The sequence below is a fragment of the Tetrao urogallus genome (assembly GCF_951394365.1).
Source record: "Tetrao urogallus genome assembly, chromosome: 1".
In the NCBI taxonomy this organism is placed as follows: Eukaryota; Metazoa; Chordata; class Aves; order Galliformes; family Phasianidae; genus Tetrao; species Tetrao urogallus.
In genome coordinates, this window is record NC_136813.1 from 137,869,758 (window position 1) to 137,941,846 (window position 72,089).

The 72,089-nt window shown below is 43.9% G+C and overlaps 1 protein-coding gene across 2 annotated transcripts; it reads right to left on the reverse strand.

Annotated features, from left to right (window-relative positions):
• Window positions 1–17,305: 17,305 nt before the first annotated feature.
• AKR1D1 (aldo-keto reductase family 1 member D1) lies at window positions 17,306–50,733 on the reverse strand (the record flags this gene model as incomplete). Of its 2 annotated transcripts, XM_079549173.1 has the most annotated exons (9): window positions 17,306–17,348; window positions 20,854–20,936; window positions 21,463–21,628; window positions 22,059–22,168; window positions 23,782–23,904; window positions 25,877–25,954; window positions 30,694–30,810; window positions 35,260–35,427; window positions 50,641–50,733. In XM_079549173.1, 9 exons carry the CDS (start codon window positions 50,731–50,733, stop codon window positions 17,306–17,308), a joined length of 981 nt encoding a protein of 326 aa, XP_079405299.1. The 2 variants fall into 2 exon arrangements, with proteins under 2 accessions (XP_079405299.1, XP_079405300.1); XM_079549174.1 differs by lacking the exon at window positions 23,782–23,904.
• Between the last annotated feature and the right edge of the window lie 21,356 nt (window positions 50,734–72,089).

Consider the following 72,089-nt stretch of genomic DNA (forward strand, 5'->3'; position numbering starts at 1 on the left):
AGGGTGCCCTCTGGATGGCAGGACCTTGGCTCTACCAAACAGCCCCACGCCCTCAGAACAGAAAACTCAATGTTCTGTATTCATATGGCTTGGAACAAGCAGATATTTCATCACAAACTGTACATTTCTAAATGGATCTGTCTTGCACAACATCACTATGCATTCAGCAATTCACTCTAATTATCACTTTATGACATTTTGCATCTGCTTCTGTTAAGGCAGTGAAGTTACTGTATATTTTCTTTGTGTTGTTTCATTTTAAAACAAATTGTTTCTATGTCTGGCTGTCAACAGCTGTGTTTCTCATTTTATGCATTTAATGTACGCTCATTTTCTGCAGTGTGTCCTAATGCTACAGCTCAGCTTCTAACTTGAGACCACAGAAATCTTTCAATTAGGCTCTTCAAGGTTTTTACCCAGACTCATGGAATTTAGTCTTGATTAACAAATAATGTATCGTAACCCCTGGTAAAAGCATTGCAGCTCTTAGAGGATTTTCAGAGGATTTTCTCAGCATGCCCAAAAGCTCTGCCCAGAAAAACTGGTACCTGTGGGTGACATAGAGGGCTCCTGAGAGTCAGCTGGTGTCACCCTCTCCATCCTTTACCCAGACACTAGTGTCAGCAGCCAACCTCAGGTGGGATCACAGTTGACCACAAAGTTTCTGATGTTGGCAGTTTCCTACTTTCTTTTTTCCATGGTCATCAGCTCACTTTCTTAAGTGTGAAACTGGTGATTTCTTGTTTATTTTTCTCTCAAAGTTGTAACTGTAGTAATTAACCTGGCCCTGGATGCTGTTGTGCAGTGCTACAAACCTGGACTGGCTGGCATCCTTTGACAGTGACGTGTAATGACTCAGCTGCTAAGCGACTGAGCATTCTTCTATGCTCTGCATCACTCTTCTGCTGCTTTAACAGCATTCAAAGCAGTACTTAACAATTAGCCATATGTTGATATCTGATTGCTTCAAATATCCCCAAAAAAATGCCTGGGCAAACTATTATCAGTTTCGACCAACTCAAAGATTTAAGTACCTTGGGTAGAAAAGTTGAAATGTGTCTATGTGAAATGCTGAAGTTTTCTCACATTGCTGCATGTGCCAGCAATGTATGGTAGCTGACAGGCTGCTGCCAACAGAGCGGCTTGCTTCACCAACCAGCACCAGTACAATACTGTATGCAGAAAGGCCTGTGCAAAACACCAGTAATGCGTAATTTTCAGTACCGAGGAGGACATGGGCACCTCAGTTTTAAAATTTGAGCTTGTTAAAGTATTGTTTTGAGACTAGAAACCAGCACAGGCATATGTTGCCCTACAGAAGAGATGCAACGCTGTGAGTGAATGTGGGGGTGACAAGTCATGCCGGTCCCTGAATGGTGTTGTGTCAGGAGAGCTATGCTGACTGGCCCATGGTGCGGTGCGGGTTGAGCCTTGTAGGCTGCTGGTTGGAACAAAGGCTTAATTCATGTTTTTTCTTCCTCGAAGGGAGCAAGAGAAACATAAGTAAAATGTAGCAAATACTGTTGTGAAACAAGCCGTCGCTGTTCTCTGAAAAACAAGTGGGTGAGGACTCATTTTTGGAGATCTTTTCAGAGCAGCAGCATGGTCACCAGCTCTGTTGCCCTAGGGACGGTTGCTGCCTCAGGAACACTGAGGACTGGAATCAGCTGCCTTCTTAGAAGAGGACGTGGTGCTGACTGTGCCACAAAACATGGCTGCTGTACAAAACCACAAGCTGTTTCCCACTCAGAAGCAAAATGCTTAATAGTAGCTGTTTCTGCAGTAATTGGAAAAGTTATTCCAATTCCCGTTTTTCTGAAAAAAATATCCCTGCCTGCAACTTGTCTTCTTGAAGAGCAGTTTGGAAATCAGGCCAGCTGATCTGACAAAAGCTCAGAAGCCATTGCAATGAAACTTATTCTTCACTCAACTGGAGTCAGAACAACACGGTCTATTACTGAGTGGTGGTTAGCGAAAAATCAAATTATACCACTTATTCTAATTTATTATATTACACTTGAGATTTTATTGTCAAATTTTATTTCAAAGACCTCTCCCTCACCAATGGTACTAAGAGAAACACTTGGACATGTTAAGGTTGACATGAGAGATGTTACAAACTGGTGTGACTAGACAAGAAACTCAACAAGATATGGTACCTGTAGCCATGGTATATATTAAACTGTGGCTAACTCTTAAAATGCTTTGTCTACAGTGCAAGAACAGATCCACTGTCATCTGAAATCTTACATAGTCATCCGAAGAAGTGGAAAAATAGGTGTGTCTATTACATATTTCTGGGAAATTACCAGTGATACCTAAAAGCAGTGCAGCAACTCCAAAGTCTCCTGTGAAGGTGAGGTCTCCGCTGCTCTAGGGGCAAGAAGCACATGCAGGAAGAGAGATTTCTGGTCAAAACCTTGCGGTCTAAAGGAGTGTCCTTGTACAAATCTGCAGCAGATTCATGTCATTACAGTGGTGCAGCTTGAAAGATATTATTTAGCCAAATCACACACTTTCTCTGCCTTTGCTGCTGTGAAGTTGTACTTCGGCAGTTCCTTTGCGTATATGCATGAGCAGGAACTGTGTGGGAGGATGGGAGGCACTGATCCGATCACTGTCACTGTTCACTGTATGGGCAATACAGGAGATCGCTGACATAAAAGTTTACAAAGATTAGTCTCCAAAGTCCTGTAATGGGTTGAGATGAACCAGACAAAGGTGTGACATGGCAGCCGCAGCATTTTTCAGCAGTATTCTCTGTCAAACCATCAGTGGACATAGTTGTCTGAGAGCACTGAGGACGTTGGCCTGTACTGACTTGAGCATTGCAAAAAGGGGAACTGGAAGAAAGACGGATCAAGCCCAGAAGAGGCAAAGTGACAAGCTTCTTTTCTCTACTTTCTCTTATGGACAGTATCTACTTCCTTTTATGGACAACATCTGTTTCCTCTTATGGTCGAAAAACATCAGCTTGAGTAAAAACATCATCTTGAGTAACACTACTGGTTGAAAAACACTGGTTTGAGTAATTCACTAAGGAGGAGGCATGATCACCAGAGATCCTTGCTGAAAACTCCTGGATCTTCTAGAACACCCTAGCTGTGCAGACATGAGGGGGTTGCAACCCAAAGTGTGTTCTTGGGCTCACCATGTAATGGTCAGCAGGCACATTTACCTCTCTTGATGTACCACCCATGGACCAAGACCCCTGACTCAAGACAATGCTGGATCCAAGGAATGGCAAAATCTTTTTTCTCTCTCTTTCTTCTTCTTTCAGTTTTCTTGTACTCCCTTTTCTTTGGTAGCTGTTTCCTAATTTTACCAGAAAGTGGTTGATAAGGAAATAACACTTGCACCAAGGTATTCTTATTTGTAACACTGTCCTAGTTTCAGCTGGGACAGAATTGTTTTTCTTCAGAATGTCTGGTATGATTCCATGTTTTGGTTTTAGGAGAAAAACAATGTTGATAACATGCCAATGTTTCTAATTGTTGCTGATCAGCGTTGTACAGAGCCAAGGCCATTCCACTTTCTCAGCTGCTACTAGCAAAGGGCTGGGGGAGCCCAAGGAGCTGGGAGGGGACAGAATCAGGACAAATGACTTTAACTAGTGGAAGGAATATTCTGTACCATATGATATGATGCAGAGAGAGAGAAGAGGGTTGGGAGTTCATTTCTCCCTCTTCCACTGCTTGGAGGCTAGCTGGGTATTGGTGAGCAATTTCTAGTGCATCACTTGTTATATGCATTTATATATATATATGTATAGTCATAACTGTCATCCTTTTTCCTTTATAGAAAATTTTATAGAAATTTTATATTAGAAAATCATTTTATCTCAACTGATGGGTTCTTCTTTTTATTTATTTATTTATTTTTTTGCTTTCTGATTCTCTCCCCCATCCCACTGAGTGAATGACAGCACAGTGCTTAGCTATCTGGCAAGTTAAACCACAACAAACACTTACTGACTATTGTTAAAAAGTTATCCAGTTTTGCCTCAAAGTTGTTGATTATTGTTAGAAAGCTCAGTAAATTGCCTTGTATTTTTTCTCAGTCATTGTTGTGACCCCATCACTCCAGCAATCCTACTGAGTAGGGAGTGCCCAGTTTGGGGGTTTCCAAATATTCATCTCTCTCACCAGCTACCGAGTGGGACAAGAGAACAATCATTTGCACTAATGCTTATTCCAGAGGTGCACTCACATTGAAGAAGTTTGGTTTGTGTATACAAACAGCTGCTAGAATAGTCAAGCTGACTTGAGGGACAACTGCAGTGCACAGAGGACTCCTTGTTGTCAGCATATGTGGGCTTGAGCCGTTCTAGAGGGTGCCTGTGATCTCAGATGTGAAAATGAACATTCATTTAGTGTCCAATTGAAAGGTTAACTCCAGTTGACCAACCAAACATATCCATCAATAGAAAACAACTGATAATGTTTCCTATGGTTCATAGCAGCAGCACTGACAAATTTCACCACAGAGGACAGTTCTGTTGATTTTGGCAGTGCTCTTAAACCATCGAGAAAGTAGTTATTGCAGTAATTTTTAGTGCTGATTTATTTTAGGGTGGTTAGTCCCATATTTTGGAGCTCAGTAGTTAAAATAGTGGGAAAAGCATGGCAGTGCACTTCTTGGAACTGGATGAACTGTATAGAACTTCACTGTATTTCTCATACCTGCCTACATGGTTGTTACTGCAGGTGCTTTAGCATATGGTTCCAGTGGTTTCTTACAAGAGCATCAGAACAAAATTATAAATGGAAGTCAGGAATCAATAACTGAATGTCAAATAGCCTTAGGCAAAGTCACAAAAATAATTTGGAACATACAGAGTTAGGGACTTGAGGTTTTCTTATATCTATACATCTGTACATGTGTATTCTTTTATTATATATATATATATACACGTATGACATTACAAGTAATGCCTCCTATTTATTTTCATGAAAATAACACATATACGGAGCGCAATAGCACTGTTTGATAGAGTGAACTCTCAACTACAAAATGCTATTTTTCAACATGATCGCCACCATTAGCTGTGCATTTCCACCAGTGATGAACAAGAGCCTGCTTATAAAAGTCTGCACCAGTGGAGGTGACCAACTGTTGCTATCGCTACTGCTGAAACGCACCACTCACCAGCTCACTGTGTTGACATCCATGGTTTGGTCTTCATAAATATTCAGCAAATGTCAATGAATGTCAAGGGGTGCCATTTTTTTTGCACGTGGAGGGATTCATTGATGCATCTTTGCTTCATATGTGCTTCCGTGTCATGCTCCATTCTGTTAGACTGCCCCTCTGCTGTCATCGGTCGCACAGCAACATAATGTAATGTAATACTGATGGGAAGGTTCATCCTCTACTGTCATATGCCCAACATCTATCTCTGACATGGCAGGCAACTAATTAAAATAGGAGGCATTAGTTCTGGAACAGTCCTTGTCTACATACGTACACACGTACCATAGAAAACCACTAAAGGAAATCGTACTATGTTAATATAAATTCTGCAAGAAAACGGAGGAATTTCTGTTTCAGTATTTTGCAAAAATGTTTTTGTTAGACTGCTGCATCATATCTTTAGAAGTGACTTATTCTGAATGTGCCAAAGCCCATTAACTTTTCATGAGGCTTTTCAAAACAGGATTTAAACTTTTCAATCCAATTGCGACATATTTTATTTGAATGCACATGCTGAAACATAAAATGATGAAAACAATTATTCCTGGAAGGTATTAAAAGGTTGATCCATATACATAAATTAAATTAGGGCTCTGGCAAAGGTGCATTACAAGCAAACAGATGCAGTATAAACATTCTTTCGTATTCCTCTAGCATCTAGTGCCAAGATCCTCTAATCATTTTAAGTCTCTTCAGACTGTTGCCTGCCTGTACTCAATTACACAAATATTGGGAGGTTAAAGAAATCATTCAGAGTGCAAAAGTGAATGCTTGAGAAAGTCAGAAAAGAAAGGTCAGCACAGAAGACAGTGAAGGCTGCAAGAGCTGTGGTCCCAGGGACTGGCTGTTCAAATGCATGAACAACAGGAGAAACCTTAGGGGAACTTCGCTGCCAAGAAGTCTAAAGGCATTTCATTTCAACAGCACATTTGTGGAGAATAATTTTGCAAAGACTTATAAACTGACCAAATTGGGAAGGTTTTCCTGGGATTAGCAAAAGATTCAGCCTTGCCATGAAAACTACTCCTCTGCCAGACTTGATGTTCTGCTACAAAGCATACTTTTCCTAATGGAATAAATGTTACCAATGTTTCTTGGATATTGATGTTGTTAAATAACAACAATAACCACACCAAAACAGCTCTCCAACATGGAAAATTTCTATATTTATACAGGGCAACGCTAGCTGAAAATCAAGGTGCCAAAACAGCAGGAATGAGGCAACCCATCAGTGGTCAGCATTACCTAACTACTATGCTGTGGACATATAAGTATGTATACACTGGAGTAGGTTGCCCAGAGAAACGGTGGAAGCCCTGTCACTGGAGACAGGATGGGAGTAGTTCTCACCTGGTGCTCAGTCCAGCAATACCCACACACATGCCTAAGCCTCTCCCTGAAACACCATTGAATACAGGGCTAGCTGTCCCAGGCAGTGAACAGCATGAAAACCATGCAGGGGCACCCAGCAGCAGGGACAGGCACACAGCTTTCCCTCCCATCATCTCCTCCTCTGCGATAGGCAGAGAGCACCGCCGCCGCACACGGGTGATAGAGCCATGAAGCTCTCATCAGCACGCGTAGGCTTTTACAGCAAATATAAGAGGAGTCTGAAGTTCTTGAGTGGGGACTCAATGCATGTTTTGCCCAGTGTCTTTGGCATCTCTCTCTGTAGCACATCCTCCACAAATAATAGAATCATTAGGTTGGAAAGACTTCTAAGATCAACCGGTCCAATCACCAAACCCCCCCATACACTTCAGTGCCACATCCACATTTTTCTCGAACACTTCTGGGGACAGTGATTCCATCACTTCTCTGGAGAACCTGTTCCAATACCTCACCACTCTTCAAAAAGTAAATCTTTCCTAATATCCAACCTGAAACTTCTCTGGCACAACTTAAGGCCATTGCATCTTGTCCTGCTGCTGTTAGCTGGGCGAAGAGGCTGTCCCCCACTTTGTGACCACCTCCTTTCAGGTAAGAATCATGTCCAAAGTGCTAACTGCATGAAGAAGAAGCAGGGTGCTTGGAAACCATATGAAGATATAAACTGAACCAACAAGAAATGAGGCAAGAGAAAACATGGACAGCCGAAGTACTGGGTGGACCATGTGCTCTGCAAATCTGGATTGGCATAAACTAAAGCAAACAAAGGAAGCTGTGGAAAGTTAGATGTTTTAGATTTTCAAAATACAACTCTTTTATTTCTTTGTTTTATTTTGAAACAATTTCCCCTTAAGGACTGTTCCTTCATTTTAATTTGCAGAAGGCTGACAACTCATCCGATTAAAATTTTTTCCTTTTGCTGGAAATAATTTATTTTTATTTTTTGGCTAGTCCAAAGTGATCACCCATATTCATCAAACTCATTTTAGTATAACTTTCCCTCACCATTTCAGGGCATGACCCAGCCTAATATCTAATGGGTGTTTAGAATAAAATTTCTCCAATAGGCAATTTTTCCCATAGTCGTTCCCTTTCATTATTTTTGCTGGATGACCTGATCTGATCTAACCGGTGGTTTGTGTACTTTGGGAGCGTAGGCATCCTGCTTTCTCTAGTGCTCAGGCTGTGCCCTCAGATGACACAAAGTGGAAATGGTGTCCAACTCGATCTGCTCATCACCAAAACATGGTGCTGGAAGCAACCAGGTGAGTCACTGAGACCAGATCCCCTGTACGGGCTGGCAACATCTGCCACAGACGTTTAGTTCAAAGGACTTGGTAGACTGTGTATGCCAACTGGCTCAAAAATCTTCCCAAAGACCTCATGACAACCCAGAGGTCTGTGGCAAAAGACCCAGCCCGGCAGCTGCTGTGTGTTATTTGAGGGAAACAAGAGGGAATGAGGGCACCAGGATGGCTGAGTCTGTGTTGGACAGAGGAAGAGGCATAGACTGAATGGCAGCAGGGGAAGATTTAGTTTAGACCTCAGAAAAACATTTTGTACCAACTAAGCCTTGCTGCAAATTGCTGAGATTCTCAAAAATCTTGCATTTACTAATATTTCTCAGAAACTCATGGGGACCTGTGAGTTAGTGTTGCAGGAGTGGCTTCTGTATGACACTGACATCTATGTGGTTGTTGGTGCAGGCAAGCACTGCTGTTGAATGCAGCCCTGAGAGTCTGTCCAGGGGCATTACAATGTTTGGCCATCCTGACACCAGCAAAATAAATCACTCAGAGTTAGCAATCCATCTGTGTGTGTGGCTGGGAACAGGAAAAGGAGCTAGTAAATAAGACTGGATATGTTATGGCTAGCTGTCTTTTGTTCTATTTGATTACTTGAACAGATAGATGGCTGCTTACTTTAGGCTATTAGGCATGTTTGGTATACATACGGATTCATGGACTTTAATTTGTTATCTGATTTTTTTAAAAAATTGCTAGGATTACACTGAGTATTAATTAATATTACAGGACTCTGCCTAATGGGGTATGAAAATAGAAGTGAATACCAAAATTCCAGGCAAATGCAGTCCCCTCTGCACTCTGATATGATGCTTCCTTAAATTGCAAGATAACACAGACTCACAAAAGATAAATGAGGATAAATGGAGTGATAAAGGGAATGGCAACGTATCAGAACATACATAAAGAAATAAACATTTATAACTTTATTGCACATGAATTACCAAAGCTGAAAAGTTTCCAGACTGTTAATTGTCCTTTGAAGGATAAAACTCTTTTGTGGAGCTGTAGCACTGTAACAACATCCTCACCCCCTTGTTTGGAAGAGGAAAGTTTTATTGAAGTACTGAGGGACGAGTAATTTTATTTCACAAATGAACTAGAAATGCAGAAAACAACTAAATATAGGCAAGTCCTGAGAAAGAGCTCTTCTCAGTGATTGTTCAGAGACATGCACTGTTCTATTCACAGGAGGTTCATACAAAACATTGCAGTAACTAGCAAAATACAACTTCTAATGATGTTCACATAAGATACAGGAGATGCAAAAAATCAGTGAAAGGGAAGAAAAAGAATGAGGTTGCTTTGCACATAATTTCTTCTGCATAACTCTCTGCCAAGAGCTTTCAACAAGGAGCAGCTCAGAAGAGAGACTGATCCCAGCAGGACTGCAGTCTGGGAAATTACATCAAAGCATGGCGTTCCCTGGGCAGGTGGAAAGTCCCATCTTAGTGTGCCATAGTAGTTATAAATAGGCAAGAGCAATTGCACGTGGGACCCTGGGAGTGCTCTTTGGGTTTCCTGTTACAAACAGTAGGCAGTTAAAGACAAGCAAACTTTAACCCTGATGATGAACTGAAGTGCTGAAAGTAATTGTTCTGAAGGTTGCAAGAATTGTCCAGCACAGACTGTTGTATTTGTCTAAACTTACAACATAGCCTAAAGAAGCAGTGGGAGGAAGCCTTCAGATTTTCTGAGAACTCGTTCTAGGACACAGAAAGTGTCAAGAAGATATTTTAGGGCAGGAAGAAGTGAAAACCGTGGTCTTCTATGATCTTATCTTACACTCTGCTTAAAAACTGTGGAGAAGAGAGCTGGTTAAAGAGTGGTGGAAATTTTATTTTTCTTGCTGTATTTCAAAAGACCAAATATCCATTGTCCAAACTTTCAGAAGGGAAGCCTCCATGCTTTTCTTTAGGAGAGACATCACTTGGAAATGAGAGCCTTCCTACAACCAAAACTTCAATGTTTAATTTGCGGATTGAATAGACTGAGGATCATATCTCATCTCTGAACTTTCTTCTGATGCTTGTGCCCTTTGTAGGCCCTCTGAGGTTCTGCTGCCCACCAGAGCCCTAAGTGCAGCCTTAGAGACACAGATATTGCTGGACCAAAGCTTGATGTTGTGGTGATGAACACTGCACCATCCAAAGCCTCCACCCTGCAAAGCAAGCCATACGGTAGTGGAACAGCTTCTACCTCCTGCTTTCCCACATTGGGTAGGATGATTTCCAAAATAACACCTAAACAGCCCAATACAGACTATGCATTCAAGCCCGCTCAAGGAACTTGGAGTGTTGAATTTTATTTATCTCGGACTTTTTATTAACTTCCTAATTTCATTTTCAAAATCTAGACAGCTGCAAATTCCAAGACACCTCACCAAAAGCGAGGAAAGAGTGAGGGCTGTGCCTATACCACACTACCCTAAGGGTTCAGATTCATTCACTGTCTCCTGGTGTCACAGGGGCACATCCAGGGCCCCGGCCAGGCACTGGGGTTGGTGCAGCCCACTCAGAGCAAGCTGCCTCCTGAACAGCAGTAGCAGAGCTATGCAGAGGTTGCTCTCCTGCAAGGCCACCCTGGGAGAAACTCAATGGCTAAAGCACGCTGTTTCAGCTTCCTCCACTTGGGTAGCACGTGAAAGTTCAGGGGGAGAAATTTATTTCATAGTGATGCCGGTAAAGAGCATGAATCATTTATTGTTCCTTCTGTGAATATCCCAGCCAAGTGACTAAGGCAGATATATCTACTGATGACCCAGAAGGAGTTGCGATAAATTTCATAAATAGGGGAAAGAAGAAAATGAGTCAAAAGCGTGTATGGACTTTTACTTTCCATGTTCACTTGTTCACCTCACAGCCTGAGCTCCAGCCAACCTAGAATTTGTCTTGGGGCTTTTTTCCACCTCTTTCCTTTCTCAGGCCAGGGTAACTGAGTATAGCTGCACCTGTGACTTCTTAAATTAGCAGTACATAAGCTCCCTGTAGCCTCTAGGTCTCCCATGTGTGAGGGCTTGGGTGGCCTGTTTACTTTCCAGTATTTTTCTTGTCCTTGTTCCAGTTCAAGCTGCTAAGGCATGGTTTTGCTGGCTTTACTACACCTTTTCATTCCCTCAGGTAAAACGTTTGCACTCTGTGCTTGCTGGGGCACAGAGGTGGAAAGAGGAAGGAGGGAAGTGCTGGCTGAAGAAAGCCTGCCTCAGAGGTATGGGCCTGCTGAGCTTCTCTGGGGGAAGACAGGAGACCTTCTGCTCCTTGATCAGAGGATGGGCCTGTGAGACTGGAGTCTGAGCTGTTTTCTGAGGAAGGACTGGGTGACAGCAGTAGTAAAAATATCCATTGGTTTTGAAAAAAAAAATCTTTTGGAGGACAGCCAGTAAAGCTGTGGCTAATGCTGAGCTAATGCAGAGGACTTGGGTGCTGTTTTATTAAGTCCCACTGAGTTTCTCTGCCAGGTTGTATCTGCTATACAAGTCTTCAGCTACTTAGTGCTTTCTGCCTGGATGTCTGAGGGGTGCTGTGCATGTCTGTGGCAGAGGAGATATTTAGGGTGCATAGAGAAGCTGGCAGACCCCGTCCCATCATCTCCCTCTTGGTGATGAGCAGCAGACCTCTGCAGAAGGCTGGATTCTGCAGTCCTAAGTGTCCTCTGACTCCTGGCTGAAAAGCTCAAAATCTGTTTTTTTGTATAATTATGGCTCTGGGCTTACCTTCTTAGAAATGTTCTTTTATTGAATGTGACTGCACAATATTAAGTCTAAGCAGCCTGTGGTCCTGGCCCCAAGCAAATCCCTCTGAGAGTTCAGTCATCTAATCCCATGTGCAGCATGCAGAGTGAGGTGGGAAAGTTCTCGTTTTCCCACAGCATTCCTGCCTTGCTGCCTCAGCAGTATCAGGTACAGTGGTATCATGCACTGGCCTATATACAAGCTGCTAGGTTAAAACTCCAACAACCTTATTCAGCTTGTAGCCATGAATTCTGGAGAGTGGCCCTACATAGTTAAAAAGTCATATCTTGACTGATCTTAATGCCCTTTGATTTCTCAGAATAGTTCATCATTCCTGTACTGCAATAAAAGCTGTAAATAGAGAGGTGAATGTATATCCCTAATTACACAGTTTGAAAAATGAGAATTGTGCCTCTCCCCTTACCATCCTAAAGAGGCCAGTCTTTGGAGCTCTCAGCTGCCTTCCTTGGCTTCCCCAGCACTGTTTTTACCCCTTTTTTGCATTGGTTCTGCCAGAAGCTATATTCTGTGGGATATGTTTTGCCTTTACATGGAATAAAGTTAATCCTTCACAGGGTTAAAATGACTGAGAGACATCCAACATTATTTCTCATACTTCCTCTCTCTTAAATAAGTAAAAAGTTTTTGTTTGAAATTTACATTGTCTAGAACAGCCTATCAGTGTTTCCAAAGCAAAAGCTACAAGGAATAAATACTTCACATGCAGTGTTCTTTTGAAGTGCTGAGTTTTAATGGAGTTGGGAAATAGCTTGGAGGAGAGACCTTTTCCTGGAAGTGGTCTGTACTAAGGCCTTTTTCTTCACAGGGTGGGAAGAAACCAGAAGAATGGGAACAAGTGGCTGAGAGAGAGGGAGCGATTGCATGTGAAGGGGGAGTCTTGCTTGGCACGTAAGTTTAACCAAACTTGTTATTTGGGCAAAGTATAACTATTGCAAAATAAACTTGGGAAAGAGCAGAGGTGGATGTGTTTGGCTGGAAAGAAGGTCAAAGGAATGAGGTTTGAAGGGGGCAAGGTTAATTACGCAAGGTCAACGGCTAACAAGAGTGCTGGAGCATTTGGGTGGAAGATATTAATTTGGTGGGTGAAAATCAATGCCTTAATTCAGACAGATCTGTAATATCTCTGCAGCCTGTTGGGAAGAAGTGTTTGGCTACTCCAAGCTATAGAATTTGTTTTCATTATGGTAATAACTTATAGGCATGCAGAGAACTGAGATTCACGTTTACACATATAGTGATGGACGGGGTATGCACATCATCTTTTCCAGTACATAGAATTCTCTTTGATAATATAAATGGTGTCGTGTCCAAAAGAAACAGCAAAGAGAACAACTTGCATAGCATAGGAATGAGCTATAGCACGAAGGGGAGGGGAGGAGGATGGGAGGAAATCTTGATTCTTTTTCTGTAGGAGTGTTTCTCAGTCAGTAATGAGAGAGTAGAGAGAGGACTGCACTACATATCTCCTTCTTCTCAAGTGAACACATTATATTGATCAGTTACTGAGTCCTTCCTGTTTTTGCCTTGATGAATTTCTTATGCAGTGTTGAAAAGCTTGATGTGGTGGATGGAGAAAGATCCCATCCAAAAGTTTATACAGCTTGGTAATTGAATGAGGTGAGATGTGTAGTTTTAAACCGTCATAACGAACCTCACTTGCCCCATCAGTTCTGTGCTCTAACTGCTGAGTGAATGGAGTTATGACATTCCCCTCACTCCCTGCCTTTCAGCCATCCTCTGACAACACTTTTAATTGCCTCCAAGTCTTGCATGCCAAGTAGACCTATTCTTGAGCATGGACATGAGCCTAGCAACTTGATGGTCTCTGAAGTGGAGAGCTCTAGTATACTGGGGAGGATTTAGTGTTGCTTTGTTTTAAATGCTAGGCCTAGGAAAAAAAATAGAAAAATAGTAAAGCAGAAATCCTGAATGGCATGGATATTTCTCGTATGTGACAAACTAGACTATTTGCTTTCCTTCTACATTGTTTCTTCCACTCATCTTGAGATGACAGTACCTCCCAGGGGACCAGAGGGCAGCACTGGCTTGTTGACTAGGGGTATGAATTTCTGATCTATGACTTAAAAGAACCTTTCCAGATGTTGGAGATCCATTTTCAAAGTTTCTTAAGTACAGATCAATGAAGAACAAAACAGACAAGCTTGGAGACAAGCTTTCCCCAGGGTCTGCCCTGTCTTGGGAGGACTATGCTGGTTGGATTTAACTGGGAAAATGTAAAAGGAGGGATTTTCTTGCATCAAGAGCCTGGGGCCTCTGTTTTGTTTCCCTGTATTGATGTGAGCCTTGAGTCAGCAGAGTGACTCCTGACTTTCATGTGCTTAGATTTTTTGCAGGATCCTATCCAGTGTCTTAAGCACCCTGAACTAGCAAAGCTGCCTTCTTGTTACATACAAGGCTACTACAAAACTTGTTCTAGATCATTGTGAGCTCTTGTGCCACTTGTGGTTGTGTGCAGATTTGTCCTGAAGCAGCACTTTGCCATTGCTATATTCAGTGAATTTGGACAGATCTGAGGCCTCCATCCAGGTAGTTTTGCAGTTTACGGAGCAAAAATGGAGTAGCGTTGAGTGGTGCCTTCTTTGCTGCGTGTGTGTACACACGTGTGTTTTTATTTCCACCTCTTTCTTTGCTTTTTTTTTTTTCTTCCCATTTGGTTCTGCTTTGCATTTTATTTGCAAAGTGTTGTGTTGTTGTGAGTATTGCTCATGCATGTTGAGTTAAGGTTCCCTGAGGAGTCTGTCTGACACTAAAAAATTAAAACAAACTCTTTTGGTTTTTGGACTCTCAAAGCCCTTTATAAGCTGGGGTTTTTGCTCTAGGGGAGTAGGAAGTTGGGAAGGACTAAAATATGGCACTGCTGAGAAACAATTAATAGAAAACTTGCGCTAGTGCCTAACTGCGTGCTGATTACTCCACTCTAAAAGGCAAATGTGTTTTCTGTTTAGGTCACAAGTGAAATGAGCATTTTGAATCTTATTCCAACCTGTCACTTTCTTTTCCACCTTCATGTTTTCCTCTAGCTTTATGTAATATATCCTGTTTTAGTCTTCCTTGACCTGAATTTCATTTCACTTCACAGCTACAGGAAGAGTCACTAACTATTCAGGTTACTTATGGTAACAGCAAGTGAGTTTTCCCAGTATAAGTTTTGATCTACTCTTGCCATGTGCAATTTCTATTAGAGCAGCAGAGGCTTGAGGCCCCCATGCTTGGCTTTCTGGTTGGAGCTGAGCAGTGGGCAGTGCTGAGTGATGTGATTTACACCACACAGTGTGCTCAGTATGCCTCAACTTGCCAGATGGGAGCAGATTGGATGTGGGGCTGGAGCCTGGGCTTGTCTCTTTTCTTTCTGTTTTTTTTTTCCTCTCTCTTTTTGTGCACTGGCTGGTGGAATGTGTTTCCCAAGCCCCCATCTGCAGTCTTGTTTATTTTTCCCTCCTTTGAACCTTTTATTTGTAGAGTAAGATGGAGAACAATGGGGAGCAGTGGTCTGAAACTGAGCAAAGTGAAGGGAAAAACTAGGCTAGACGTCAGAAGCAGTTTCATAACCAGTGGGAATGAATATGGGAGTGTGTGCCCCTGGGAAGAAGCTGAATATTTGTCATTGTATTCAAACTAGGCGGAGAGCCCTATCGGATTCAAACTAGGAGGAGAGCCCTATTAAAATAGAGGCAGGGGAGGCAGAGGGGAAAAGGATTTGCTGGCACTGCTTGGGCCAGACAAGCTCTCACACTCCATCCTGCCTGTTCACTCTGTACAGATTGATGACCTGATTGTGGGCTGTTTCCTATTAGAAAGACTTCAGTATATCACTGTCTTTACTCACATTTACAAGGTCATATGAAGGAGCTCTGTTAGAACCTAGAGCCATGCCTAACTTTTGGGAAAGGATGTCTGGAAGGGCAGATAGCTGAGAAAAAGCCAGTATGATCATTTAAGCTGGGCATTGGCTGACATTTGCAGTGTACAAAACAAGACCTGTGCCAAAGCTGGCCTGAGTGCTGGCTGTGTCTAGAGACCTGCATCTGGTCAAGTTACAGTGCAAAAATTTGTACAGTGCTACTGTTTGGTAGCTGAGCCTTGATAGCTCTATTTAAGGTTTGTTCTTATGAAGTAACTGTTAATAATGAAGCAACTGGAATAATATTACGTGTGATGCTTACCTGTTCCCCTTTGGCACTCTACATTTTTTGCTTGGATTTTGACCAGGCCCTCACTTCCTGTGAGTGGCAAAGCTGCACTATGATGGTAGTTCATCCCGCAGAGCTCCACCTGACCTTGGGTATGATGTAACACCAGAAGACTGAATGTATCTGTTCCTTCTCCTCCTTAGATCTATCCTCTCACTCTCTATGGTATAAGTATGTAATGGAATAAAATGGGAATTGCCCTTGGGTAACTTCAAGCATACAGAATATGCCTTTGCTGTCACAGCTTTATAAATGGATCTGTAAATGACTTGTAAAGGCTATCACCCTATGAGGGGTCTGGCTTCTCTAGGGGCACCCACTGAAGTTGTTGGGCTGTCCTGGCACGAGATCCATTTGGAAGAGCTGTCTGTTCTTTCTGGGAACTAGTGTAGCAAACAGCTGTTCTGAAAGAATTCCATATTGTAGGAGTTAGTTGTCGTCATGCTGGTGTCCGTGCTTTTGTCCATGTGTTACAGTCAGGGACAAGATAGAAGGAAATGTCTAGGCTTCAGACTACTTCCTTCTGTCTTATATCTACCTCTTTCCTGGACCAGCTTGTTCTCTGTGATCTCAAAACATGGTCAAATGTGGTATTTAACAAAGACAACATTCTCCTCAATTGGAACTTAGTTTACCAATTCAGAATATTCTTGCTTAAAAGCTAAAGGACTGCAAGAATTCCAAAGTAGAAATTTTATTTTGTGATTCACAGTTTATGGAACAAGAAAGAAGGTTCAGGGATTTTTATCTTAAGGAGATAAGGCTCTTGCAAAGTATTTATGATAGTGCTAGGTTCAGGATGGCTGTAAGATGCATAAGCAGCATGCTATGCAATACCATCCTTGCATAGCAGCTCAAATGTAAAAACACAGTCTGGTCTGTGATTCAGTGATGCTCCTCAGCTGAGGTAGAGGGGAAATGAACGTGCTTATGTGTTTGGGCCTGAACTAGTTGAATGGAGGGTCAGGAAATACTCTGGTCAGGGTAAAATATGCTTCATTCCTTGCATGAATGGATACTTATATTCACATGTACACAGACTTGAAATCCAATTAGCTCCCTGATTCTTTCACCTGAGCTGTGAAAAAATACGATGGTGCTTTACATCTACTGAAGTAGAAACTCTTGTTTCACATCTAATGGAGAATGTACCCTTGAATGAAGACTTTGGTTTGAATGAATAAGTTTGTTCTTGAGAGATGCTCAGTTTTATTTGTTGTCAGCATTGCAAATTCAGTGTTCATGGTGTTAAAGCCTCTTAGGTCAAAAACCTACATTCATCAATTTACACAGATCTGCTCTTCAGCATAAAAAAGCAACGGATTAGACAACAAGAGGTAGATTTCATAGTTTTAATGCTGATTTGAACAGTCTCCCAGAAAAAGGAAGCACCAAACATTGGATCTCTTTCAGCCAAATCTCATGTTGGATTAGGAACCTGCCTGGATGCTTTGTTTTCAGTATTCGTCATTGAAGGGATATTCTGGATGGTCACGCCACCTGTGGAGAGGTCAGATTGAACAAGTGAGTCTCCTGGGATATCACATCAGTGATGTACTCATGCTGTGCCGAGCAAAGCTCTTATCTCTCCTGAAGAGAGGAAGCCTTAGTGGAAGACCATTCTGTGATTCTGATGCTGCCTGCCCTTAATAATCTTCCCTGCAGAGCTGACAGCACACCTGTGCATTTAAGGAGAGGATAGTGAAGGACTGTTTTTTCAGGTCTATAGATCACATTTCAGATCTAGGTCTAGTTGGTTGTTTCTTCAAGTGGCTCCCATATCCAGACTAAGTCTGGCTGTCCCTGTTCCTCAAAACCCACTAGCTCAGCTGAGGTGCAGATGCGCTGCCAGATTAATAGCACCAGTAGCAGAGTGTAGGAAGAAGTTTTGGGATGACTCCTTTCAGGAAAGAAAGGGAAATTCATGGTTGCATGCAGCAAAGGTAGAGGCACTTCAGGCTCCATCTTAAATGCTGCATTCTCAAGGAAGATGCATGGTCCAAGAACATTATAAAAGGCAAGAGGTAAGTTCTGAGGGTAAAGTGCAGGTGAAAAATAACACTGGTTGTCTGCTAATGGCCAATGTAAGAGAGAGGTAGTTGAGTGAGGAAGTGTGGGTTTTAATGTTTTTTATTTATTTTAGAAGATGGTGCTAAACCACAGGTCCTGGCTTGTCAAACATTTTCCACTAGCAAAACCTAGAATTTTTGAAGAACTCTGTCAGGTGCACCGTGGCAGCTGGTTGCCTTGCCTTACAACAGAGCACAACAAATACTGGCATTTATCCCATACGTGAATCGTTCCAATTTGAGAAGGATACATTTCACAATATTGAATTAACTGACTGGAAGACATCAAGCATTTTGAATTGGTTGCATCAAAACATTTCATTCTGATATTCAGCCAAGATGAATTGTTTACACATTAACAGATTGAGACGACTCAAAAAAAAAAAACCACTTTGTCATGTTTTGGTTTCAGCATAATTTGACAATCTCTCAGCCACCACTGTCATAATATCTAGTTTCCATCTATGGAGCATGCTTTCTACTCAGATCACATATGTTCAAAGATCAGAGTCCTCTTGTGTACCAAAATGATTCACTCAAAGGGGATAAGGTAGCTTGGAATAACTGGTAAGGAAGAATGTCCTCCCAGTCTCTGCTATGGACAAAATAGATTCAGCAGATAGATTAACGAAAATCTTGCCAAAATAATACTTTTAGACTTCTCAAGGGATGAAGAAACCATTTCAGACTAAGACTTTCTGGACTACACCTATCTCTCTTTTTTTTTTTTTTTTTTTTTTTCCTGCTCAGATGTCTAACTTGCTAACTCATTCCAATTAGTGTAATATCCTGTTCCAATGGGCTTACTCACACTATCAGAACAAAAGATTTGCACATGGTAGCTGATAACTGGAAGAGTCACAGGAAAGTTGTATTTTTCCATTTGCTGGTGTTTGAGTTGCAACAGTGGAAGGCTTTCCACAAAGCTAGCTAACCAGAATTTCTTCTATATGGCGGTTTGACCTCCTCAAATACCTATTTCTGAATGAAATAAGGCATCTGTCTAGGCTTGTAAGACATCTGTTGCAGCATCAATTCCAGATGCTTTAGTTCAAGAACATACTACTGGGTAGATATAGGTTTAATTGCTCCTTACATAGCAAAGTTACTTTTCCAATAAGTTATTTAAGTTTAAATTTAAGATTGAGGCCAGACTGTACTGTAGCACTTTCCCCAAACATGGCACTTCTGTGAAACAGAGTTGCCAGTGTCTATCCCATACTTGCTGCTTTCCTTGTCCTCGGTAGCCTCCTGTGACAAAATTTAGTCTAATAAAGCAAAACATCTCATTTGTTAGCTTTAGATTAGTGACCTTGTAAGTTCTCTTCCCATGGGCATTTACCTCCTCTAATTTTGCTTCTGGAAAAGGCTCTTTCTGCACTAGGGTTACTTTTAATGTATATTCTCACTAACAAAAGTTAAATGATGTTCTAACTTAACCTGGCCTTGTAAAATCAAATGATTTCCAATACCAAAACTTTCATAAATATTTGCTAGGCCATTTGTGAGAAGCTTTTTGGAACTAAGTGCTGCTAATTAATTGGAGGCTAATTTAAGTTGCAAGAAACTAAAGCTTCAGAGCACATTGCAGAGCTTAGATGTGAAAGATGAACTCTATTATGATGCTTTTAACTTAGTTAATATTTTCTGTCGTGTTTATCACAGTAAGTGGTTTATTTGTTCCTTTGCAACATTTTCCCTATCTTTTGAGCAACAGTCAACATTTTAGAGGGCTATTGATGCTGCTGTCCTGCTTTTTGTTATTATTAGTGTTTGAGCACAGTGGCAAGATGTAGATAACCCAGCCTAACAAGAGAAATATATCAACATGAATCCTTTTAGTGTTTGGCTACACATTGAGTGCCCTGAAAAAGGGAAAGCATAGTTTGGTCACAGATTGTGAATACACTTAAGCTGAAGGTAAAACTAATGGCCTTTTTCTCCAAAAGAGATCTGGGTCAGCCTGAGCCTTCTAGGGCAGTGCAACCTTCTGGTGGAGATAAACTACTTTTGTATTTTAAGATTTAGATCATAAGCAGCAAGAAATGAATTAGAAAGTGGTCTAGCAAGTCAAACAAGCTTTGTGGCTTTCTCCTTTTTGTACAAGAGGATAGAACTCAACAGGAGAAAAGGAGAGGTGCCTGAAGACTGGAGGAAAGTCAAGATACGGCAAAAAAGGGGCAAGAAGGCGGAGCTGGGAAACTACAGGAGATTCAGCCTCACTTCTGTCCTTGGGAAGGTGATAGAACAACGTATTCTGGATGTCATCTCCAAGCAAGTGGAAGAAGAAAAGGTTAAGAGTAGTAGTTAACGTGGATTTGCCAAGGGGAAATCATGCTTGACTAATCTGGTAGCCTTCTGTGACACTGTGACCAGCTGGGTAGACGAGGGGACAACAGTGGATGTTGTGTACCTTGACTTTAGCAAAGCTTTTGACTCTGTCTCCCATAACATCCTTCTAGGTAAGGTTAGGAAGTATGGGATAGATGAGTGAACTTGAATGCTTGCTGAGCAATGAGAGAAGTTGGGAAGGGGGAGAAGGGCAAGAAAGTATTCCTGTTTGAGTATCAGAGCTGGTATTCACACTGGTGGTTAAAGAAGGTCAATACTACAGCTTGTGACTGACTGAGATAGCCATCACAACACATAGTGATCAAGGAGTTGTAGAGATGGAATAGCCAGAAGCAGACATCATCTTTTAGGTGGGCATTTGAAATTTGAGCTTTCAGCAAGTGTTGCAAGCTTATTTTTGTGAATGATCTGAGACATATTCAGGCTGCATTAAAGAGCTCCTACTTCCGAGTTTTATCATAACACAAGGTTGATTATACAAAAATTAATATTAATAGAAGATTTAAAAAGAAAACACTTCCTCAAAAAAAAAAAACAAAAAACAAGAATGTTTGGTGAGAATTTTGGACTTATTCTGGACTTACATTAAAAGTTCCACATAACGAACATTTTTGTTCAGGGCTTCAATTTCTTTCATCTCTTTCTCAGTGAGAGAGAAATCAAAGATCTATTGGAAGGAAATGTTGAGAATAAGTTACAATTTCTTGTCACAGGTAACATTTAATGTGCTCCAGATTTCAGAAGTACAAGGGACACAGGAAAAAATACTCCCCCTTATTTGGAGTGGATGGAGGGGTCAGGCCAGTTGTTTTCAAGTAGTATGGTTATAAGCCTTTTTGGTATGCCCATATACAGCACCATCCCTTCCTCAGTAATGCTACCCCATAGCTGAGGATAAGTCAGAACAGGCCAGTGATCTCTGTATATTTCCAACCAGCAATTCTTGGGCTACAGATCTACCAAGTGACTTTGTTTCACTTGTGCTGCTCAGTGCAGTAGTGGGTACCAGAATTCTTTCACTGTTCTGCTCTGTTATTACCATACTATAGTGCTATTAAGTGATGGTGTCAAAAAGAATTAAACAGACACTGGTCAAGTTTTCCATCTATGGAAGTAGATGGGAAAACTGCCTTTCATAGGGGCTAAGTCAGAGCAAATGGATTCTTTTCTGTACCATTAGAGTGTGAATTTACCTGAAAGTTCTCTCTGATGCGTTGGGGGTTGAAGCTTTTTGGGATGACCACCACCCCTCGCTGGATGCTGAAACGCAATGCAACCTGCGCTGCTGTCTTACTGTACTTTTTGCCAATGGCATTCAGCACGGGATCCTCCAGTAAAGGAGGGGAGGACACATTTACCCTGGAAGAGAATTGAGGAAAAACATAGTCTTGCTGTTTTTAGTATTAAAACACACAGGCATCTACTCATTCATGGGCAGAATATTGCACCTTTGGACAATTCTGTGAAGGATGGAGGAGAAGCTTTGGTTGTCAAAGGAAACTTCCAATGTCATATCCTAACATAAGCTTATTTTCTACTTTCTCAGTGGAGACTTCCACAGCCTCTTTCTGGCAGAGGAGTCGTATGGAGACCTCCCATACAGGCACCTGGCACTTTTGATGACAACATGCATCAGGAATGTTATAAGTATACATTCACAACTGTAATATTTAGACACTTGAGTTCAAAACTACTCTGAAAAGGCATTTCATGCAGATCCATCAATGGAGATTTATTATTTCTTTCCAGGATGATGGCCCTGCTAGTTGGGAATAACATGGGCACTTACCATGTTTCATCCCTCGAGGTTCCCAATGGGCTGTATCCAACAATAACAATGTCATGTTGCCTGCAAAATTCTAAGAGTTTGGGTTGGGTGAAATAGGGATGGCATTCAACCTACAAAAGTAATACAAAAAGAATGTTTAATCAGTAAGACCAGATATGGAAGTAGATGGTGTCACAGTATTTGTGTTACAGGTTAAAGATGACTTCTTGGCTCTCAGGAAAGGATATAAGTTAATGAATATGGGAATTTGATTACAGTACTAATGATATACTGCTGGGTGATGGATTTTATTTATTTATTTATTTTTGGTGGGCAGCAGATCAACATCTATGATTATAATTTTGTTGTAGGACATTTGTGGCAATAAGTGGGGAGGTGGAGCTGAGGGAGTCTGACTAAGCTGAGAAGGCAACCCACCTGATATGGGTCAGATCATTGGTTCTCTGTTTTATCAGGATGACCAATCTGATGTCATTTTTAGGGTAAGTGTTGGCAGAAGCTGTCCTGTATAGAAAGTTGAGTAGGTATATGCAAAAGGCGAGGTATTTCCACAATAGCTACGATGTCATTATGAGCTCTGCCCTCTCATATTGCAAATACTGTCCCTAATTCCCTTACAGGAAGGGATTTTCTGGAAGTACTCTCTGTCTCTGGGAAAGGAATATCTACAAGGTGACAGAAAAACATCTGTTTGAAAGCAGTCTGGAGCTGGCTGGCACATCTATGGTTTCTGGCTGCCTGACTTAATCTGGATTTAATATTTTTGCCCAGTTTTTCTTGACCCCATGGAGCAGCAGTGCAGTCCTAGGGGCACTCAGTGAACAGCAACTGAATTTTGCAGCCACTGGGAATGTTAGTACCAATGAAGAGTGCTAGAATTTCCTCCTCTTTCAGGCTGCCCTGCCCTATGCCAATTCCAGCCCTCCCGGCTATGTGCTGGGGATAGGAAGTTGGTCCCAGTTGGTCTCTGACCTCTTCTCTGATATTGCTAATGTGGATGCTCATCTGTGCCAGATGAGTCTGAAAAGTTTCCCAGTGACTTCTAGAAAATACAGTGAGCTGCCAAATGCCTGTCAAAGGTATTGGGCATTTGGATGGGTCACTGCCACCTCCCTCAAGCTCTGAGCCCTACTACTGTGATTAACTTGGATATCACCTATCATCTTCATAGGCTCGTTCAGCTCCAATCGGTTGCTTTATTTATTTTTTTTCCCTTTTAATTAATGCTTTTCTCCAACTCTTACTGAAACTCTTACTGGAAAGGCAGAAGAGAGAAAGAAATTACATCTAATGGCTGTTACACGGGAAGATTAGAGTGACCCAGGGTTTCTGATATTTAGGGTTGATATTTTAGGCTTAGTGTCAGCTGAGGTAAGTGTGGCTTCACTGAGGACTAGTTAACCCCAAATGGTTTGTCTTAGGAACTTTTTGGATGCAAAGTAAAGTACATGGCAGAGATTTAACCTGGCTGTGGAGCTTGACATAGAAGTGTGAGTTTTATAATCCCGAAACAGGAACTGAGAAGAGTGGTTGTTCTAGTACCTTCAAGTTTTATCTTGAGCTTACACAGGATGAGTAAAATTTTCAAGCTAAAAAGTGTGACTATATAGAGGGCAACAGCTGTGGCAAAGCATCACCCTGCTGCATAGGCATTGTGTTGCCTCTATCTTCCCTACTGGGCACTGGTACCACAGCAGGCGCTGCCCTTGGCTTCAGGTCATACCTGGTTGCTGACAGGCTTGTGCTTAAGTCCTGGCTTGTTCAGGATCATCTCCAGCTGCCTGCGGTTGAAATTGGATACTCCAATAGACTTTGCCAAGCCTGCGTCTTTACATGCTTCCATAGCCTGCAAAGACAGCAAAGATTAGTGGAGTCTCAAAAGCTGGCTTGATTCCTTGAAGCGTGTGTTTTGGAGGGGTAGAAGCCAGTCCGTTCTTGAAAGTGCAGAAAACTTGCAGCAGCAGAGCTAGCAGCTCTGTTACCATGAAGGCTGGTGCTATCCCACTGTTCTAACCTTTTGTCTCATGTAGACCTGCTTTCCAGACCAAACCCTAATGTTTTGCCATGAAGGTAGAATTTGTTTGGAAAGCAGACAGGTTAATTTGGGAATACAAAGTAGGAGGAAAAGGTGGAAGAAGGGAATTCTACATTTTGTATGTCTCGAATCCTAATAGCTGAAAAAGCTTTACGAATGCCGTATATATGAACACATGCTTCTTCTTTCAACTTTATCTGCTAAGTTGTTAGGAGGAAAGAGGCTCCTTCCCTACAATCTTCCTACAGTCTTCCTGTTTGCTCCCAGAAACTGCTTACAGATGATTTAGGGGCTGTTCAAGGCAGCACAGCTGGTTGCCCCTCCTGCAGGTTTCGTTATTCTTTTCTGTCTCACAGGAGTTGAAAGCAGGGAGGTAAGAGGCACCAGGTATTTGACGACCTCTAGTTGGCCCTATATGCTTTGTATCACTCAGTGACAAGTCAGCAGTCATCTGGAGACGTTTTTCTTGCTGGCACCACGCTGAAAGACTGAAATTATCTGGATTGAGTTTAGCCAGGTTTATTTAGATTGATGCTCTTATTTGCAAGCAGCTGCCGCTACCTATTCTTACCTCAGCCTTCTAGCTTAAAAGAGAGACCTTCTACAATATTTCCTTTACAATAAAGCACCAGCTTAAAGTGTTCAGACAGCTGCTGCCTTGAGCAATTAGTTGTGAAAAAGAGAAATTACATCAGCCCCAGATGGGGAAATAAACAGCTAATATGGGAGTCCTCAGCTCCATGAGATTCTGCCTGGATATCTTCACTGCCAAAAAAGGTCCTGGGCTCTCTTCTACTCTGAACTTTTGCTCAAGATTTCAGCCATTCTCTATGTATCTTCATCTACCAGACCTCAAGTAGAGCTGAACTGGGATGTGACTATCCAGTTCTGGGCAGTGCAAGCTGAAGTGGAATGTGGAATAGCCCATGTTGACTATCTTGGTGTGAACTGTGCTGAATTAGTAATGCTTTTACAGCTCACTTGATGTGGAAGGAACATTGAATATCTTTGGCTCTGAATTAAAGGCTATTTAAGGCTTCAAAAGGCAGGAACGTGAGGAAATTGCCAATCTCACTTTCTGCCTCACCTGAGACCAAATGGCAGTAGGACATCTTAACTAACACACCTCACAAACAATTTTAGAATGCAGTCTTCTGAGGAAATGCTGTTTTCCTGCAGGCTTCTTTAGCAGAATATTCTTATGTTCTCATCCTACAACTAAATTTACAAGGGAGTGAACTTATTTTGATGGCAACTTTTTAAATTAATATAATTATTATTACATTATTATTACTTCTAAATGAGGAGCTTTAGGGAAAAATTTGGTTTACGTTAATGGAAAAACATTTCCTTTTTTGAGGAAGATCCAGTTGCTTACTCCTTCAGGGCTTCAACTTTCTGCTGCTGTAAAGGTCTGATTAAAAAGGAGAGGCAATGGGGGGGGAGGGGCGGTGCGGGGGAGAAAACACTGCAGGTATATCAACTTGTAAATGTGTGCTCTCTGAAAGAAGCACAGACATCAAATGCTGTAATAATATTTTGTTTTGTTATAAAAATAATTAAATGATGAAAAGAAGCACTGTTTCTAGAAACAGGAGTCAAATTTATCCATGAAGCTAGTAGAACTTGATCCATTTGTTCTGTCAGTATGTCTCAGCTCTGCTTATGAAGACCACAAGTAAAGCTGAGAATGAGGATCTGTTGTGGTTGTTTTTTTTTTTTTTTTTTTTTTTTTTTTTTTTTTGCTGTTTGTTAAGCATATATAGATATTGTGTTTGCTTACCTCCCACGTGGCACATAAATTTGTCTCATGGTAGATAAATTTTCCATTTTCATCTCTTGGGTAGATTGCATCTCCAGGCTGAAAAGTAAAAATAGATTTCTTTTTTTATTAAAAAAAAAAAAGGGGGGGGGGGAGGGGGGAAGAGGAAAAAAGAAAAACTTTCACTCCTCAGAGCAAAGATTTTTTTTTTTTCCAGTCTTTCTACCAGCAAACATACAAAAATAAGTACACTCGAAAGCTTTCTGAAACACCCGAAGTTCAACAGGTCATTCATGCTGGGCTTACCACATCCTCCACTGCGAGACAGTCCTTGGATACACTTCTGGACTGTCACATGAATGCATGCTTAGGAACTCCAGGATGGCCTTATTTTTCAATAAACTTTTGACCCTTACAGTAAGGCAAACAAAGAATGAATATGCTTCCAAAGAGCTAAGTTAGAGTGCCAGTCTGTATTCCTTCCCCTTTCTTTCTGTCCCTCCTTTCTTCTCAGCCTTCCTCTGATCCTGTTTTTTTTGTCCTGGGTGCCTGAGAAGAACACCATCTCAGTCCAGCTCCAGCTGGAGTGATCATTTCCAAAATTTACTACTTTACTATTTTATTTACTATTATAACAATCTAAGTGCACAGCTATTGTACATGCTGCACATTTTTAAGTGCATTAACTGCATTTCCTAGGGCACTCCTTGTAACTCTTCCTGTCTCTGTGCTCCACAAGCAAGACTTCAGGGATGAGTTATGAACTGATACCTCACGATATGAGCTTTCTTTTACTTCCTGCAGTTAATATTGCAGGCAATGCATTAACATCACCCTCTCTTTTGTCTGAATGTAATTCCACTTTTTTTTTTTTTTTTTTTTTTTTTTGTGAAAGCCCTTCAGTGATGTTTAACATTTGGTCTGACTGCAATGTGCTACATTTCTAAAGACTGAATGCAAGCTGTTGGAATGATAATTCCTTATGAAAGGGATTCTTGAGTTCAAATTCAAGGCATTTCATAGGACAAATGAGCCTAGGGAAAACACAGACTTAGATTACAGGCACCAAATTACAATCACGAGCATGTCTTCTTCAGATGTGCTGGCTTTCCTCAATGAATTCCCTGAAGAGGACCTATTGCCTTTGTTGCTGTGGTTTGCTGGAAAAACAACTAGCCTAGAAAGAAGCAGGTGGTTATTGAAAATATTTTTCTACCAGAAAGAAAACTAATTGTCATTGTAATTTGAAACGGAGAGAATTTATTTACAAAACCACACTGATGTATTTTGGAACAAACCATTTATCCCCATGATATTCTAACAAGCTATTCAGAGGCTATGAGCTCAGGGCACACAGGCACAGCGTATGGATTTCATGGAGTTCTGGAGATAGCTCTGTTTCAATCCATTAAATTCTGTTCAATGTTTCTTCTTTTATAGTAGTCAATGTTACATTACGTATAGGAGTGAGCAATTACACTAGTTCAGACATGCAGCATTTTTTTCTATTTCTATTCCTTGTGTTCTAAAAAGCCAACAAAGCTGGGATAAAGGTAGCTTGAAGATTGAGTTTGGTGCCAGCTACTCTGAATTTTCACAAGGATAAATTCTTGCTTCTGCTTCCAGGGATTTACACAAGGTTTCTGCTCAGTAGTCTCCAGGCAGTACTTCCTCTGTCAAGCTATGTTTTTTTTAAGCAAGCAAGTCCCTGAATGACAGAACTGACAGTAAATGGATGGGGAGGGATAACATGCTGACAGTGTTTTGCAGGTAACATGATGGTGGTTGCTAAGTCTTTGAAGTCTCTCAGCAGTTTAGCACATTTCTCACCTTGAATTCTTATGGACTATAAACACCAGTCATTGGCACAAATGTTCATCTTCTCTTGCAGTTGTCTTGGAGACAGACACACAGCTTAGACTGAATACAAGGTGGTTTTCTACCATGTTGTTATGTGAGCATTGAAACAGTTGGGACAACACTACACAGCCACTGCTGCTATGCAGTGCTGCAGCGCTCACTTAGTTCTCAAACTCAGGGACACCCCAAAAGCTACCAGACAATTTGCATATTTAAAGCACAGCAGTTGGTAACAACTGAGAGGGAAAACCTCCTCCCATGGTAATAATTTCCTCACCAACACAAATGTAGGGAGACAGGTCTGCACCTCCCATCACCTTCTCAAAATGTACTTTGACACATGCGCTTTCTCAAGAAGGCGATCTAACAAATTGTAAATGCATATTGTGCAAACAGAAGGCCATAAAAAGTCAAGTAGCAAGGCTATTAATCTGTTTTGATTTGTTATTTTAAAATCACAAAAAGATACTTAAAGTGAGCTTGCTCAATTTAAGGCTAAAATATCTCTTTTTCTGGTAGCTGGGAGGGATCTAGAGATTGTTTAGTGTGTGGGTACCTGCTTACTAACCATCTGACTAGAGGCATCTGAAAAACCTCCCAGTGGATACAAGCCGCTGAGGGAGAGGGCATGTGATGACCTGGAGAAAGCCTGTGAGTGCTGGAGTGCGCCCAGAGAAGGGCAACAAAGCTGTGAGGGGTCTGGAGCACAAGTCTTATGGGGAGCAGCTGAGGGAACTGGGGTTGTTCAAGTCCGGAGAAGGGGACACAAGGGAGACTTCATTGCTCTCTACAGTGACCTGAAAGGAAGTTGTGGTGAGGTGGGGGTCAGCCTCCTCTCCCAGGTAGTGGGAGGTAACAGCTTTAAGTGTGCCAGTGGAGGTTCAGGTTGGAGATTAGGAAAAATTTCTCAGAAGGAGTGGTGATGCATTGGAACAGGCTGCCCAGGGAGGCGGTGGAGTCACCATACCTCAAGGTTTTCAAGAACTGTGTGGGACATGGTTTCATAGGGAAATGTTAGTGGTAGGTGGAGGGTTGGACTAGATGATCTTAGAGGTCTTTTCCAGTCTTAATGATTCTATGGTATCTGTCTTACCACGGAAGAGGGGCTAAGCACCACCGCTGGGCTAAGGGGAGGAAAGACAGAAGTCCTGAATGGAGAATCCCTATAAAGGGGAGAACAAAAAGAAAAGGGAGACTCAGGCTAAAGTTAATAGTTCAGTGATTAATGTTTTCCCAGATACCATTCTTGGTGTACTTACAAGTACTGGCATAGTGGGGCTTTCTTCCTATGAGTGGTACTCTCAGCAAATAAATTCCTTTCTACCTGAAAGTCCCTGTGAGAACTTGCACCAGTTGGCTGTGTCGAGGCATTTTCCTTTCTGATTTCAGAATGGGACTATGAGTTTTGGCTCAAGTTCTTCACTGATTCCAAGGAGAAAGTAGTTTTGTTAGAAGGCATTTAAGGAGACAGATAAGTGTCAGCTTTTGCAGAGCGGGAAAGAGAAGGAGTCTATTAGCATGTTATACCTATGCAGTCCTCAGCAAAGGCAAGTGTCGTGTTTGGGATGGGTGTATTTTGTGAGGGAGGTAGCAAAAAAAAGGAAACATCTGGCATACGAAAACGTGCATTTTTTAAGCAGAAGGTGACTTCTTTTTTAATCTCCCTTCAAAAGGGGCACGAGTAAATCTGGGACTGCTACTCTTTTAATAGCAGAGCTTGTTGATACAAGCCTCATGGAGTCAGATGTACGTTACTTTAAAGCCAGCTGTCTATATCTTTATGTTGTGAGACAATGACCTTCACTATGTGGGAGAGTGAACTACTAGAGAATACAAACACAAGAAAGGGGAAGCAGGAAATTGCAAGTGGTGGGAAATTTTTAAAAATGCACCCAAAAGGATTCCATACGTGGGACTGGATAAATAAAGTTTTGATATGTAAGTCCAATACTGATGTGGAGGTCTTAACAGGAAAAAGGATTTACAGGTCCAAGGTGATTGCTCCATTGCTAAATTGCTTCCTATCTCGTGCTTCTGGCAGTTTGGAATCTGTGGTACAATATGATTTTAGTAATTAATTTCCTTGCAAAAAAAAGGTATGGCCAATTTAGCACTTTAACACCCCCACAGAAACAATTAGGTAGGTAATTTCCTGGCCTTAGTATCTTTAAGAAAAAGGACTTACTTGGTTAAAAAAATCTCTAAAAGTTTTTTGAATCTCAATTTTCTAATTTCAGTACACTTAATTTACCTTCATATCATGTACTTGCACGTGAAAATTTTAGAGCAAATTGTCTGTGAAACCAGAAAGTTCAAGGAGACTTACAAGAGCTGGTTGCAGGGGAGGCATACAACTCTGATGTGAGTTCCTCACTTTCAAGGGTTTTGTGACTGCAGGAAGAAGTTGCCAAGAGCCAGCAGAATGAAGAAATACGACGCTTTAACTTTTTAGACATTTGAGAGCAAGAAATAGACAACCCTTATTTGAGGTTAACTGTCACCTACTCAAGCTGTCTGAGAGGAGCACTACATTTAAGTAGATTAAGATCACAGCTATGATTTGATCATTGGTTTTAGTGCTCCTGAGGCTGTTCTATTTTCGAGATAGAGTAAGGGACATCAGCTCTTGCCCCAGCTTCTCTTTCCCCACTCTCTGCTCCTGGCTCCTCATGGCTTTGTACAATACCTGTGTTACTTCACCTAAAGTAGTTCTTCAGCATAATTAGTCTTCTACCTAAGTTAGGAGTCCTGTCCTTTCAGTGGAGAGACTTGATGATACAGCTGTTAGTAATGAATCTCACACACCTGTAAATCCCTCTGTGTGGGTAAAGCAGAGAAATATGTGCAGGCGCTGTATAAAGAACATCATCTTGCATAAGTGCTATTTTCAATGTGGACTGGAAGCTACAAGAATGATGCTAGACGGAAACCTTGGTTCAAGCCAAACGCGTACTTTGTAGGGCAATTTTTCTTTTTACCTTGAAAGCCATTGGCAGCTCAATAATGTAGAGGTCGACATAATCCAGCTGCAGGATCTTCAGGGTTTTCTCCAATGTGGGACGTACCAGCTCTGGTGGATGGCAGGTGTTCCACAGCTGGGGAAACAAGCACAGACTCTGTTTAGGGTGTCATGAGTGACAGCGAGCATCCTCCAGCCAATTCCCTCCATCTCATACACTCTTGTACTTCTGACAGAGCTCATTATACACAGTACAAAGATACCATGGTCTACATTGCTGCAAGAAAAATGCAAGGGGCTTTATCCCATATTACTCCACAGGAATTTGTAGAAGTTAAGACAGGAATCCTTGCCCAGGACTGTCTGTGTGCTGACCCAGTAAAGCTACCAAATACCTGCTTGTTACAAGACAGGTTATTCAGAGTTGTGTTTATTGCAAACTCTTGCTCAATGAACTTAGGCAGATTCCTTTTGTTTTATGAGCTTTCCAAGCATATGCTTTCACTGGAAAACTTTGTTCCCACAAGAAATCTGTGGTCAGGTTTATGCTTGAAGGCTGAAGCTCAGATCATGTGAGCTTGCTATTGAATTGCCAAGCACCTGGCACAAAGAGGATCTTTTGGTTTTTTTCCTGTGGCCGTGGAGTCTGCGTGACTGCCGACATAGCAAAGTTTAAACTTACTCCTCTATCCTCACTGAAAGAAGTATTATTGTTTAGTTACCGTAACACAGGTGTGATCAGTTAAAGGATAGCCTTTGCAACCTCTTTAATCATAACCAGTGCTATGGCCTGATGTTGCTATGGAGTGTGCTCAGTTGATTAGCTTGCAATGCTACCTCTAACAGAACTCTGCTGATGCAAATCTCTTGCAAGAATAGAACCATAGCATTGTAATTAGTAACCAAGAACTCTTTGTGAACCATTCTCTGAAGCTAAAATCTACAAAAAAGTGAAATTAACATACAATGGTATACAAGTATCATCTGGTTGCATAGAATAAGTTGGGCTATTCTATCTTTATTGGGGGAATGATGGGGAAGGTTGGGTGTTTGGGTTTTTTTTTGTTTTTCAACGCACCAAGCTAACATTTGGAGTCATATTGTGATTTTTGGCACCTTCATTGGCTGGAAAAAAACTGATGTTTGTTGGTATAGTCATTGTCTAGCCAATTTTGCTACCAATGCAGAAGTCACAACATGCCAAGTTGTAGAATGAAACCATTTCTGAAACATGAAACACTTGAACTGAAGTTTTCAAAAGATAAGGATTATAGGTGTTAAGACATAGCCTGAGTAAGTTTTGAAGTATTTTAATTATTATTTACTTAGAGTGTAAACTACTTAGTTGTGCCGGCAAAGGCAAGAATGTTATCTTGAAGCTTAGCTGTCCTAAGAGCATGCATATCTTCCTGCCCTAAGCTGAAGCACCAAAGTGACACCAACACCTCAAAGTTCACACTGGGTCTTAATCCTGTTGCAAAAAATGAAGAATTTAAGATCAGTGAAGTGTTGACTACATGGGTTGAGGTGTAGCACAGTACAAGGCTCAAGGTCCTGCTCTCAGTTTTAAGCTGTTAAGCTGGATTTCCTGCAAGCCTTTGGTCTGGGTGCTATTAAAGCATGTGCCAATCTTTGATTTTCATTTTACAAGTAAAATGAGATATTCTTCTGAACTTCACATATGTAAGGAAGTGAATCTTTATATCCTTCATGTTTAGTTTGTTTTGTTACTTTGATTTAGAAATTTAGTAACTGAAGGTACATTGACAGCTTGGGAGCTGTTTTGCCTAGTGCCCTTAGTAGCTCAGTGCTGTTGAGCTAAATTCTTGCCAGTGAATATCCATCACTTTTAAAAAATGCAGAAATTCTAAGGAAACAGTCTTTAGAAATAGCAAACATTTGTATTGCCTTAATACACAAATGCCATGGAAACTTAAGAGTTTCACAACTGTTTTCGTGATTTGTACAAGTTATTGTATTATCTACCTAAGTAGAACCCATGTAGACATTCAAGAAGTCAAAGCTGCCAGCTGGCTTCAGCATTTCAGGACACCATATTTCCTGGAAATGTTACTTTTATTTTAATGAAAGAAATATCCTGGGATGAAAGAGGAGACCAAAAAAGGTCTTGCTGTGTAAGCCAAGAGAGCTGCTGGCAATTGATAGAAAACCTCTAAAATTTCTGGATGCTGAGCTGCTGTGCCTGACCAGCCAGCCAGCAGCGAGAGCCAAGTGCAAGTGCCGATGATTTCAACTGGCAGTTGCAGCATGGTTGCACCAACTCACTATTCCAGTAACAGTGCCACTCAGTGGAGACATTCTTGTTAGTCCCTGCTGATTGACCAGCCTCTGACTCGCATCATCTTTGTTTAAGAGAAGGCCTGTATGAAGGAGTTGCATGTGCAGAGTCTTCTGTATGTATTTCCAGGACTTCTGATTCAGTGAGATTGAAAACAAACACAACTTTTGTTGTGCCTACTACTTTCAAGAATGTTCTATTACCACATTTTCCAGAAGATGCAACAGTTAATGTTGGTCAGTTATCTATGAAGGTCTGATGTGTCTACTGGTTTGATATTTGCCAATAATTTGTTCAATGTATAGATGTATAAGCTACACAAAGCTAAAGATATGTAAGCTCATTAGACAAAGGCCATCCAGTCCCGCTCTTTCTGGAAGGCTCAGAATGGCTGTTAAAATGTGCAATGAAACCTATGAAAATCCTGGACTGATGGATTCATTTTTTGCAGTATATTTTCCACTTCTGCCTTTGATCACTTTAAAGGCTACAGAAGTGCTCTAATCAAGATGACCACCTAAAATTAAACCCTCATTTTGTCAAGCACAAGCAGGGCACAACAGAAAGATAAATCCGTGTGTCCTATCTCACAATCCCAAGGAAGGGTGGAACTACAGGCATTGACTACCACAGTACTGCAAGTTGCAGCTTTGATACTAGCAGGACACTTGCAGTTTAGGGAACAACTGAACTCATAATCAAGAAACAGAAGGTGAAATTTCGCAACTCAATGTTTAAGTAGTGGGTAAATATATCTAGTGATCAGATCAGACAACTGAACATAGAAAGGCTTAATAAATAAAGTTTGGAGAATAAAATTTTGCCAAGAGGTGCTCTTTTGGAGATGCTGACGGGGGAAGCAGTTGGGAAAGCAGTTATTCAGTTCTAATCTTCATGTACAATTTTGTTTTTTTTTTTAATTTGAAATATTACTGGTAATATGCAGTAATGACGCTACAAAACAGTTGAAATAAAATATTTTAACTGATTGAAATAAATGTATTGGCATATGAGAAACTGAGAGATTACCCTGATCAAAGTGGAAATTCTGAGGACTTGAAGCTTTTCTTAGGATGGCAAAATTGTGACTGTAACCAGTAGTGCTGAGCAGGGAACTAGGAGTAAAGTTGCATATTTCACAGACTGAAAATTGCTTTACTTGGAAGTTGCTCTATAGTTGTTGAAAATCCTCTTGGTCTGCAAACTACACAATCTAAAGCTTATTTTCCCAGATCATAAAGCTTAACTAAATTGCTCATAGTAAAACAGGCCTTTTATCCCATCAGAACTTTCACTCTAGGAACTGTATATTTATTTCCAAGGCTGTTGAGTAACTCCTGTCGATTACGTCTTATTTGGGAAGGGAGAAAGGGAAAATATTAGGCTGTTATATTCAAAGAAGCATTGTCGGAAGGGGAACTTGAGGCCACAGAGTCCATTAGAAACTGGACAGGAACCATGGGCTTTCTGGGAGTCATCTGATCTTTTTTTAGAAATGTGCTTTCTCTCATGCCCATAATCCGGTCAATGTATTTGTAGCAGCTTCTATCGTATGTTTTATTGGACAGGGGATTTCTTTCTTCTAGCAGAGAACCTGCTCTTACAGCTGGGATTTTAAAACAATAACTTGCTCATGCACTACTCCAGTCTTGTTACTGTAAACCCAAAGTGTGATGACCTCTTCTCTCCCAGTGTGTTGATTCATGATCATAGAAGTCTTTAATGACAGACAATACAGTAACTAGGGTGTAGCTTGATTAGTAGTTCTTTGGCAGCAGTACCAACATAAGCACTTGCTGTTCTCCTGTACATAGACACTTGCATGCATGTGTTGGCTCCCACCCCTTCCATTGTGCAATCTCAGGGCAAATCTTTATGGGGAATTGCTCTAACAGAAAGTAACTCATTTGCAAGATCATTGTCCGGATCTGGCTCAGTATGTGACTATACAAATGCTTGTGCCAGCACAACACGTGTGACAGTAACAGCCCAGGTAGCACCACGGAGTGTAGCAATGGTCTAAACTTGCAGGTACCTACAGTACCAGGCAGAACACGTACTGCATTGTTCCCTTTGCTAACTCACCTTTAAACTGACAACAGAGATTACTGTGCTTTACAGCAAAGCTAATGCTGAAAATGCTATCACTTCATGGTAAAAAGAGGAAAGAAATACAAAGAATGTTGGATCTAGAAATACACTGGATGTTGACCACTGGCGTTTTTAAGAAAGTCCATTCACTGAAATCCCAGACTTATTGTGAATAATATGAGCATAACTTCTAACCTTGCCACAATAGAAGATGTCTTCTCTCTTGATCTTTCCTTCAGCAATCTTCTCTCGGATGGCTTGTCCCACTTCGTGCTCATTGTAATAGACAAAGGCACCATCGATATGGCGATAACCGGTATCAATGGCAATCTTCACTGACTCCAAACAAGTGCCTTTGGGAGTCTAGTGGGAGAAGAGAAAGAATAAATATCGTTCCAGCCTCCTGCTCGCTCCCTGTGCAATGCTATAGTCATTGAGATAGGCACAAGGTTTATGCTGGTGTTCACCCATTCTAATCATCCCTCTTGTTGCCCGGGTCTGGCTCAGTACGTGACTATACAAATCCTTATGTCAGCACAACATGTGGGTAACAGCTCAGGTAGCACCACTGAGTGTAACAATGGTCTAAACGTGCAGGTACCTACTGTATCAGGCAGAATGTGTATTGCATTGTTCCCGTTGCTAATTCAGCTTTAAACTGAGAAACATACAACCATCAAGGTTGGAAAAGACATTCTAGTCCAGCTGCCCACCTACTACCAATATTTCCAAACTAAACCATGTCCCTAAGTACAACATTTAAACATATCTTGAACTCCTCCAGAGACTATGACTCAGCCACCTCCCTGGCAGCCTGTTCCAATGCCTTACCACTCTTTTGAAGATGAAATGTTTGCTAACATCCAGCCTGAACCTTCCCTCATGCAGCTTCAGGCTATTCCATGTAGTCCTACTGCTAGTTACAAGAGAAGAAGCTGAATCCCACCTCAGCACAACCTCCTTTCAGGTCATTGTAGAGAGCAATAAGGTCTTCCCTTGAGCTTTCTCTTCTCCAGACTGAACAATCCCAGTTCCCTCAGCCATTCCACATAAAATCTGTGTTCCAGATCCTTCCCAGTTTTGTAGCACTTCTCTGGACACACTCCAGGCCTCAATGTCTTTCTTGTATTGAGGGGCCCAAAACTGAACTGAACTGAGGTGTGGCCTCACTGGATCTGAGTGCAGGAACCATCACTTCCCTGCTCCTGCTGGCTACACTTTCTTATACAAGCCAGGATGCCACTGGCCTTCTTGGCTACTTGGGCATACTGCTGGCTCATGTTTAGCTGAGCCCAAATACCTGTGTTTCAGCATCTGAACAAAAATGTGCTGTGTTCTTTGTTCTTTTCTTTTAAAATATCATGCATATGGAATTAGATTGCAAAAATAAGCTAGAAAAAAGCAGAACATTCGCTATGTGTCTGGGAAAGAGAAGTATAAGAGTATTCAGAAAGTAAGAACTGAATGTACTTGAGATGTAAATTATTTCAGAATTTCTCACCTAGTAAAGATTTTCTTGCAACACCTGTTTAATAAAATTCATTCTTCTAATGGAAGAAGGCTTTTTTGTTGAGCAGAGCTGGTCAGCCTTCTGTCTCGTTAGAAACTGCATGAATAGCGTATGACCCAGCAGAGCAGGAAAGAGAAGTTTGGATGTGTCTTCTTTCTTTTCGAACCAATTTACCATTAAAGGTATTACAGTCCAAAAGGTGATGTTTTAGGGGGGCTTACTGGTATTCCCAGTTGTGGATGGACAGTTGCTTTGCAGTGTGGCTACGAATCAGCAGGCTGTTTAGTGTATGTTTATATACCTCTTGGCACGTCCAAGAGACATTTCTGTATTTTGTGCTGCACTTTCGATTACTCATCTTTGCTGAAATTCAAAGTGAGCTAGTTTTGTTGTTTTTTAAAAGCCATATTTTCTAAAAGCTGATGTGGCAAGTAAAATACGTGCTGGGCAAAGCAAGGAAAAAAGGCAAGTGGTCACAGAAAGTATTTGACTGATCACTGGACCAAAAAACATCTTATTGTTGCCACAGTTTGCTTAACAAGTGAGCAGCTCTAAGCAGTGATGGCCAAAGGTGCTCAGTGATGCATGGCAACACTTTTCTCCCACTTTTTCACTGACATTGCTCTGGTGAGACAGGGACATCTGATTCACTTAAAGATGCCATGGGATGCTGAAGCTTCCTAGGACAATGATCTTCTTCACATCCATGGAAGAAAGGCTGATGAAGGCTTATTGAAGACATGTGGGATCAACATCTCTGTCTTTAAATCACAGAGCTGCAGCTAGTGGTAGGTTATTTGGGTGTAACAGGAGCGTATCCCTGTGTGCTCACTTTGCTTCTCAGCATCCCATCCAGGCTGACTGTATTGGATGGGACTGAGCTGGCTTCTGTTCAGATTAAAGGGGGAGCTGTCTGCCTAAATATTACTTAAAACACAAAGCTGCTCATGCTTGCCCTCATTTACTGCAGACCTGACTGATGACTGAGAGGCAGAAAGACACAATTTGACAAGCTAAAATAATTAGAACAGTCATGATGCAATATTGTCTGCTTAATTAAGGGAAACAACGAAACACTTGTTAGAATGCTTTGCTGCTTTCACTGTGGAAGCCCATGGGAGCATGCTCAGCCCCACCAGGGTCCTTGCCGAGCTTTTAGTAGAATGTAATGAAGATCAGGGCAGCAAAAAGCCTTTCAAGAACAGCTAGTTTTCTAGTTTTCACTTGGGACATGTTAGGAGCATGGGGCATAGCACGCTGACAACCTCCAACACATTCATTGCTTGTCCCTATCTGAACCTGATAGAGCCAGATTTGAGGAAGGTAAGAGACTAAAAGCTCCAAACCAGATGCTATGAGTATGCAGTTACTGATGGCAGCAACATCAGGCTTGTCACAGCTATGAGCTGCAATAGGGCTGGAGCTATGGTTGCATGGCATGGCTTGCCCAGAAAAGCAAGTAAGCTCAGCTTAAGGCTCTGACCAAGTAATGGACAGTTATCTGAAAGAGAAATATATTTTTAAAAGTGCAGTCTGTTTTCCCTATTAAACCTGATTTTTCGAACACTGTGATTTTTAGACATTTTCAGCTTGACTATCATTAATGTGTGTATAAGCAGAACATTTATAAAACAGTGACACGTTACCTTAATACAAATTAAAAAGTGCCTGATTTTTTTTTTGTTTGTTTGTTTGTTTGTTTTTCCTCTTTGTTAAAGAGCCTAGAAATGGGATGTGGATCTGATCCCAAGATTTCCTCTCTCTTTTCTCCTTGCACTCTTACAGGATTGCATGAGCACAGCTCCCAGTTGTTTCCTCAAACTATAAACTAAACTCCACGAAGCAGGGAAATGTTGATTACTGAGTTCCATCATTTCTCAGACACCAGGGATGTTTTGATCGGTAATGAAAACAGAAGGAACATGGAATGAAGAGCAGAGCCTTTCAGATTGGGAAACGGTATCACTGCAGACTTGGGAGGAGAGGGTAACAAAGGGAAATGAGCAAGCTTGCAGCTACTTCAGCTGGCTTTGCCTGAATAGGCTAACTTATATTAGTGCCGAACTCCTATATATTTCTTATTTCTTTTGCATGGGACTTGTACACATCTGTACAAATAATCTTGTGAAAGACTCCTCCATCTCAAGGATTAATCTTATCCTTTGGGGACTGGAGGAGGTTTTTTTTGGATCAGGACTTGATTATCAAGGGCTGGAGATGGGTTTACATTAAATACAAACGTTTTTATTGCACTAGTTCATTTCATCTGATGTGGTATATTAGTTCTGACAGATTCTGGTTTAAGGTGCTTCAGATAAAAATGCAAGGGGGAACCTAGGGAACAGTTTTTGGAAAATCCTGCCTCTATTGAACCCTCTGAACTGAAGGCCTGGGACATCTGCGAGCCTGGAAACTTTATACCATATGTTTATTTTCATTCTGATGGAGAAACTATCATCTCTAGCATTTCACATATCTAATCCTTCCAAATCCTGCAGTAATGAGCTGTGGTAAACTGTGCTGATGAGTTGCACAGGCTCGTCATGTTGTGGTTTTGCCACTTTTTAGAAGCGCTGCCTTAAGTGTTGTATCTTATTCCATTGTTCCTGACAGACCGTATTAAAACAGGGTGGCTCAGATCAACACTGCTCATCTGTCTTTCCAACAGAGAGGGCACAAGCTTAGATCTCTCCTTTCTACCCAGGCCGAGATGTTTTATTCTTTTCAGCTTCTCATGGAGATAAAATCCCTCACAAGAAAACACGGTGCTGTGTAAGATCTGGCATCTCCCCCAGGACAGCTAGGCCTCGTTGGCCTTGCTGCAGGCAGTGCAAAAAGTGGCTGTCCTATTCTCTTTAGGCAGCCCTCTGTGTGTTCTTGCTCCATTTCCCTACTAAGCAGCAGTCATGTGTAGAGCAATACAAATGCATGCTGAGACACCAAAATGTCCCAGCATGGTGCTAGGAACCTTTGTGCTTTGTCAGTGGTCATTCAGGAGGCACTGGCCTTAAGACAAAATTTTACTTCTTTATTACTTTTTATTTAATAGTAGATAAGAGGTGTGCTTGTCTCTTAGCTGTAATTAATGCTCCAGCCTCTAATCAGAGTGCCCTGCACCCATGCTACTTTGATCAAGGGCTGTTATTTTAGAACCAGGATTTTATAACCGCTTGTACATTGTAGGTCAGATTTTATCTGTGGTGCTCTTACATTCAGTCACTAATGTGTGCCAAAACAGACATTATATTTATTACATCTGTTCTGATAAAAGAGGAACCAGTAAGTTGAGTAGAACCCCTCACTGTATCGCTAATAACACCTTTAATAGCACGCAAGTTATTTTTAAAATCATACAGTTAAAAGAAATAACACACAGGTTTTGTCCCTCCATCAGTCAATAGTGTGTAAACCTACTGATTTACCGGCACGCATGAGGGATTAAACCTGCAATCACTTCCTTCAGATCCATGATAAGTAAATCTGGTGGAAGGGTGAGGGAAGCAGACTCAAATCTGCAACTTCATTGAAAGAGAAAGAAGCAATTTGGCTCCTTCTCCATAGATGAAGTAGCCAACTGGCCAGTTACCACATTTTATGAGTCTGAAAAAGCAATGTGCTTCATCAGGTCTGCCTGTCTGAAAGGGTCTGCTCTCTTTTCCTCTGAGACCATCAACTTTTTTTTTGTAATGTTTGTTCCAGACACCTTCCATCACATCCTATTTTGTCAAAAGCTATTCTCCCTACCATGGAAAATGTACAGCTTCAAATCTGCTCAGGATTACATGTGATCAAACCACTGGAGAATATTCTATTGTGCAGACATACCCACAAATTTTGCTGTTGCCTGTCCAGCAGAATAGTATTTACTTAGCAGTGTTCGTGGTAGTCTTACTCATTACTGCAATTTAGTGTTGCATTTCAGCTTCCTGCCATTCATTCTGCTTCTTCTATAGCATCCTTTTCTGATCAGCAATTTCCATCAGCTTTCCAGCTGTTTAAAAGTGATTACAGTTACCTCTAAAGACTAAGCTAGTGGGACACAGCAGTCAGACAGATAGCAATCTTGCATGCAACAGCTGCCACAAGCAGTGCTTTTAAATGTCTTAACATCGCTGTTGTAATTTATTCCTTAATAGTGCATATGGCAAAAAGTCACAGTCTGACTCAGGCTCCCATGCTCTACTTTGCTTTGCTTCATGCATGCAGCTTTGCAGTTGCCCCAACCTCTGCAGTGCATGGGGGCTGAGGCAGCAGCAACGAAAGGAATTGGTGCTGAGTATCTCATCTGGTTAGTGGTATCCAGTCCCCCAGCTGGGACCGGTGAGCCTGGGAGGAAGAGTTGGAGGTGTTGGGAAAGAGGGCTATCTCCTGGAAAAATCTGACTTGAGCTGCAGCTGAGTTACACGAGGGATCCAAACTGTGGGCTGAGTGCTCCAGTGCTAACCTATAATTTAAGATGTGAAGCTGCTGTTTAGGAATCTTAGTCAGCTAAATACAGGAAGGAGAAAGTAGGTACATTCCTGGGCTCAGCGCCTCCGTTGCCAGAGCTCGGCACTCACACAGAGATTCTTATGCAAGTTTCTTGAAGCCCAATTGCTTATTTCCATTTGCCTGTTTTCCGGACAAGCTGGAAAAGAGGACTGGCTTAAGATGTCAGGAGGAGAACGTAGAAAACGTGTACTGAAGGCATTACAGGAAAGCGCAGGTTGAGTTTACAAAGCCAGAGGATATAAGCCACACAAGGGTACATTCTTAGAATTGTTTAATCTTGTAAAGGAGAAGCTGTACTGTACACCTCTTTCTTGGAAAATGCAACTGCCAGCACATCTCTCTCTCGTACACAGGAAAATCTGGCTTTCCTCCCCCGGAAGTATTGGCAGCCATCATCCGGGAAGCAAAATCCGGAGAAGGGATCTCTGCAAAAGCAAGGCTGAGAACGGAGGCAGAGAGCACAGCTGAGAGCCAGGAGCTGCTGTGCTGGCTGGGGGTTTGCTGTGCAAGAGAGTGCATTGCCTTAGAAAGTGGAGGGTAGCAAATGTGCCCACAGTAGATGCGGTGAACGGTGATGCTCTCTTCCACCAGTCACACAGATGAGCATGGATGAAGGGAGCCTTTGTCTCTAACATGAAGTCCCATCAGTGGTTGGAAGCCTGAGGTCTGATTGCCCAAACAGCAGCAACTTAGATTGCATAACTACAGATTTAGCATTTCTAGAATTCCTCTGACTTTGTTATTCTGGGATTTACTCAAAGCTGTGTTCAGGAAAGCCTTATTATTGTAGCTGGCAGAGGCTGCTGGAGCTTTTCTTACCACTTGATTGCAGAATCCTCCGTTTTAGGATCGCTGCAGCTTTTCAGTTAATGCAAACCTGGGCTGAAGGGCTGCCATGACTCAATTTTAAGCAGATAGAGCATTAAAGCAAACCAAGCAAATGGTGTGTACACCTGGGTCCCCTGCTCTCAGCATCAGTGAATTGGGTTGGGACAATTTTCTGTAGAGCTGGAGCATACCGTATCCAAACAGCCCTAAAAAGCACATACCTAATTGCAAGGGTGGACGCTATCAAAACACCCTTCGAACAAGAAACATGATCCCAAGGATGCGAGAGGCACAAGGGAAGGATGAAGCACCAGTTTGTGCAACAGCGGAGGGGAAAGAAAAGGTTGCCAGTAGTTCTTCCACTTCATTCCTTAGAGTTAAAGGGGAGAGGTTTCTGGCACCAGTTGGCATAAGCATTTGCAAAGGCAGATGTAAAGCTTGGGGAATTCCACCACCTAGTTAGCTGAACCAACAAAAGTTGGCGTTGTTGAAGCTTAGAGAGGCATTTTCTGCACAATGTTTTCAAGTTTTGACAAATGTGGCCTCCCAGGTCAACTGAAGACGCAGCCCAGATGTTGGCTTCCCGCGTGAGCTGCAGGAACATGTTTACACTGCTCTCTGGGGAACTGCGGGGAATCAGGGGCACATGGGAGCACGCAGGCACATTTAACGTATGGAGTCACTCAGGGACGTTTTAGAAAACGGAGCAGGTCTGTCTGGAAAATTGGGTTCTAAGTGTTCTTGCCAAAAAGTATATCTTTCAGTTGTGTTAATTCAGATGACTCACTTGTAGGGGTTCAGTTTTTCCATGCTCTTCAACAATGCCGGCAATTCCCTGTCTCCTCTTCCGCAGAACAGTCTTCGTAACTTTGATTTACAGGGAAGGGCTTTCCCTGAGGTACTTGAGCAGAGTTAAAAATTCAACATCTTTAGAATGCCAGAGAAAGAGGAAAAAATAATCTTTTTTTGTCAATATTTGGGCTGCACATTATTGCATTGGTAACAGCTAACTTTGTAGTTTTTGGAAGAGGGATATATTGAAACAGCTAGTGCTCGTCACTGCAGCGCACAGCTATGGAACGGAAAAGGTCTGCTTCCCATTTGGTTACTCTTCAAACAAATATCCTTAAGACTGTTTTTGGGTAGTGCTACTGTCCTAAAAGCTTATCTGGATTAACCTGCTATTAGTTTTGCATCTGGACCTATTAAATGCAATTCCAACCTCTGTCACAGTCAGACAGCCAGCTCAGTGGGTGATATTAGCATCTGATATTTACCATACAAAAGCCATACCAGCACCCAGCCAATACTGTCATCTCCTCAATGTTGCCTTGCTCCGGGAACGCTTCCCTCTGGAGCTCTCAGGCGGTGTCCAGCTCCGTGTGTGTCAGTGCCGTGTTTGGGAGCCAAGGGAAGCCGTGCCAGGCTGGCTGTGAGAGCTGGCTCCTCAGCTTGGATTACACAGGCACTGCTGCATGGGGGCCAGGAGATTATCTGGCTGTCATCAGCTCCATCAGCTGAGGTCCTCCCCTCTGCAGCCGGGGGTATGTCTCCTGCTCCTGGAAGAGCATGGAGACATTTTCACACAGCAGCTCTTGTGTCAGTAATGACTACAAGTCTTATCGTTTTAAGAAGGGTGTATTTAGTTTAAGGCGTGCTCAGGTTTGGGGCTGAGGGGTAAGAAACTCTAACTAACCAATGATACAGTCTACTCATCAGGGCAAAGTAAGGAATCTACTGTTTTCTGCAAATAGCAATTTTGTGGCTGCTTTGCTCATAAATCCTTCATAGGTTAATGAACCTTGTAGCTAGAAAGTTAGTCCTTCATTCACCCTCATATATGAGGCTGGGCCCATCCTCATTGGGCATTTCACATGTTGATCATTTCAGTGAATGCAGCTTTTAATGCGCTCCGTATGATGAGACACTAATTGTGTTGAGAGCTGGAAACACCACAGAAGCTGCTGGCACGAAGCAGAGGTTAGTCATACTATCAGTTTGTTTTCTCTTAAGCTTCATGATTCATAGAAATGAAGAGCCACAAAGATCTCAGCAGAGAAGACACAGGAAAGTAAACAGGCATTTCTGTGAATTCAGCAGTGTCTGAGAGTCACAGTTTTGTGCAAATAAAAGACATAAGAAAAAAGCTTACATCCTCAACAAATTTGCATACAAGAATCTTTCCTTCCACTTGATGGAGGGCGATGAATCATTTTGTCAAATCCAACTTTACCGGTAAAAGGACAGTTTCTACACAACAGATAGGAGTTTCTGAGCTTGCCACATATCAGAAAGAAAAACGGCTTCCTTTTCTGATTACCTTTTTTTTTTTCTAATTACATGACTCAATTTTCTCTTCTTAATGAGTTCAAGATGCAATCTTGCATTTATGCAAGCCGTAAGCATTCCATTGTATAACATGAGGCTACAAGGAGTTATCAGAAACAGAGGTGTCGTAAGGTGGTTGCAGACAGGGGAGGAGAGGTCATGGCTGAGCACCAAGGAGAACATGTTGAAGTCACAGAAATATAGAAAGGCTGTTCCAGCTACAGAGATGATGTATGGCAGAGCGGGAAATGCTCTGATTGTCTGCCAGATATATAAACTCTGCTTTTCACTGGTGGCAAATATTGAAAGCATATATGATAGGGAACTTTGAAATGCGTCTTGCAACTAAGGTTTTTAGCAAAAGTTGGTGATGAAAGCAGGATTTTGTTGAGAGCCATCTGATGATGGGAAGGATGAGCTGCGAAAGCAGTACCTGAAGTGTTCCTCTGGTCATCCCTCATCCTTTGGTATACTTGCCATCTCTGTAGCAAACAGTAGGAAATGATTCAGGCAATAATAAGAGCCCATAGTCACTGCAGCTCTTCAAAGCCTCATGCAGGCTCTTTCTCCTGTCGCTTCTTACAGTGCTTTTGATTGTGCTTCCAAGCCAACAGCCACTCTTCTGCCTCAGAGCCTGTCATCCTGCTGCCTGCTAAACGCTGGCATTGGTTCCTGTCTCTGGAAACCAAATACTAAGAAACCCTGCCTTCATCTGCTCTTGGCAACCAGGTCTTGCCAGTGACTGTGACTTAGTTGAGGAATAAGCATTGAAATCTGAGAGACTGAGCAGCAATGGCATCATTCAGCAACTTTTTTTTTTTTTCTTTTTTTTTTTTTTCTGGAAGATTACTTTGCTTCTTAAGTTCAGGGCATAAATATGAGGCTCTATAGCCAACTATCTCAGCTGACTCTCCCCCAGGCCCTTTTCAGTCTGGGTTCCAGTATCATTGTTAAGAACGAAAAGGGTAACATACTTCCCTGGCCTACACCTGGTGTAATCGATGATTTTGTGCAGGTTCATTGCAGACCTAACTCCAGACTCTCACTACTTGCTGAGCTCACATACAACTCCGGGTGTAACTGTTCATGTTAAGAGTACTGTGGTATTTTTCATTTTTTTATAGCGTGTTGTGGGAAGTGAGCTGAGGCTGTTAGGACATGTGCATGTTACAGCAGTTCCTTCTCCTGCCTTTATTATCTCTTTCAAGTAAAATCTAGCAGCAGAGTGGGAGGTTTACCTCAGGATGAAGACCAAAGGCGGTTTGGATTTATGAAGGAGAAATTCATAGAGATTGGGAAATGGAAGCCTTTGAGATTCAGCCCTCTCTCCAGAGCTCTGGGGTATTGCTCCTGCCTGGGATGTCCAATACCTGCTCAGTCTGATAGCTTTGGATCAAGCCAGGTGACTTTCCTGTGAGTCACCTGAAATCTTTGCTGTCTCCATTCGATCATGTTTCAGAAGTTGGTGATGGCCGGGAGGGAAAAAAGGCAAATTAAATGGTATGTAATCCCCCATACTGCAGTTCAGAGATCTATCTGTAGCCACAAATCAGCTGTTGCTTCTTTTGCCCTCAGGGTAGCCTACGCCCAGCTGCAGTGACGGGCAGTCTGCACCAGAAATGCACCATTAATGGTGATCAAAACATTTCATGCTGTGCGTGCCCTTCTGTGGGGAAGTTTTGGCATAAAAGGTCCTACAACAGCACTAGGGGCTGTTAGTACTGAACAGCGAAAGGTTACTTTGTTCAGCTTCTAGCTTGGGTGCAAAAAGCAATTCAGGGTGCCAAAACAGTGTTTTTACTTATGCAAAACAGATTTTTGACTTGGTCACAAAGATAAGACGTGGGAGCTCTGGGTGATCTTCTCTTCTCCCTGATTCAAAACAGCCACCTCTTTTTAAACAGAACTCAGGCTCACACTCACATGGGTGACTTTGTGGCAGGCAAGGACTTGGGGCACAGCCCTCTCCTACCTGGTAGAAATCACACAGAGCTGTTCAGTAGCCAAAGGCGTAGGGTTAGTGGGAAGAGCGCTTTCCTGCAGGGCGTGTGCAGTTCTTCGTGCTTCTCTCAGACTATCACGCGCTCCCAAGATTATGTTATGTCTCTGGGCTGTGTGATATGAATTTGGTCCCCAGAGATAGAGAAGAAGATTGAATCTGGTTTCCCATGTGGGTTCCCTAACCAGTAGGCTATTTGGGCTATTCATCAGGCAACCACTACCTCCAACTACTTTAATAATCCTTTGATTCCTCAGCTTGCACTGCCAGTGCACAAAATCAAATGCTTTGCCATTTGTTTTGCCTGAAACTATTCCACAAAACTGCTTCCAATTCATAAATGGATTTTGGCTACCTCAGAACCTCATTTTCAGCAAAGAAGTTGCAACTTGCCAGAAGCCCTCACCCAGCGCTATACTTGAGCGCTTTGCCCAATCTTATGTTTCAGAAGCAATGCCTCTTGTACAGTGTGGTTGCCACAACCTTCCCTCCAAGCCTTCTCCTCCCTCAGTAAAAACAGGAAGGCAAGAGAGGGTCTGTGGCCAAGGCCCCCTTGACCTTCCAGAGAGGCAGTGATTATTTACACGGAGGCACCGTGCTGGTGATCCTAGCTGCGCTGAAAGGGATGAGTTATGAAGTGAAATGGGTGTAAGTGTAGTTTTAATGAGGTGTAGGATTTCCAGGATTTAGGAGCATTTTTCACACCTTTCTCCTCTACTCCTGTTCAGCTCCGTTCGCCATCTGCTCCCTGCTGGGTTCAGGTCCTGCTCACTGGCCTCACTGGGAACTGAGTTCTTGTGCCGGGGATGACCCAGCTCTGCAGCTACACAAGGTTTGCCCTATCTCTTGTAGAGCAAACCTTGTGTTCCCTCCCACCCCACTTGGGGCTTCCCTCTCCCTCCCACCCCCCAGCCTCTCTGTTCCCCCAGGAATTGCGTTGGCTGCCTGGGGGGTCTCTGGAGGGAAAGAAGGATGTGCAGCCCTTGCAAAACCACTCCTGCATGTGTGGAGCTTTGTTAGGAAGGTCCATGCAGTCAGAAAGAAGCAGAATTGGCCCCACCTTGTAGAGCCTTCTGGAGGGTCTTGATAGCCCATACTCACTGGTTCCCCTGTGATTCCCTCCCAAAACCATTAAGAGAAGGGACATGGGAGAGTAGAAAAGAGAAAAGCAGGAGTCAACAATGGATTTTTCTTGCTGGGTTTATTGGTAGGCAAGACTACTTGTTTCCTTCCCTGTGAGAGCAGAGAAGAAGAACACAGAGCCAACCTTAATGCGCTAGAATACATTGTTGATACAGATATTAGGAAACATCAATTTAAGCAGCAAAAGTGATTTCTAAGTGTTTTTTTTTGTTTGTTTGTTTGTTTGTTTTTAAATCCGAATTTATCACTAGTTGTTACAGCCAGTGAATATTCTTCACTTTTTGCTGAGAGATGTATTACGGCAAGTGGAGTCATTGCATTTTCCTGCTGTGCTGGGAGAATAAAACAGAAAGTACCACCCCCTCCCCCCAACACTGCCAGTCTCAAGGAATTAGATCAACATCTGGCCAGAAAAAAAAGGTCTCCTGTACCGGGGGTAAGGAGTTTTCTATAAAAGTAATGTGATCATCAAACAGACCCTTTCTCAATGGTGCAGCGCTGCTCCAGCCGAGCGATGTGCTTCACTGAATCAGTAAACTTACACACAGGACCAAATACTGGCCAAAGATTTTTTTTTTTTTTCTTGGTGTTTCACAACTGCAGAAGTGTGACTTATCTTCCAAAAGAGTCTTTAAAAGAACAATAAAGTCATTTAAGATGAGCAGGCGAGCTGCTGACACATTTCAATTCTGAAGGCACTGCTGTGCAGTGCAGTTTACCCAAACAAAGCCTGAAACACCAAAGCTGTCCTCCTGCCCATTTTCTTGTAACTGACTGTCGGAAGAGTCCATTTCCCTGCTCTGTGGCTAATGAGATATGCCTGGTTTGCTCAACCAGTGCAAGCATTTCTGCACTCCAGGAAGGGCGCTCTGGGCTCGTTACAAGCTACCAGGCTGCAGCTCAAGATTGAGAAAACAGATTTATTTTGGACCAGGCAGTTTGACACAGTGGTGCCAGGGTGAATAACCTTTGGAAGAAGCCTGCCTCCAAGAGCAAGATGAATAAGCTGACAAGTGAGCGGCTCCACGATCTGTATCAAAGCACAGAACGGCAGCGTGTCACAGAGATCTGACTCACAAGCAGAAATAGTGTGCTGGTTACCGCTGGCACCATCACTGCCACCCGCTGCCTGCCTCCGCTGCAGTGAACGGGTGGCTCAGAGGCTGCTGCTTAAGCAATTCAGCCAGGAAAGGCTGCAGCTGAGGATTTTAAGGGAGACGCTCCAGTGCAAGCTCATAGCCTTGCTTGCTAAGGTAAACCTTGCAGGGTTCCTCACTGCCACAGCTCCTTTCAGCTCTCTAAGCAGGAGGCATAGGATGGGAGCACAACTGGGCACCCCGCTGGAAGCCATGCCAGGTACAATCAGCGCTCAGCAGAGCAGCTTCTCGCAGCTCAGCCACTCTTCATCACTGTGGCAAGATGCTGACATGAGCTCTACTATCAGCAAGGCAGCCTTTTTGAGCCATGACCCTTGTGTTCATCCTGCCCCCTGCTCAGCAGCTGTGAACACTTCTGCAGCATATCCTGTGGCACCCTGCGACCGCGCTTCCCCAGCTGCCTTCCCTGGCACCTTCCCACATCCAACACCCAATCCCAACCCTGGCGCAAGGCTGCAGCCCAGCACTGCTGATCAGCATGTCGTGCTTCACCTGGTCTGCTGGGAAAGCGGGCTTTCTGCAATGCCTTAGCATCTCCTACTCCCACCCGTAACTTTCTATCATGTTTACCCCGTGCAAAGATACAGCTCAGAGAATCAAACTCCTACAAGTGCCAGGGAAGGGAGAATGGGTGCTGGGACACAGCCCCATCCCCCACCGGAGGTGCAGCCACCAGCAGCTGCAATTGCTCCAAATGGGGGTTGCCATAGCCGGGCCCTGCTTTGTTGTCCCAACCCCCATTCTGCTATGAAGGCACGTGCAAAAAGCCAGCAGCCCGGGGCTGGAACCCCCTTACCTACAAATGATTCATTTGCCGGCTCTTCTGGGGCACCGCTCCTGCCAGCAGCCTCACCCACCAGCTTTGAACCCACAAGACTGCAAGCGTAGGGCTTGGGGACATGCCGATGCACAGGACTGGAGCCAGATGCTTTAAGTTTACTCAGAGCTATTTTGTCACCAAATTATGCAACATGCCCCTCTGCTACACAAAAGCTCCTGCTGGAGAGCTAAATTTTGTTCCGCTAACCCTTGTTCAAGGAACACCACTCGCTAAAAATATCCCCAGAAACCTCAGGGATGCAGGGGAAGGATGGTGCCCGGCGTCTGAAGTCACAGATTCCCACTGGTTGTCCCTGCATGAGCCCGTGGTGCTCAGCGGGGAAATGGGCAGCGCTGGCACCTCTCACAGCCCTCTGCTCCACTCCTGCGCTGCCTGCAGCAGCCTCTGTTGAAGTCCTCTGCCATTATTGGTAACGCACAACGGTGCGTTTACTTGTTGCTGATTAAGAGCTGTCTCTAGGAAGGCATTTTTAAATGCACTGCGGCGTGTGGAGTCGCTCAGAATATTGCATCTCGACGCTGATACTGTTACACAAGAAGGGCTCTGGCCAGCCTCACTGTTTCTACTCTTTAAACAAAGAAACAAACAGAAGGGAACGAGAGGATCGATCCTTCGGGAGCGAGACCAGCGAGCTGCCTTCATGCTCCCAGGTGCGCAAAGGGAAGAAGCATCAGGTGTTCTCCCACCGCCCCGACGCAGCGCCAAATGCGACAGTTTCACGGGACGCCTGCCCGGGACGCACAGCACCGAGGGATGCAGAACATTTGAGAGTGGTTTGGCCGCTGGCACTCAGCTGTGGGAGCTGCAGGAATCAAGATGCAGGAATTTGGGGCTTTGTTTTAGGAACATTCCTTGGAAAGTGTCGGGGCCAGCTGCGAGACGCTCCGAAATCCCTCATCTTATCTGCAGCGGGGCCTGCCTGGGGGACCCGAAACTCGGCGTGCCCGCCTGAGACGGGGTGCGGATCGGAACACCGGGATCAGAGTCCCCTGCCCGGGGGTGCGCGTCCCCGTCGCCCCGAACCCCGTTCTGCGGGGAGGGGCACCGCGCAGCGCGAACTCGACGGGATTTTTATTTTCCCACCTTTTCGTCCTCTGCGCGCCTCTCACTGCCGGCACTCTTAACGGGCGCAATCGGGCTTTTTAAGTTTGCGGAGGAAAGGAGCGGAAAGAAGAACCGAGCTGGGAAGTGGTAGAGAGGAAGGGGAACGCAGCCCCGGCTCGGGACTGTGCAGCGGGGACTGCCGTCACCTGCGGGGGACGCCCGGACCCGGACTTACTTTCTGGGGGTCGGCGTAGGTGCCCAGCCCCAGCAGCGGGATGCTGTTCCCGTCGCTCAGCGGGACGCGGTGGCTCTCGGCCGTCAGACTCATCTTGCCGCCAGGTAGAGCCGCCCCAAGCCCGGGGCCGCCTCCGCAGCCGCCCCGTGGATCCCTCCGCACCGCACTGTACAGACGGCTGTCGTGCGAGACCCGAGGTGCGAACTGCTCTCTGCAGCCGGCGGGGAGCGTCTTTTTGGGGGGCCGAGCCACGTGTGCCCGCCGCGGCCCTGCACCGCGCCCCGTCGCGCACCGCCCCGCGCCCCGCCCCGGCTCCGCGGCCACCGGCGGTCCCCGCGCACCGCCCCGGCCCGGAGCTCACGCGGCTGCTGCCGGGGGCCCCTGGATACCCCTAACCCGTCCGGAACCCCGAGGGAGGCTGCCAGCCCCTCCCCCACACCCCCCGTCTGCGAGTCAAAAGGGAGCATCTATCACGCAAGCGATCTTCGCGGGGTCCTGGAGATCTATAGGTGCACACTAGCTTGCGTCTGGGGAAATGGTAGTGGCTCTCAAGGCTGGGATGTGAGCAAAGAACACCCTTCTGGGAGAGTCCCTTACGTCACTTAGGACACCTGCACATTGGAGATGGAAAAAATTACGCTTTCGCTGATAGGGACCTGCCGAGCAGCTGGTGACCAAGTGCAAAGCTGAGGCTGAAGGTCCAGCAATGTGGACCTGCTGAGCAGGCATCTCGTGGTTTCTCAGGCTGTGGGTACCTGCGTGCAGGCATTTCCTTGTGGCAGGAGGAAAGGAACCCGGTGTACCTTCCTCAGTGCTCCCATGTAACTGGCTGCTATGGGCAGGCTACAGGAGAAGCTCTGATCTCTCTTCATACTCACAAGTACAACGATTATAGAGCATGCCGATGCCAGCTGCAGCTCTGAGCCACAGTCCTACTTCTGCTGTGTTCCCAGCAGAGAAAAGCATTAAGTGAGATGGAAGTGGGATGAGCTGAGGAGAATGTGATGTGGCAGAGGGCATTCAGGGCACTATCCAGCTCCAGGTATCCCACGAGGAGGCTCCACTACCCCTGCATTTCTACACTCTGTCTCACCCCCAAAACCCCATTTTACAATAACTCCCCCTATTCCAGCACAGTTTGCTCATTTGCTCAGCGCAACCAGCTCATCATCTGGTGTGGCACTGGAGCTGCACGCGATCTGAGTAAAGCCCAGCACTGCCCTGCCCAGGGTGCCTGGCATGGGCATGTGCACAGAGCCGTGACAGCTGAGAAAGCAGATGATCACACTTTTCTCCCATTTATGTCTTAGTTACTGGTTTGAAATAGCTTTCTTTCACAACATCTAGAAATGCTGTTGTCTTTAGGATCGCTGATGAGTATCCTCTAAAGAACAAAGGAAGCAAAACGACGCAGCCTCAAGCTCTTGAGCTCTTCGCAGGCAGTTCTTAGAGGCAATTAATGCTAGCTGCTCAAGGAAGCAGAGTCCCGTTTCAGAGCTCAGATGACTTCACCAGACTTTTTACGAGGACTCGGTATCTAGCAACTCCCACTGAAAAACAATGCAAGTTTCTCGAGGCAAAGCTTTGGCTGCCGGTTGTTGTTGATCAGCAGCTATTCGGGAGCTTTTATAAGATGCAGATGTGATCTCAGCTCTTTCTCTAGGAAACAAAAACAATGAGGTTTCAGCCTGGCCTTAGCAGAATCACCATCATCTCAGCACCAGCCAGCAGCCTCTGGCAGGGCTTGCAAGGCATGCAGAAACACCTTACGACACAGCTGAGGTGAATTCACCATTCCTGGGCTGATGGTGTAGTTTTATGGTCATACCAGTGTGGTAGAGAATAGGGTTTTCAAGAGCAGCATTTTCAACTTCAATGCTTTGTTTCCTCTGTATACACACACGTATCAAAAATTGAAAGAAAAAAAAAAAAAAATACAAGTTTTGGAAGGAAAAGTCGATCAGGCAGCTGAGGTTTCTTATTGTTAAAAAATAACAAAAGTCTTGGGTAAAGAAAATGCATAGTGGCCCCTTACCTGAACAAAATTCGTCAGTAGTCTGTTAAGGAAAAGAGGCCACTCTCTTTGAATGTTACCTCCCCAGTTCTCACAAGTCAAAAGATGGGAACAAGAAGGATTTGTTGACTGGAAAGGATGGAGCTTCAGGTTTCATGTTTTCTCTGAGATTTGTGGGTTGCCCTCCTGTTGTCAGCAGGCCAGAGATTTGGACAAGGGATGATGTTAAAAATAGCATCCTCTCAGTTCTTGTATATTCGGGCATGCTTACACATTGTAGATTAGATTAGTGAGTTTCTAGAGGTGGGTGACCTGTAGGAAAATAGGAAGTGCCATAATTATGCTTGTGTTTCTCCATGAGATAATAGTGTTAGATTAAAAATGTTTCTCTATGAGATAAAAAAAAAAAAAGCATGTTGCCACACTGCTTCTACATTCTGTAGGAGCTGTGCCTCGCCACGTGAGATCATCTGCACACTCTCCACGTGTTTTTAGTTAAAATTTCTTAAAACTTGGTCTTAAAGCCTGCGTATTTTCAGCCTAGTCCCTTAATAACTCGCATGAACCAGCATCTGTCATGCTTGTGGAGCACCTATTTGTAATGTGTATTTACAACCATTTAGTGCAGAGGTTTTGGTAGCACGTGTTAAGGCTGATATTTCTTTTCCTTTTTCCTCGCTCAGTGTGATCAACAAATACGTCTAAAAAGAAAATTCCAGTCTCTCTTCTTACCCCCAACAAATCAATATAAGTGAGGGTTTTCATTTTTTTTCTTACCACTTTGTTCACTATGGAAACAAATGTTCTAAACCGAGATTGAGAATATTTTTCTATGAAAAAAAAACACCAAACAAACCCGAACCAAAAGCACCCACCATACTGCAGCATCTATTTAATCCTCAGTCTCAGCTTCTAATTATCTTCCCATGCACCATGGTAGAGCTCTCAAGGACACCAACCAGATGAGTGTTACCTTATATTGCTGGGTAATTCCCTATCGCAGTGGCCAAGGGTTTGCTCGCATGGGAGCGTTCCTGATCTTTTCCCTTTGATCGTGCTTGTTGCATAATGTGCGTGATTGCAGCCGGGATAACAGTCAGTCTAATGGGCCTGCTTGGGAATTTCTGTGCAAACACTTTTTCCTGGCTCCCACTCTTGCATGTCAACTGCTTTGCAAACAATGGAACACTTAAGCGACATGTTCTGGTTTATTTAAATTATTTTTGCCTGCTAAGGATTAGTTCTGGGTGAGTGCTGCCTCGGAGGCCTAAAGTTTGCTTTCAGGTTGTGCCTGCCTTGCAGCTCTGCAGTACTGGGAGCGTGATACATGTGTGTGTTTGCCGAAACCCTTCTCTGCAAGACCTAGAAAGCAGCAAAACCGAATTTTTCCAGCACTTCTGTTAGATCCGTAAGGAGAGCACGAGGAGGGGGAGAAAATGTGGCTACCACTTGCGCCTGTGGAGAGAATTAGGAAAATACTTGACGGCTGGGCCGCTTACCCTTCTGCTTCCTATAAACGCGCTGTGGCTACAGCTGTGATAAAAGGGAAATTCCTAGGTATCCTTGACGCTGTTCCATCACTCTGAGTAATGCTGGAAAAGTCAGGCGACCACTGAGTTGGATGGCTCCTGGGCGTACACGGAATGCCAGCAGCTGCTCAACATTATCCTCCCACTGCCTTCAGCACTGTGCCACTGTGCCTGTGCCCGGCCCTGCCACAGCCACCTCTGTCCATTCTCATCCCTGTGCGTGTTGGGTCTGGCATGGGGCTGGAGGGTGCGATGTTACCTTGAGCACGTGCTGGTGTGGATCCTGTGCTAGGAGCGGGCTCCACATCTGACTCTCCTTTTCCTTAGGGTGTTGGAGCTGAGAGTATCTGTAGTGGATGCTGTATAAGCATGAACACTGGTCCTTTACCCATCAGAAGAGGGGTGGCCAGCAGGGACAAGGAGGTGATTGTCCCCCTCTATTCTGCTCGTGAGGCCCCATCTGGAGTACTGCATCCAGGTCTGGAGCCCACACTACAAGAAAGACAGAGAGCTGTTGGAGAGGGTCCAGAGGAGAGCCACAAAAATGATCAGGGGGCTGGAGCTCCTCCCCTATGAAGACAGGCTGAGGGAGCTGGGCTCGTTCAGTCTAGAGAAAAGAAGGCTGCAGGGTGACCTCACTGCAGCCTTTCAGTACCTAAAGGGAGCCTACAAACAGGAGGGGGATCAACTCTTTGAAAGGGTTGATAACAGCAGGACAAGGGAAAATGGTTTTAAGTTGAGGGAGGAAAGGTTTAGGTTGGATGTCAGGGGGAAGTTCTTTACAGAGAGAGTGGTGAAGTGCTGGAACAGGCTGCCCAGAGAGGTTGATGATGCCTCATCCCTAGAGGTGTTCAAGGCCAGATTGGATGGGGCCCTGAGCAGCCTGGTCTAGTATTAAAGGGGGAGGTTGGTGGCCCTGCATGTGGCAGGGGGGTTGGAGATTCGTGATCATTCAAGTCCCTTCCAACCCTGGCCATTCTGTGATTCCATGATTAGTGGTTCTGTGCATGGCTGTCCACCAGGCACTGCCCTCATTCTTCGTTTTGAGTCTTCGATTAATCAAACAAAAGTGGCTTAGCTTTTCCTGGGTCTGTTTACTGATGGTTTCACTTTCTTCTAGCAGAAGTATCTCAGTTCCTGCTCCAGACAGTCTGCTGTGGCACACGCCTGAAGCTGGTGAACACCTTCTCTCAGCTCCCCCAGACAAATGTCAGGAGCTGCATGGTGGCCTCTGGACTCCTCAGACACCTGCCCTCATCAAGCAGGAAGGCATTAACCTTTGGTTCTAAGTCCTCATATCTCCTCATACCGTCCTCATATCTCACCTCATTTAGCCTGGCTGGCTATTTGATCCATCTGATAGAAGCATCTTTCCTTTGGCATCCTGTAAATCCAGGACTTGACCTGAGGATTTCCAGGGTGCTGTCTACCCAGTGCTGGTGGAAAATACCTCACATGTTGTGCCTAGCTCTTGGTAGTCCTTGGCAAAAGGACTGAAGGAGGGGATGGGCAAGAAGGCCTCGCAAGTATGTTGTTACATACAAGTGGTTATTCATCATCTGCAGCCCAATGATCTGAAGTTGGAGGTGGGAGGGTTATGTAGCATGTAATAGCCTTTATTACGCTGGTACTTGCCATTTCTGCTGTAGGTGAGATTGTAGCTTCACTCCAGAGTGTTTTGCCAGTGATATCACTAGGACCAAGGTTATTTCTTAAACTGGAACAGGTTGCCCAAGGAGGTTGTGGATGCCCCATTCCTGGAAGCATTCAAGGCCAGGCTGGATGTCGCTCTGGGCAGCCTGCTCTGGTGGTTGGTGACCCTGCACATAGAAGGGGGATTGAAAATCATTGTGGTCCTTTTCAACCCAGGCCATTCTGTGATTCTGTGATTCTACTTGAAATCATGCTCTTAGGACATGGTGAAAGCACCACCAGATCTTAGCTTTTTCCCCAGACTTGAGCTTTTCCTTGCCTCCAGTTCATACAGAGCTCATACTGGGCTCACCTTACCTTCATGCAGCACTACTTTCCTGAGTTTCCCTCACATAACCTATCACATGTATCTCTTGGGTTCACCTTAGGGCTGTGCATTAGGTCTTCTAGTTCAGCTGTGGTGAACTATCATTTTATTTCCTTGTACTGAATAAACAGATGTTTTCTGTATTAAGAGTCTCACTGGCATGCTGTTTCTTTCCTTGCCTTCAGCAACGGGCAGACATGTCTGACTAATTGCTGCAGAGCCACACTGGCACCTTTGCTACAATTGGGACAACATGCAAAAACACAACAAGGGTTTCCATGGCACAACACCTGGTGAGATTAAAAAAAAAAAACAAGGAATAAGAACTTTTCCCCTTACCTTGTACTCTTTTACAAGGTGAAAGCAACACAGGCTTGGAGATGAGGCTGCCAAAGTGTGCAGCCTGGTTGCTCACAGCACTTCCAGCGGCACATCTCTTCCACGGAGGCTCTTCCTTAAAGGAAGCACATTTCACCTGCCCCAGAGCCAATGTTAGAAGGAGGAAATGGATCAGAAAGAAATTCCTGAAGGTAAAGCCTAACAGCCTGGTGGTTTCTCTGCTTGCAGGTATTCTTTGGGAATGCTTTAAAAATGAGCAACGGTGTGGGCTTTACTGGTGTCTCCTGCTAGTGGGAAACACCTTCTGTAAGTAAAAACAGGGTATCTGGAAGGGTTGGGTCTCAAGCAGCCCACTGGTGCATTTTGTTTTACCTACATGCTTTATAAAGTGTGCCAGAACACTGTAAGAGACCAGAGAGCTTGGTTTTGTGTGAGCGGGAGCCCACAGGTGCAGGAAGAGCTCTCTGTATTTCTGTGTGTCATGGAAAGAGGGTTAATCTGGTTGGTTGGATGTACAACTGCACTCAGCTTCCTATTCCACGTTATTATTTGTGCATGGAACAGGCTGTCTAGGGAAGTAGGCATGGCCCTGACTGCCAGAGCTCAAGGACACTGCTCTCAAACATAGGGTTTGGATTTTGGGTGGTGCTGTGTGGAGCCACGAGCTGGGCTTGAAGATCTTCTGGGTCCCTTCCAGCTCAGGATATTCTGTGATTACCAGTGTGCTGCTTGCTGACCACAAAGGGTTTGTCCTACTTTGTCCTCCCAGGACCTCTCAGCTGAGAACAGCCATTCTTTTTGTCTGATTTGCCGTGCAGGTGAAAAACAGATCAATCTGCTTTTCTCTTTCCCGTGTTGTCACTGAATTTTTGTTGTTTACATGCATGTTGTAAGATTGGGAAATCTCCTAGTGTATTGTGTAACACGCTTACCGTATTCTGCCAAGCATTGCCAGCCTATCACTAGTCTTCCAGACCACCTTGCACATTTGAAGCTCATTGGCAGGTTTAATGAACTGATCAACTATCTGCCTCTCATTAAAGGTCTATTCCCTCATCCTGCCACATTCCCATGCTTTGTGCCATCTCGTGCCATGAGGCAGATGCTGTTCTTTGCCCAAAACCCTCCTGTAGCATCTCTGCAAATCAAATGGTGGTGATCCAATTTCGGATTAAGAAATGGAGGCAGATAAGCGATTTCTTGTTTGCGTAAGAGTGGAAAAGCAGGGGGAGCAGAGCTAGGGATGGACCCAGAATAACTCATGGGCTGCCTGTCATAACAAGAAAGGGGAGCTTGCAACAACTTCGTTTTTCTGAGATGATTTATTAAATCTTCTGTAATTACTTTAGTCAACATCAATAAAGAACAATATGTTCTTTTCTAGCTTCCACAGGTTATTTAGGATCTCTCATAGCCATAACAGATTAATAATGGCCCTAGGATAGGATTGTATTACTAAAGTTTTATTAAGTGTTTTAAAACCAATTGAAGACATTGCCAATTTGAGATTTTTAAATTGTTTCGTGATATTTTCTTCCCATTTTTGGCAAAGCATTTTTGAAATACTCAATCCTGAAACTTTTAATCATTTTGCAAAAACAAAACAAAACAAAACAAAACAGCAATGTATGCTCTCTGATGCTGGCTGTATACTGTGATGACAATTCAAGTTAAGCACATGTTGTTGTGGGAAGAAGAAGGAATAAAATTTTCCAAAAAGGAAAATCGCTTTTTCCAGCTTTTTTTTTTTCATTTGTAAATGTATTTTAAGTCATATTCACGGTCTCTGTAAGTGATGTTTTAGGAGGTTTTGAGTCCTCCTTCCAGTTTGATGTGTCTTTCGGAAAGTCATATCATAGAATCATAGAATGGCCTGGGTTGAAAAGAACCACAGCGATCATCTAATCTCAACCCCTGCTATGTGCAGGGTCGCCAACCACCAGACCAGGCTGCCCAGACCCACATCCAGCCTGGCCTTGAATGCCTCCAGGGATGGGGCATCCACAACCTCCTTGGGCAACCTGTTCCAGTGTGTCACCACCCTCTGTGAAAAACTTCCTCCTATTATCTAACATAAACTTCCCGTCTTAGTTTAAAACCATTCCTTCTTGTCCTATTGCTGTCATTTCTGAAAACTGTCAAGTCTCCATATTGACAAATGAGAGAATGCCTTTGGCAACATAATAATAATTACCGAATAGCCTGTGTGTCTGAATTTCAGGAAGACGAAAACCCAAGCTGACATTGTTCTACCTGTTGTGGATGTGCCCTGTTTCTTCCATGGAGAACATTAGCCTGAAGCAGCTCCGTGAAATGAAAAGGCTCTGCAGGACTCAAGGTTTGGGGCAAAAAGGAGAAAAATGAATGTAGATACAGTCACAGTTGGCTTTTGCAGGTAAAGGTGTACTTGCAACAACATCGGAAATATGTAGAGGAATTATAGGACTCACTGATGCTGGGTCATAGGATTTGCTTTGAGTTATATGTAGCCCAGGGTGGGGACAGACTGGGACTAAGAGACTGCCTGAGCTCTGTGCTCTGCCTGTCTCCCTCCCCAAGGCACAAGGTTATCCCTGGAGCTATAAATTTGTGGAATAATATACAATAAGAAGCAGCTCTTAAGACCAGATCTCTTCATTCTGGTGCTTACCTTCATGTTTTGATTTTGAAACAGAAATTACTTTTATTGGGATCAATCAGGATGAAATGTGTGCACGCTCTTTTTGATCTCTCTTGCCTCTTTGGGAAGCAGCTGATTTCATCCACACATAGTCTCCTACCTTATCTCTTGTCATTCATGTCTCTTTACTTCTCGATACCTTTTTTCGTTTTGTTATTTTTGTTTTTATTTTTGTTTTTGCTATTGCAATTAAAGCTCCAGGATCCTTGCTTTTGAGGAAGGAGCCTATCAGGGCAAGCCTTGAGCTTCTCTAGCATCCTTTGAAGGATGGAAGCATATCCTCAGCACCTGGAGCCCACCTACCTCTGTCTTGGAAGGGCCAGCAAAGCCTAAGGCAGCAATATCCTGCCCCTGCATGCAGCCTGTGCACAGCCCACCCACAGTGCCCACCCTCAGCCCTGCACACTGTGGGACATGACACAACCCCACCGTGGTGGACACGTCCCCACCAGGCGCTTGGTGACCTCCGCACCACAGGGCTGATGTATGCCTGAGGGACCAGCAAGGCTGGGCTGGGAGCTGTGGCATGCTGCAGCTGGCACCCCACAGACCATTCTTTAGCTCTGTTTTGTATAAACCCTTGTCGCTGTAACACTTCATCTGGTGTGACGAGCACGCATGGTTTTTCTCTCCGCTTTCCCCCGAGGAGAGCCTGGTGTGGGCAGTGCAGCATTTCTGCTTCGCTCTGGTTATTTTAGAAACAAACTTAAAAACATATGTTCATTTCTGTTCGTTTATGTGACAGAGGCAAGGTCGAAGAGATAGGCCTGGGAAGGGGAGCTGAAACCTCCCTCAGAGCTGGGAGATCCTATTACACAGACTTTACTGCAGGCTGATGTTTAAGTTTCACTATAGGCTGCTCCACCACTGTAGTTTTAAATGCCCCTTTCTTTTATAAATCTCTTCCTTTTGTCTCCTTCTCCTTCCCTCACTTTCTTCTTCTGGACAATTTCATGCTCGGGACTACCCTCTGTTCTGCAGAAATATTCATACATACTATAGGGAACACATTTGTACAATTATTTTAGTCTTAATTTTTTCCCTATCTAGATCCTTGTTGCATTGCACACAGCGTCCCCGCTCCACAATTCTTACCTAAATCTCCACTCTTGTGAGGGCAGCCTGTACCTCTGAAATAGGTACGTGTTAATAGAATCATAGAATCATAGAATTACTCAGGTTAGAAAAGACCTTAAAGATCATCAAGTCCAACCACAACCTAACCATACTACCCTAACTCTAGCAGCTCTCTGCTGAACCACATCCCTGAGCACCACATTCAATCCACCACCCCAATAGGGCAACAAAAGGGGCTGACAGGGAACAGCAATGGGCAATGGAAGGTTTCCTTGTGAAAAAAGCCAGAAATGGCATGTCTGGTTTTCATTCTTCATCACAGCAAAAGGAGAGTTTTGTGGTGCTGGTGGAGAGAAAGGTGGGGAGGGGAGATTCCGGCAGATAACATGGTGATACTGGAGACGTAAAGGTAAGGTGAGGGTGGTGCAGACCTGACCTGCATCTCGTGGAGCTTATCTCTGAGGCTGCTCCCTGCCCAGGCAGCCCTTGGAGGTCTCAGAAGTGAGAGGAAAAAGGAAAAAGCACATGACGATTAAATTAACTGAAAGGAGAGTGCTTGGGTGAGATGCAGTCAGCTGTGGGCACTGATAAAGGCAGCTGTCGTGGGTTTCTGGAGTGTTTTGATAAAGTCTTGCACTTTGTTGCTGTGATGGTGCTGTTGAAAAGTGACTGGTAACTGAAGAGACTTGAGGTTGTCTGTCGTGGTGTGAAAACACTCAGATTTTTGGCAGGAGTACTTCTTGTTCTTCCTCCTCGTGACATTGGTGGGAATGCAACTGCACATTTCGGTGGGAGCAGTGTATGACCCACGATGAGTCCCTCTGCAAACCGAGAAACATTTTCTCAACCACTTCTGAGATGTCTGGATGTCAGTAGAAGTGATCACAGTCCCCTTTGTTGTTCAGAAAACATATTTGCCATAGCGGAGCAATAAACTTTCCCAGATTTTATTTCCTAAGAAAAAAAAGTTAATTAAATAACAGGTTGGTTGCATTTGTAAACAAAGCAGTCTGAATGCAGTGCTAACAGAAAGCGTCAGGGATTTTTACAGTTTTTATAGCTTTTTCCCTGGGCGATTGCTTTTTAGAAAACTCAGTGCATATGATTCTCTTTTATTAGAAAATGAACAGAAAACACATGCCCAGAAACCACTTCAAAAGGTCTGTCTCCAATGCCAGTGCTAGAACTGTGTAGAATCTCCTTATGAAATGAGAAAGCAGACAAGTTTTTTTCTGGCCCTTTGGTTGAAAGCTCTGGCCAGTGTAGTGAAAGGTTTATGAACCTTCTGGAGAGTCTCCACTGCATGTAGGGAACTTACACTGCTGTTCTGCTACTCCTTTGAAAGTAGGGGAAACCCCACAGCCTGAGGATGCAAACCCGCAGTGGGAAGAGGAAGGTACGGAACAAAAAGGTAACAAAATAGTAACTAAAGGCACAGCTGGGTGTGTATTGCCATTGCTGATCCTGATCCTATAAATTATCTGGTTCACTGTGGTTTCTGCCTCACTTCTGCCTGGTGTCTGGCTTTGAAGAGGCTTGGTGGTTTCCTTTGCCTTCCCAAGGGAGAAGAAGGCAGGTAAGGGTAGGCTGACTGCAGCTACAGGATTCTGAGAACTGGGGGGCTTGATTCGCTCTCCATGTATGCTGAGGGAAGCAGCACAGTGCTCAAGCAAGCAAATGAGAGCTTGCTTAGTTTGGGTAAATCAATTAAGAACAGATAAACTAACAGATCATTTTCACACCTCCTCACAAAGCTTTGTGTTATGGTACTTAAACTTGTAGAAAATTTTGCGCTAACCAAGCGGGATAAAAGCCCGTGTTTCCTTTCCAGACAGGTGAAGAGAAATTAATTTCCCTTATACCACTGATGGTCTTTTGGACTGGACTTTTGCAAAGTAAATCCCAAGCAGTTCCTGCTATGTCTCCCTTTCCCCAAGCTCCTTCTAATGATGTTGGATCTGCAGTCTCCTCCATCAGGTCCCAAGCTGTCAGTTTGTGACCTCTGAGAGAACAAACACACTTCTCTGTTGGAAAAGGTAGGGATGAAGGCATGGAAATTTATGACATTTGAATTCTAATTTCTGAGTTCAAATTTTAGAAGTGTATATTGTGAAGTAGCTAAGAGACTGACGAAACCAAAGGGAAATTGCTGGAATATCAGCTTGTACGGCAGGGTGACTTCCTGTGCACAAGAAACCCTCACGATACCCCACAGCTCTTCTGGAGCTGCTGCTGAAGGGGTGCAGCTTCTGTGCCAGCTGTCTCTTGGGTATAAGGGAGCTTATTTCTTTGAGAAGCAGAGCTCTTTTCTTGCCCACTGAGTCTTTAAAGCAAGCAGCGTGAAACCTAAGAGATGCAGCATGACTTCCAGAGCTCCGTGATACGCATGGGTGATTTTGCCAGCATTGTTCATGCAAAGAGGCCAGATAAGTGGGGGAACTTTGCACGCGGCGCTTCCCCTCCGAGCTGTCCCACGGCTGCCGTCTCGCCGGACCACCCTGGTGCAGATTACAGCAGCAGTTTATTAACACAGAACAGAGATCCGGGGCTGGCCATAGGAAGCTCAAGCCCTAACAGCACACTGCAGGATCCTTGTTCTCCCTACACAAAGCTGCTCTGTTAAACTACGGTATCGACCCGCACTGGTGTACAAATGCCTTTCGTTAGGGTTTGCACGCTGTGTTACAGGCGGCTTCAGTTAAAGAACAAAATAAATCTGTTGGTGGCAATTTGCTGTTTAGCCGTACTGGAAATGAGTTTTGGTAGGGAGGACTGGCAGAGTGGGTCTCAGTGCCACAGTGGTTTTGCCAGCGGTTGCGGAGGAGATGGAGAATTTTCAACATCTCATCCAACGTGGCTCTCCCACAATGCAGCCCACTCCAAAGTCACAGGTCTCTATACACTTAATAAGGTGCTACAGCAGAACTTGAAATGTTCGCTCACAGACCCCTCTTCTGGATCATTTCATTGACCACCTGGTGTCGTTTTTTTTTAAAAGACACATTGCGTCCTGCACATCGCGTTCTGTTTACCCTTCGGCCCCAGCTTGGCAGAGTGCCTGGGAATGTGCCTGATGTTCAGCTCTTTCCCAGATCAGCTGGACACTGAAGACGGTGTGTAAAGATAAGCTGTCATGTTGCTGCTCCCACTCAGCAGGAGAACACCTCCCAGCACCTGCTAGTGGAGCATCTGGGTGCGGGATGTAAGAGGGATGGGAGAGGTGCACAAACAGAGCTTTTTGTTCCATGTGGTTCTTACCACCTGTTTTTGGGGATCGCTCAGATTTATGTGCTTGAATACTGATTGCAGATGGGCATCAAAGAAATAGGAGAGAGAATTTTTCACAGGAAAAATTGCTCCTTTTGTGAGTCCAAGCAGAGTTATTCTTTGACACCAAGAGCCAACAGGCTGCACTGAGTTTCTGATTTCCCTGTATGTTGGTGCTACTACTATGGATGTAGCTACATGTTGCGGTCTGACGATTCAGTTCATTTGGTTGGCTGGAGAAAGTCTCCTCTTTCTGCAGTGGCCAAAGTGAAAGGCACATTTAAACCTGAGGAAGTGCTGGCAGCTGCAGAGGATGCCTGCTAGAAAGTAAAACCTAAGAAATTACACTTAATGAACAGCAGATTGCATGCATTTTTAGTATGTGTGTGTGTATGCACAGGAAAAAGAGAGGGAGAGGTAAGAACAACCCAAAGTCCAATGGGAATGAGAGCAGGCTGTTGGTAGGGGCTGATTTGACAGTAACTTGGTCTGATGAAGGCTATGGTATCAGTCGCTGTGGGTGCCTGTTTTTCCAGAGGGACAGCAGACCCACCACCACGGTGCCAGTAGTGCACATAATGCAGTGCACTAGTCTTGGCATGGCTGCTGCCCTTTGGGTTTTCCAGAAGGGGCATCTTGGCAAAGGGATTCAACTGAGTGTGTTTAAACTAATAAGTTACATTGGCTAAACTGCTTTTCAGTTTACTTATATGTCCTTTTACATTGCTGGGAGCACATCGATCTTACACCAGGTCTTCTAATTGTGCCTATCTGGATATCTTTGGTTTTGTCATGATGATGATGTTCTTGCTCAATTTATTTAGCCAGTGTGGATGTTGTTCTCTACTCTGGGAGGCCTCTGTGGTTCAGGTGGTACCACAGCTTTTCTAGGAAGAAAGCCAGAATTTTTCTGGTCATCAGAGTACATTCTCATTTGCTCACTCGTGTTTTGCTGCTCTTATCTCTGTTTATATTATATTGCCATCAAGGGCACTCCTACACTTGTCCTGTGTGGTGCCCAAAGGATCACCCCTCTGCAGCTTGTGATCTGCCTGTGGGATGGAAAGGCTCAGGGAGAGTGGGTGGAAGTTGTTAGAAAGATCTCAATGGTGCATTTTTTTTCTTCTAAATGAAATCCCTGCCACAGGTTTTCCTACATGCTGAAGCATAGGAATCCATGTGAAAGTGTCTTAACTCCTTGTGTGTTTATTATCAAAGTCCTTCAGGTTTGTTTGACTATTTTGTTGTGTCCAGTTTCTTATCTGATGACTTCTGGTTACCTTTCTCATTCGGAGGCAAAGTCCAAAGAAAGATCAGCATCTACTTCTGGAAGGAAGAGCTGGCAGAGAAATGGGTCAACTCTGCCCCCTTTTTAATCTGAAAGTTGTAAAACAACTGGAAATTCTGAAAGAACTGCATCTCCTACAACTGCTATTGTCATGGTCCCCACAAAGAATATGTGTCATCTTAAATTTGGGGAACAGAACTTCTACTCCATGAAGCTGTGGTCTTATGGGTGACAGGACTGGTAGGCATATTTATTAGGAGAATCGACTGGAGGCAAACATCACTCAGGGCTGTTTTCAAGGACGCCCAAGGATCAAGGTGTCACATCATTCCCATGAGCTCCACACTGCTGCTTCATCATCCCTGGCGCCAGAAAGCAGGCTCTTGGCTTCACCTGGATCTTTCTGTCATTTAAAGACTATAAATTCTTGCCCTATCCCAAGATATCATTGCATACGTATGCTCTGCCTGCTTTAATGTAGTGTTTGCTTTTCAGAGAGAGCACAGAAGCAAAGAAAGCTAAGTTATGTCTTGTAAAGTAGCTGACGAGCCTTTCTGGCTGAGCAGAGTTTTGACTGGAAAACTGAAAACTCAGCTCGTATTGTACCAGTATGGCTTTAAAGCCAGGTGCCTTGGCTGCCAGTATTTAATGAATGGATACTGCAAAAGGAGTATAAGAAGATTTATGACAAAGACAGTGAGGTGGGGGAGTCACCGTCCCTGAAGCTGTTCAAGAAACATGTGGATGTGGCACAGAGGGATGTAGTTAGAGGACGTGGGAGTGATGGGCTAGTGGTTGGGCTAGATGATCTTGACTGTTTTCTTAATCTGTGCTTGTGATCTGCCATGTGGCAAAAGCAAGGAACAGCAGTAACCAAGACCTTGTTCAGGTGAGGGTGAGCAGTCTTGAGAGCATGACAGAGAGAATGCAAAATACTTGAGCACAGCAAGACAGCAGACAATCTTGTAGTGGTTATTTGTGGCATATTTATAACCATGCCCAAGTAACTAACATGGTGAGTTATTTTTAGTCCTCCCTTGGTATAGAGAGAATACTACACTGGTGTTAATGAAGGCAAAAAATGAATAGTGAGGAGGTTAATGGTGGTTACTTTAGCTAGAGAGCAGAAAGAAAATCCCCTCCAGGGCCACTTACTCTGCTCTCTAGATGCTCTGCTAGAGCAGATTTACCTCAGCTATCAACTGCTTCCTCTGTTCCCCCTGTAAGTGCCTGATGTGATGGTCGGTGATGTCACTCTCATGACCCATGATGTAAAGTGCCGGTGACTTTCAGTCTCAGGAGATGAGCACAGCTCTGAAGTCTCCTGAAGAACCAGGCTGATAACACCTTTCCAGGTGTCTGAAAAACCTGCTTCAAGCGGCAGTGCAACTTCAAATTTCTCCATGTTTTACCAAAACTGCAGGAAACGCGGTGCTTTCCAATAGCATTCCACAGCCACTGCATTGATTTTGGAAAATTCATTTAAAAAAAAAAGCCTAGTGAGCTGAATAAGGCTGAATTAGCAAATCACAGATACCCAGAAGGAACAGTGTCCTGTTTATAAGGAAAGAGTGTGGTTGCTGTGGTCAGACAGCCGGGCCACAGGCCAGGTCATGCCTCCCCAGCATATTTTATCTCGCCTCATGTCACAGGCAGGATGTGGGGGATGGATGGGTTCTTCCTCCGAAAGGTGAGGGTGATTCATGCAGAACAGGCATTGCTCCTTTGCTGGCTGCTTCACCTCACACTAGCAGAACCTTTGCTTCTTCGTGAAGGTTGTCACAAGGGAGATCCCCACTAGCAGGGTCAGCACAAGCCCACCTTGGGGCTGACGAGGCAGGCCACAATAAGGCCTGAATGGACCTCTTCTCCTCAGCCAAGTGCTAACACTTATGTAGTCTGCTCAGCAAGTGGTGTGACTGTAACACTCAAACCATGCTTTGGAAGCCATTGGGCTGTGGCAGCATTCCTGGGTGTCCTCGCTTGTGCTGTGGGCTACTGGTGCAACCTGTGGGTTCTAGAAGGCCAGTGGGCCACAGGGGCAGCTCCCCACTGTCATCTGGAGCTGAGGGGACATAATAGCAGTGGCATTTCAAGATCCAGCTTTCCCCATAGCTACAGGCATCTGGTGGTTCCACTGTTGCTGCAGTTTTCTGGAGGGCAGCGGTGAGATTAAAGGTGTGTTGTGAAAAACCCTCAAATTCAATTACTAGATACAGATGAAATCCAGTTTTTTGTCTCCATCCAGGGATCCCTGTGGCACTTCCAGGTGCCACAAACATGCCACTGGCACAAAGCTGATGCTGTCCTTCTACATGGCCTGATGGGCTCACTGAGGCCACAGGCCATAGGCAAGTGTGATTCGAATCCCACTTATTTATAAGATGTTCACGTGGCACAGGCACTCAGAAACTGGCTGCTACTTTCTCAATGCTGTGCACTCATTTTTGTGGTCACATAGCATCTCCCCCCAGACAGCTGTTGATCTGTAACAGAGGGTAAGACTAAAAGAGACATCACCATATTCCCCTCTTCCACACATACGGACTGCTGAGACTTCAGCAGTTGTGTATAGCTACATGTATCAGTGCTACAGGATACAATAAATTCATACTGAAGAGAGACTGTGGGAGGATTGCTATCGTTCTGTGTTCTTGCAGGGTTTACAAAGACTGAAGAGTCTTCAGTTCATGGTAGGTTTCCTCTGAGTTAATGTGCTTACTGGAAGACAAACTCTCTCTCTGGCAAAACTGTCACTGGGGCTATGCCAGTATCTCATGGAGAAACTCAGATGTTGCTCCCAGAGTCTGGTTCTCTGCTGAGCATTGTTGCAACAGGCAGATGTGCTAAGGTGTTGCTGAATGGCCTTCTCTTTCTCCCCACTCCAAGAAATGCATCGTTCCCCAGTGAAGTACTTATTTTTCAAGCTAGTAAATCACATGCACCGTATATATGCCCCCCCAATTTACTCTGGAATTGCTGCTGCTGCAGTCACAGGAAGGAAGGATTTCACTGCTGCTGTTGCAGTGTTTTTCTTGTTTCTTGTAGCATGCTGTTTAGACAAAGCCCTTTCCCCTTTCCCTTCCATCTAGCTCCTTGGCCAGTTTTCTTTTCTGAACCCCCTGAACTGATCGATTTCCTTGCATATCTCTACTATTTCTCAGTAATTTGCTCAATTTCCCACCCCCCACTTAGAATGAGGAAACTTCCTCAACAGCAATGACCAGCAGAAAGGTCTTAAGAACTCTTCATCTTTATTTAGCCCAGACTTTTCCTTTCTGGTTTGCAGATGCCTCAGGCCGGACATTACCTCGATCACAGAACAGTCCTCATTGTGAGGAGTGCAGGCAGAGCAGACACCTGCCTGTCCTTCTGACACACTTTTAGGCTCCTGTACTGGGGCTGGCTAAAATTTCCTATGTGATGTAATGAAGTGGTTTCCTTTTCTGTAGATTCACAATGAAAAATATTTTTGCTGCTGTTGTTTAGTTCCTCTCTTCTCACCTCATGGATTTTTCCAATTTTTGTATTTTAGAACATGAAGTTGTTTTTATTCAGTTCTTTCCTTTCCTTCTTTGCTCTCATCCATCTACATTTTTTGCTTTTTCTGTCAAGCACTAAAATCTATGAAGGGCAGATCTGTGGGTGGGTACAGTGTTTTTTCCTTCCACTGAGCTCCTTGCCTCTGCTGCAGTTATGCCTGGTTTTAACCTCCTCAGCATCTGACAAATCCTGAAGTAGTTGTGAAGTAATTGGATTTCCTTTTTATCTTTTGCTATGCTATGGCTTCTCCTTGTCTTCTGAAGTGATGGGGAAAGAAGGCAAATCTCTGTTTCTTTGTATGAGCAGAGGAGGCTCCTGCTCTTTGGAAGAAAGATTCCACACCCTCATTATTATTATAGTGAGTTTAGAAGACTTATTTCTTCTGTGAAGTGTTTTCATAGAATCATGAAGGAAAAGACTACTAAGATCGCCCAGGCCAACCATCATCCCATGCCCACCATACTCACTGCCCACGTCCCTCAGTGCCACATCCACATGGTTCTGGAACACTTCCACGGACCGTGACTCCACCACCTCCCTGGGCAGCCTGTGTCACTGCAGCACCACTTTTTCCGAGGAGAAAAGTTTCATAACATCCAACCCAAACCTCTACTGGTGCAACTTAAGGCCATTCCCTCTTGTCCTGTTGCTATTACCTGGGAGAAGAGGCAAACCCCCACCACTCCACACCACACTTCAGGTCACTGTAGAGAGCAATAAGGTCTTCCCCGAGCCTTCTGTTTCCAGGAATAGATGACGTACAGGAGGCAGAGAATGTATTGTTACATACTGACTTGGGACATGCAGGAAATCAACCTGAATTTCCCCCATTTTTATAGCACGTCACTATTTCCCACCTGTCTCAGTGTCCAGATCAGATTTACGGGTGTGGGGTCTAAGTGAAGGTGGTACATGTATGCACGTTAGGAAGCTTTTTCCTTCCTTGTGAGATGCCGATGCATAAACACGCGCAGAGTGCATATCCAGTGCGTGCGCAACCACGCACAGGCGCTGCGTACCACCCCGTTGTGTGCGCAGGGTGCAGAACCCCTCGCTGCTCCTCCAGTGGAGCAACAGTGCCAGCTGCTGGTGCAGCACTGGCCTGCCAGCCTCGGCGGGCACCGGGAACAGCTCAAGTGCTGCAGCTCCTATACTCAGAAATAGTTCCTCCCTTCTATTTCCGTACCAACATAAAACTCCTCTGGGGTCATGTAAGCCCATGCTGGTTGCTTTCTTTGGGACGTTTCGCACTGTAATTCTAACACTTAAAGCTATTTAAAGCCCCGTTCCTCTTCCAGCCTCTCTCCCGGGACTGGCTGCTGGGAAGGAGGAGAGCTTTTTGCCGAAGGTAGCAGAGGGGCTGGCGAAGGTGTCGTGTGCTCTTTGGGACCTTTTAGTCATGCCGTGGCAGCAGCAGTTTGCCAGCTGCAAATTTGAGATTCTCATTTGTACTCCAGTTGCTGTCAGCACTGGGGAAAACGAGGTGGCAGCTGATGGGCAGGGCACTGTACAGTGGTTTTGGTCAGAAAAAAAGGGAAACAAAAAGATGAGGGGGAGAAGAGAATGTACAGGTGTACACAGAAGTTTAATTTAATTAGAATTCCAGTGAAATGCTTAGTAGAATATATGGGCTTATTTTTCAAGAGCTGGAAAAGGCAAGCCAATTTCTCTAACTTTTTCCCATGAAAAAACATTCTCATTTGTCTTTTGATCCATAATGCCATGTCTTCTCTCTGTCTCTCTTCCTTTCAGCCTGCAGTCATAGAATCATAGTGTCATTAAGGCTGGAAAAGATCACTAAGATCACATAGTCCAACCATCAGTGCATCCCCACCATGCCCACTAACCATGTCCCTCGGTGCCACATCCACACGGTTCTCAAACACCTTGCTTTATAGTGGGTCACAGTGTTTGTAGAAGGTGGCAGTTGGGGGAAATGAATGGGGAGTAGGAAGCCAGGGGGAAAGGGGAGGAAGGGGGCAAAAAGGAAAGGAAAGAATGAGAAAGTGTGAGAAACGAATAGAGCAAGGGAAAAGAAAGTGAATGGGTAAAGCAAGTAGTCTAGGAGGGATCACTTGGGAAAATCTGTAGAAAAAAAAATAGGGATGGATGGAAGGAGAGAAACAGGCAAACAAGCTGAAAGTGAGTTCGATGAGTCAGGGTTTCTGTGGCTCACTTGCACCTCCCAAAGTGCCATTTTTTACTCTCTCCCAGCCACAAATTTTCTTTGTAATTATTTTGGAACAGGGCATAAGAGGAAAACAAATAAATCAGCTATTCTTAACCGCATGTGGGGAGCCTGGGCTGAGATGCAGGTAGGCTGCAGCCATGTGAGAGCTCTGCATTGAGGTCAGAGAGCTTTGGCCACCTGGCAGGATACAGCCACTGTTGCTCTGTTATATGGGTATTTTTCCCTAATGCCTTCACAGGAACAGCTAAGACAGGCAGGCCAGAGCTGAAGAAAAAGAAAAAAATATTATATTGGTGCTGCCTGGAAAAAGAGGAGCATCAAAGCTCTTTCAGTGAAGCAGAAACCTCAGTTTTTTTGGGAGGGTTTTACCAGGTGAAGTTTATAAGCCCTATGAAAATAGTTCCCAGGCTGGCTGTTGCTGGCTCAGCACTGCAGCCCCATATGAGAGCCCTGAGGTGGCCTATGGGCACTGCAGGGGTCAGGAGACCTGGCACTAAGTGTGTAAAGGAATGCGAAGTACAACTGTCCCCTTTCAGTGACAACAAGCAGCCAGGTTGACCTGAAGCCTAATGCATAACCTCATCTCTGTGTTGAAAGATATACAACCTGCTCTTCCAAAACCCCAGCTGGTCTTCCTGCCCTTCCTTTCTCACCCATCTCCACACTGCAACCCCGTGTGTTGACATGTAGCACGTATAAAGCTCTAAAGTAAGAAGTATTACTGTAACTGTTGCATTTTCGGTTTGGGTATTATGTGGCACTCAGCTGGATTCCTTCTTTGCGTGTTCATTGCTTAAATCACCTAATTGCTGTATTTTATTTTAAATTGCAGAGTAGAGAGAGGTTTTTATTTAGCACTATAATCTCATTTCACAAAGGATTTTTTTTTTTATAAGAGTTTTGTTGTTTACGTTGCTCATTATGAGACTTTCAGGGTCTGCAATTTAAACATTTTATTTGTACCAATTTTGGCTGAACCCATAAAATAACTGTTAAAGTCTGTTCATAAAAAATAAAAACACAGATTTGGTCAACAGCAGGAACTTTTTTGAGAGACTAAAGGCACATCTGGAAGCCTGGAGGAGAGAGCCAGGAGTGTCTGGAAAGCCACCATGGAAAGCATGGAGACAATGAGAGACAGAGGAGGACAGGATGTCTCCTTCAGGAGAGCTGTTCCACCATAAGAACTCCCATAGCAAACTTTCTAAGATTATCAAAAGTAAAATAACATACATGGCCTGAAGGAAAAAAAAAAAACAAGGACTGGTTATTTCCTATTAGGTTGCCATTGGCACTCAGTACTGCTGTGTACCTTCTGCATGGAGACTGCAGAAACCTTATGAAGCTCCATGGTTACTGGTGAGAAATTAAAAGACCAATCTCTAGGATTTGTGTGTGAATACCTATAGCATTTTCCTTTCAGTGAAATACTCTCTGACTGGCCTGCTTTGGATTTGGGTGCCATTGCATCATCCCTGCTTTCCTTGAGCCACCTTTATTT